This window comes from Hordeum vulgare, chromosome 4H (genome assembly GCF_904849725.1).
Source record: "Hordeum vulgare subsp. vulgare chromosome 4H, MorexV3_pseudomolecules_assembly, whole genome shotgun sequence".
In the NCBI taxonomy this organism is placed as follows: Eukaryota; Viridiplantae; Streptophyta; class Magnoliopsida; order Poales; family Poaceae; genus Hordeum; species Hordeum vulgare.
The window spans coordinates 587,443,694-587,515,782 of NC_058521.1; the positions used below are offsets into that span (position 1 = coordinate 587,443,694).

General features: G+C 45.7%; 4 protein-coding genes and 1 pseudogene across 5 annotated transcripts in view; 2 read left to right on the top strand and 3 right to left on the bottom strand.

The window, feature by feature from the left end:
- The first annotated feature begins 23,207 nt into the window (after positions 1-23,207).
- Positions 23,208-32,393, top strand: LOC123449776 (ubiquitin domain-containing protein DSK2a-like). 2 transcript variants are annotated; one of them, XM_045127102.1, is made up of 8 exons: positions 23,208-23,648; positions 29,093-29,803; positions 29,897-30,111; positions 30,214-30,327; positions 30,405-30,463; positions 30,699-30,727; positions 31,782-31,868; positions 31,976-32,393. In XM_045127102.1, exons 1-8 carry the CDS (start codon positions 23,423-23,425, stop codon positions 32,122-32,124), a joined length of 1,590 nt encoding a protein of 529 aa, XP_044983037.1. In that variant the 5' UTR covers positions 23,208-23,422; the 3' UTR covers positions 32,125-32,393. The 2 variants fall into 2 exon arrangements, with proteins under 2 accessions (XP_044983037.1, XP_044983036.1); XM_045127101.1 differs by lacking the exon at positions 23,208-23,648 and adding an exon at positions 25,840-26,176.
- Positions 32,394-35,237: 2,844 nt separating this feature from the next.
- Positions 35,238-38,552, top strand: LOC123449777 (catalase-1). The gene is made up of 5 exons (XM_045127103.1): positions 35,238-35,410; positions 35,524-35,620; positions 36,581-37,793; positions 37,902-37,995; positions 38,164-38,552. Exons 1-5 carry the CDS (start codon positions 35,396-35,398, stop codon positions 38,221-38,223), a joined length of 1,479 nt encoding a protein of 492 aa, XP_044983038.1. The 5' UTR covers positions 35,238-35,395; the 3' UTR covers positions 38,224-38,552.
- Positions 38,553-66,591: 28,039 nt separating this feature from the next.
- Positions 66,592-68,501, bottom strand: LOC123447315 (annotated as a pseudogene).
- A 2,768-nt stretch (positions 68,502-71,269) lies between these two features.
- On the bottom strand, positions 71,270-71,957 carry LOC123447318 (UDP-arabinopyranose mutase 3-like). The gene is made up of 2 exons (XM_045123909.1): positions 71,909-71,957; positions 71,270-71,745 (listed from the first exon to the last, which is right to left on the bottom strand). The coding sequence occupies exons 1-2, from the start codon at positions 71,930-71,932 to the stop codon at positions 71,398-71,400; spliced, it is 372 nt and encodes a 123-aa protein (XP_044979844.1). The 5' UTR covers positions 71,933-71,957; the 3' UTR covers positions 71,270-71,397.
- Positions 71,949-72,089, bottom strand: part of LOC123447317 (endochitinase A-like) — a 16,717-nt gene continuing 16,576 nt past the window's right edge. The window contains exon 2 of the mRNA XM_045123908.1: positions 71,949-72,089. This exon is cut by the window's right edge and continues 80 nt beyond it. The gene's annotated coding sequence lies outside the window, so the exon portion shown is untranslated.

The window sequence follows — 72,089 nt, forward strand, 5'->3', positions numbered from 1 at the left end:
AAGATGGCTGACCTTGAGCGATCCACTTGAACTGCTTGTTCAATACGATCAGTCAGCCCTAGTCCAGCCCACAACCTTCTCGCCAAATCACGCTGGAATAACATATGCCGCATGTCTTCAGGTCCCCTATGGCACACCGTACACTCCCCATCAATAGGGATGTGCTTATTAGCAAGAATGGATTTTAGTGGTACAATTCCATGCAACGCCCGCCAACAGAAAATCTGTATTTTCCATGGCACTTCTAACTCCCAGAGCTTCTTCCAAATAGCTGCCTGCATAGTACTGGTGGACACTGAATTCACAAGGGATTGACCCCTGAACTTATGTGACCATTGTTCATGATAAGCACTCCTCACCGAGAAAATACCATCCCTTGTGAGGTGCCACGCAATGAAGTCATCAAATGCTTGGAAATTTAAAGGTATCTGCAAGATTCTGTTTGCATCGACTGGGTAAAAGATGTCTCGTATCAATTGTTCATCCCATTGGCCGGTGACTGGATCAATGAGCTCTACCACCCTTGAAATCAGAATCTGCCGCCGAGGAGTTATCACCCTTCTGTCCGGGCTTGAGGGTATCCATGGATCATTCCATATACTTACATTTTCCCCCGAACCAATTCGCCAAATGTACCCTCTTTTAAACGCAGTCAAGCCCGCCATCAAGCTTTGCCATGTGAACGAAGATCTGCTCTTTGGTCCAGCGTGTAGCAAGTTTGTATTTGGGTAGTATTTTGCCTTCAAGATGTGAGCAAAGATGGACTCCGACCTTGTGATCAATCTCCAACATTGTTTCGCAAGAAGGGCCAAGTTAAAAGAGTAAAGATCGCGGAAACCCATGCCACCATCACACTTCGGGATGCATAGTTTCCACCACGAGAACCAGTGCATTTTTTTGTTTTCTTCATCATCTCCCCACCAATACTGAGCAATTACATCCGTGATATCCTTGCAAGTTCCCTTAGGCAAACAGAAAACTGACATAGCGAAGACAGGGATGGATTGAGCCACTGCTTTTAACAAGATTTCTTTCCCTCCTGTTGACAGTTGCTTTTCCATCCACCCCTTCAGAAGCTTCTTGATTTTGTCACAAAAGTATTCAAAGCTGTCACTCCTATCTGCTCCCACTATTGCAGGTTATCCAAGATACTTATCAGAGAGAGCTTGGTTGGTAATGTTTAATTCTTGGCACATCTCATCTCTAGTTTGCATCAGAGTATTTGGACTGAAAAATATGCTTGATTTCCCAACACTTACCAACTGTCCCGAGTTGACACAATAAGTCTCCAACACTTGCTATAAGGAAGTTGCGTTTAACATATCTGCCCTCATGAGAATCAGAGAATCGTCAGCGAATAAAAGGTGAGATACTGACGGTGCATTCCTGCACACTCTTATCCCATCAATGCCACCAACTTCTTCTTCATACTGCAACATGCTAGAAAGACCTTCTGCACAAATCAGAAAGAGGTAAGGTGATAGTGGATCACCTTGGAGAATCCCCCTCGAAGGACAAAACATGTTTGTTTCTTGGGAGTTAAAACGAACTTTATATCTTACTGAACTCACACAGGCCATGATAAGATCTGTCCATTGTTCATCAAAACCCAACCTATTCATCATGTTCCTTAAGAAAGTCCACTCAACTCTATCATATGCTTTATGCATGTCCAATTTAACTGCACATAATCCCGCTTGAGTATTTTTGGTATTTTTGATTTTATGGATGCACTCATAAGCGACAAGAATATTGTTCATTATCATTCTACGAGGGACAAAGGCACTTTGGGTCGGTGATATAATATCTGGTAGAATGCTCTTAAGACGAGCAGCCAACATCTTAGAGATTATCTTGTACAACATGTTGGGGAACGTCGCATGGGAAACAAAAAATTTCCTACGCGCACGAAGACCTATCATGGTGATGTCCATCTACGAGAGGGGATGTGTGATCTACGTACCCTTGTAGACCGTACAACAGAAGCGTTAGTGAACGCGGTTGATGTAGTGGAACGTCCTCACGTCCCTCGATCCGCCCCGCGAACCATCCCGCGATCAGTCCCACGATCTAGTGCCGAACGGACGGCACCTCCGCGTTCAGCACACGTACAGCTCGACGATGATCTCGGCCTTCTTGATCCAGCAAGAGAGACGGAGAGGTAGAAGAGTTCTCTGACAGCGTGACGACGCTCCGGAGGTTCGTGATGATCTTGTCTTAGCAGGGCTCCGCCCGAGCTCCGCAGAAACGCGATCTAGAGGAAAAACCGTGGAGGTATGTGGTCGGGCTGCCGTGGAAAAGTCGTCTCAAATCAGCCCTAAAACCTCCGTATATATAGGGGGAAGAGGGGGAGCCTTGCCTTGGGGCTCAAGAAGACACAAGGGGGTCGGCCGAGCCAAGGGGGGAAGGTCTCCCCCCCCCCAAACCGAGTCCAACTTGGTTTGGTGGGTGGAGTCCTCCTTCCCTTTCCCACCTCCTCCTTTTTTTCTTTTCTCTTTGATTTTCTTCCTATGGTGCATAGGGCCTTCTTGGGCTGTCCCACCAGCCCACTAAGGGCTGGTGTGCCACCCCCAAGGCCTATGGGCTTCCCCGGGGTGGGTTGCCCCCCCGGTGAACTCCCGGAACCCATTCGTCATTCCCGGTACATTCCCGGTAACTCCGAAAACCTTCCGGTAATCAAATGAGGTCATCCTATATATCAATCTTCGTTTCCGGACTATTTCGGAAACCCTCGTGACGTCTGTGATCTCATCCGGGACTCCGAACAACATTCGGTAACCAACCATATAACTCAAATACGCATAAAACAACGTCGAACCTTAAGTGTGCAGACCCTGCGGGTTCGAGAACTATGCAGACATGACCCGAGAGACTCCTCGGTCAATATCCAAGAGCGGGACCTCGATGCCCATATTGGATCCTACATATTCTACGAAGATCTTATCGTTTGAACCTCAGTGCCAAGGATTCATATAATCCCGTATGTCATTCCCTTTGTCCTTCGGTATGTTACTTGCCCGAGATTCGATCGTCAGTATCCGCATACCTATTTCAATCTCGTTTACCGGCAAGTCTCTTTACTCGTTCCATAATACAAGATCCCGCAACTTACACTAAGTCACATTGCTTGCAAGGCTTGTGTGTGATGTTGTATTACCGAGTGGGCCCCGAGATACCTCTCCGTCACACGGAGTGACAAATTCCAGTCTTGATCCATACTAACTCAACGAACACCTTCGGAGATACCTGTAGATCATCTTTATAGTCACACAGTTAAGTTGCGACGTTTGATACACACAAAGTATTCCTCCGGTGTTAGTGAGTTATATGATCTCATGGTCATAGGAACAAATACTTGACACGCAGAAAACAGTAGCAACAAAATGACACGATCAACATGCTACGTCTATTAGTTTGGGTCTAGTCCATCACGTGATTCTCCTAAGGACGTGATCCAGTTATCAAGCAACAACACCTTGTTCATAATCAGAAGACAGTGACTATCTTTGATCAACTGGCTAGCCAACTAGAGGCTTGCTAGGGACAGTGTTTTGTCTATGTATCCACACATGTAAATGAGTCTTCATTCAATACAATTATAGCATGGATAATAAACGATTATCTTGATACAGGAATTATAATAATAACTATATTTATTATTGCCTCTAGGGCATAATTCCAGCAGTCTCCCACTTGCACTAGAGTCAATAATCTAGCCCTCACATCATTATGCGAATTACATTGTAATAAATCTAACACCCATACAGTTCTGGTGTTGATCATGCTTTGGCCGTGGAAGAGGTTTAGTCAGCGGGTCTGCTACATTCAGATCCGTGTGCACTTTGCATATATTTACGTCCTCCCCTTCGACGTAGTCGCGGATGAGGTTGAAGCGTCGTTTGATGTGTCTGGACTTCTTGTGAAACTGTGGTTCCTTTGCTAAGGCAATGGCACCCGTGTTGTCACAGAACAAGGTTATTGGATTCAGTGTGCTTGGCACCACTCCAAGATCCGTCATGAACTGCTTCATCCAGACACCCTCCTTAGCCGCCTCCGAGGCAGCCATGTACTCCGCTTCACATGTAGAATCTGCTACGACGCTTTGCTTGGAACTGCACCAGCTTACCGCACCCCCATTAAGAATAAATACGTATCCGGTTTGCGACTTAGAGTCGTCCGGATATGTGTCAAAGCTTGCATCGACGTAACCTTTTACGGCGAGCTCTTCGTCACCTCCATACACGAGAAACATCTCCTTAGTCCTTTTCAGGTACTTCAGGATATTCTTGACCGCCGTCCAGTGATCCACTCCTGGATTACTCTGGAACCTACCTGCCATACTTATGCCAGGCTAACCTCCGGTCTAGTGCACAGCATTGCATACATGATAGGACCTATGGCTGAAGCATAGGGGACGGAGCGCATATGATCTCTATCCTCATCAGTTGCTGGGCACTGAGTCTTACTCAATCTCGTACCTTGTAAAACTGGCAAGAACCCTTTCTTGGACTATTCCATTTTGAACCTCTTCAAAACTTTATCAAGGTATGTGCTTTGTGAAAGTCCTATCAAGCGTTTTGATCTATCCCTATAGATCTTAATGCCTAGAATGTAAGCAGCTTCTCCTAGGTTCTTCATAGAGAAACATTTATTCAAGTAATCCTTTATGCTCTCCAAAAACTCTACGTTGTTTCCAATCAACAATATGTCATCCACATATAATATTAGAAACGCCACAGAGCTCCCACTCACTTTCTTGTAAGTACAAGATTCTCCAACCACTTGTATAAACCCAAATGCTTTGATCACCTCATCAAAGCGTTTGTTCCAACTCTGAGATGCTTGCACTAGTCCATAAATGGATCGCTGGAGCTTGCACATCTTGTTAGCATTCTTAGGATCGACAAAACCTTCGGGTTGCATCATATACAATTCGTCCTTAAGGAAACCGTTAAGGAACGCCGTTTTGACATCCATCTACCAGATTTCATAATCAAAAAATGCAGCTATTGCTAACATGATTCTGACGGACTTAAGCATCACTACGGGTGAGAATGTCTCATCGTAGTCAACTCCTTGAACTTGTGAAAAACCCTTTGCCACAAGTCGAGCTTTATAAACGGTCACATTGCCGTCAGCGTCCGTCTTCCTCTTAAAGATCCATTTGTTCTGAATAGCCTTGCGGCCCTCAGGCAGTACTTCCAAAGTCCACACTTTGTTCTCATACATGGATCCTATCTCGGACTTCATGGCTTCTAGCCATTTGTTGGAATCTGGGCCCACCATTGCTTCTTCATAATTTGCAGGTTCATTGTTGTCCAACAACATGATTGATAAGACGGGATTACCGTACCACTCTGGAGCAGCACGTGGTCTTGTCGACCTACGTGGTTCGACAGAAACTTGAACCGGAGTTTCATGATCATCATCATTAACCTCCTCCTCAACCGGCGTCTCAACGACAGAGGTTTCCCTTTGCCCCGCGCCACCATCCAGAGGGATGAGAGGTTCGACAACCTCGTCAAGTTCTATCTTCCTCCCACTCAATTCTCTCGAGAGAAACTCCTTCTCGAGAAAAGCTCCGTTTTTAGCAACAAACACTTTGCCCTCGGATTTGAGATAGAAGGTGTACCCAACTGTCTCTTTTGGGTAACCTATGAAGATGCACTTTTCCGCTTTGGGTTCCAGCTTTTCAGGCTGAAGCTTTTTGACATAAGCATCACATCCCCAAACTTTAAGAAACGACAACTTTGGTCTTTTGCCATACCACAGTTCGTGTGGTGTCGTCTCAACGGATTTTGATGGTGCCCTATTTAAAGTGAATGCAGTTGTTTCCAATGCATAACCCCAAAATGATAACGGCAAATCAGTAAGAGACATCATAGATCGCACCATCTCTAATAAAGTACGATTACGACGTTCGGACACACCATTACGCTGTGGTGTTCGAGGCGGTGTCAACTGTGAAACAATTCCACATTGTCTTAGGTGAGCACCAAACTCGAAACTCAGATATTCACCCCCACGATCAGACCGTATGAACTTGATCTTCTTGTTACGATGATTTTCAACTTCACTCTGAAATTGCTTGAACTTTTCAAATGTTTCAGACTTGTGCTTCATTAAGTAGACATAACCATATCTACTCAAATCGTCAGTGAAGGTGAGAAAATAACGATATCCGCCGCGTGCCTCTACGCTCATCGGACCACACACATCGGTATGTATGATTTCCAACAAGTCACTTGCACGCTCCATTATTCCGGAGAGCTGAGTTTTAGTCATCTTGCCCATGAGGCATGGCTCGCACGTGTCAAGTGAATCAAAGTCAAGTGACTCCAAAAGTCCATCGGCATGGAGTTTCTTCATGCGCTTTACACCAATATGACCTAAGCGGCAGTGCCACAAAAATATGGCGCTATCATTGTTAACTCTAACTCTTTTGGTCTCAATGTTATGTATGTGCGTATCGCTATCAAGATTCAATATGAACAATTCTCTCACATTGGGTGCATGACCATAAAAGATGTTACTCATAGAAATAGAACAACCATTATTCTCTGACTTAAAAGAGTAACTGTCTCGCAATAAACAAGATCCAGATATAATGTTCATGCTCAACGCAGGCACTAAATAACAATGATTCAAGTTCATAACTAATCCTGATGGTAACTGAAGTGAAACTAGGCCGACGACGATTGCATCAACCTTGGAACCATTTCCTACGAGCATCATCACTTCATCTTTCGCCAGCCTTCGTTTGTTCCGCAGTTCCTGTTTCGAGTTGCAAATATGAGCAACAGAACCGGTATCGAATACCCAGGCACTACTACGAGAGCCGGTTAAGTACACATCAATAACATGTATATCGAATATACCTGGTTTTTCTTTGGCCGCCTTCTTATCTGCCAGATACTTGGGGCAATTGCGCTTCCAGTGACCCATACCCTTGCGATAGTAACACTCTGTTTCAGGCTTAGGTACAGCTTTGGGTTTCTTCGTCGGATTGGCAACAGGCTTGCCGCTCTTCTTTGAATTACCCTTCTTGCCTTTGTCGTTTCTCTTGAAACTAGTGGTCTTATTCACCATCAACACTTGATGCTCTTTACGGAGTTCAGACTCTGCGACTTTCAGCATCGCAAACAACTTGCCGGGAGACTTGTTCATCCCTTGCATGTTGTAGTTCAACACAAAGCCTTTATAGCTTGGCGGCAGTGATTGAAGGATTCTATCAGTGATAGCCTCTTGCGGGAGTTCAATCCCCACCTCAGCTAGACGGTTTGAGTACCTAGACATTTTGAGCACATGTTCACTGACAGACGAGTTCTCCTCCATCTTGCAAGCATAGAATTTCTCGTAGGTCTCATACCTCTCGATCCGGGTGTACTTCTGAAAGATAAACTTCAACTCCTGGAACATCTCAAATGCTCCATGACGCTCAAAGCGACGTTGAAGTCCCGGTTCTAAGCCATACAAGACTGCACATTGAACTACTGAGTAGTCCTCCTTACGTGCTAACCAAGCGTTCTTAACATCCTGATCAGCCGTAGCGGGTGGTTCATCTCCTAGCGCAGCATTAAGGATATAATCCTTCTTCCCAGCTTGTAAGATTAGCTTAAGATTACGAGCCCAGTCTACAAAGTTGCTTCCATCATCTTTCAACTTAGCTTTCTCTAGCAACGTATTAAAATTCAGGGTGACAGTCGCGTGAGCCATGATCTACAACACAAATATATTCAAAGTGGACTTAGACTATGTTCAAGATAATTAGAGTTTAACTTAATCAAATTATTCGCTAAACTCCCACTCAAAAAGTACATCTCTCTAGTCATTTGAGTGGTTCATGATCCACTTACACTAGCTCAAGTCCGATCATCACGTGAGTTGAGTATAGTTTCAGTGGTAAGCATCCCTATGCTAATCATATCATCTATATGATTCATGATCGACCTTTCGGTCTCATGTGTTCCGAGGCCATGTCTGCACATGCTAGGCTCGTCAAGCTTAACCCGAGTGTTCCGCGTGCGCAACTGTTTTGCTCCCGTTGTATGTGAATGTTGAGTCTATCACACCCGATCATCACGTGGTGTCTCGAAACGACGAACTGTAGCAACGGTGCATAGTCGGGGAGAACACAATTTCGTCTTGAAATTTTAGTGAGAGATCACCTCATAATGCTATCGTCGATCTAAGCAAAATAAGGTGCATAAAAGGATTAACATCACATGCAATTCATAAGTGACATGATATGGCCATCATCACGTGCTCCTTGATCTCCATCACCAAAGCATCGACACGATCTTCTTGTCACCGGTGCCACACCATGATCTCCATCAACGTGTCGCCATCGGGGTTGTCGTGCTACTCATGCTATTACTACTAAAGCTACATCCTAGCAAATAGTAAACGCATCTGCAAGCACAAACGTTAGTATAAAGACAACCCTATGGCTCCTGCCGGTTGCCGTACCATCTACGTGCAAGTCGATATTATCTATTAGAACATGATCATCTCATACATCCAATATATCACATCACATCGTTGGCCATATCACATCACAAGCATACCCTGCAAAAACAAGTTAAACGTCCTCTAATTTTGTTGTTGCATGTTTTACGTGGTGACCATGGGTATCTAGTAGGATCACATCTTACTTACGCAAACACCACAACGGAGATATATGAGTTGCTATTTAACCTCATCCAAGGACCTCCTCGGTCAAATTCGATTCAACTAAAGTTGGAGAAACTGACACTTGCCAGTCATCTTTGAGCAACGGGGTTACTCGTAGCGATGAAACCAGTCTCTCGTAAGCGTACGAGTAATGTCGGTCCAAGCCGCTTCAATCCAACAATACCGCGGAATCAAGAAAAGACTAAGGAACGCAGCAAAACGCACATCACCGCCCACAAAAACTTTTGTGTTCTACTCAAGAAGACATCTACGCATGAACCTAGCTCATGATGCCACTGTTGGGGAACGTCGCATGGGAAACAAAAAATTTCCTACGTGCACGAAGACCTATCATGGTGATGTCCATCTACGAGAGGGGATGTGTGATCTACGTACCCTTGTAGACCGTACAGCAGAAGCGTTAGTGAACGCGGTTGATGTAGTGGAACGTCCTCACGTCCCTCGATCCGCCCCGCGAACCGTCCCGCGATCAGTCCCACGATCTAGTGCCGAACGGACGGCACCTCCGCGTTCAGCACACGTACAGCTCGACGATGATCTCGGCCTTCTTGATCCAGCAAGAGAGACGAAGAGGTAGAAGAGTTCTCCGGCAGCGTGACGGCGCTCCGGAGGTTGGTGATGATCTTGTCTCAGCAGGGCTCCGCCCGAGCTCCGCAGAAACGCGATCTAGAGGAAAAACCGTGGAGGTATGTGGTCGGGCTGCCGTGGAAAAGTCGTCTCAAATCAGCCCTAAAACCTCCGTGTATATAGGGGGAAGAGGGGGAGCCTTGCCTTGGGGCTCAAGGAGACCCAAGGGGGTCGGCCGAGCCAAGGGGGGAAGGTCTCCCCCCCCCAAACCGAGTCCAACTTGGTTTGGTGGGTGGAGTCCTCCTTCCCTTTCCCACCTCCTCCTTTTTTTTCTCTTTGATTTTCTTCCTATGGCGCATGGGGCCTTCTTGGGCTGTCCCACCAGCCCACTAAGGGCTGGTGTGCCAGCCCCAAGGCCTATGGGCTTTCCCGGGGTGGGTTGCCCCCCCGGTGAACTCCCGGAACCCATTCGTCATTCCCGGTACATTCCCGGTAACTCCGAAAACCTTCCGGTAATCAAATGAGGTCATCCTATATATCAATCTTCGTTTCCGGACCATTCCGGAAACCCTCGTGACGTCCGTGATCACATCCGGGACTCCGAACAACATTCGGTAACCAACCATATAACTCAAATACGCATAAAACAACGTCGAACCTTAAGTGTGCAGACCCTGCGGGTTCGAGAACTATGCAGACATGACCCGAGAGACTCCTCGGTCAATATCCAATAGCGGGACCTGGATGCCCATATTGGATCCTACATATTCTACGAAGATCTTATCGTTTGAACCTCAGTGCCAAGGATTCATATAATCCCGTATGTCATTCCCTTTGTCCTTCGGTATGTTACTTGCCCGAGATTCGATCGTCAGTATCCGCATACCTATTTCAATCTCGTTACCGGCAAGTCTCTTTACTCGTTCCGTAATACAAGATCATGCAACTTACACTAAGTCACATTGCTTGCAAGGCTTGTGTGTGATACTGTATTACCGAGTGGGCCCCGAGATACCTCTCCGTCACACGGAGTGACAAATCCCAGTCTTGATCCATACTAACTCAACGAACACCTTCGGAGATACCTGTAGAGCATCTTTATAGTCACCCAGTTATGTTGCGACGTTTGATACACACAAAGTATTCCTCCTGTGTTACTGAGTTATATGATATCATGGTCATAGGAACAAATACTTGACACACAGAAAACAGTAGCAACAAAATGACACGATCAACATGCTACGTCTATTAGTTTGGGTCTAGTCCATCACGTGATTCTCCTAATGACGTGATCCAGTTATCAAGCAACAACACCTTGTTCATAATCAGAAGACACTGACTATCTTTGATCAACTGGCTAGCCAACTAGAGGCTTACTAGGGACAGTGTTTTGTCTATGTATCCACACATATAAATGAGTTTTCATTCAATACAATTATAGCATGGATAATAAACGATTATCTTGATACAGGAATTATAATAATAACTATATTTATTATTGCCTCTAGGGCATAATTCCAACACAACACATTGCATAAACTAATTGGACGGTACTGCGTTATAACATCTGGAGAGTCCACCTTGGGTATCAATACTATGGAAGTGTCATTCCACTCTGACGGAATTTGTTTTGAATTTATCGCCTGTAAAACAGCAGCAATAATTTCCTCCCCAATAAGATGCCAGTATTTTTTGAAGAATATTGCGTGTAAACCATCCGGGCCCGGGGCCTTCAAATCCCCAATGCTATGGACTACTTTACGGACATCGTCAGCAGAGAAAGGTGTCAACAACATATTATTCATCTGGCTAGTTACCTTACATTGTACCTTTTGTAACAACGCATGGTCCATGTGCTGAACCTCTGAAGTGAAAAGGTCCTCAAAATAATGCTGGATGTGAGAATTAAGATCATTCGTACTCTCAATGAGTCCACCATTTTCATCCTTCAGTTTTTAATGTAGTTCTTTTTCCGTCTAGCGGCCGCAAATGCTTGGAAAAAAGCTGTGTTTCTGTCACCAAATTTGAGCCAATCAACTCGAGACCTTTGCATGCTCTAGATCTCCTCCAACTCCAGTAAGTATTCCACAAGTTCAGCCAATTCTTTCCTCTTCTCTTCATTCTCATCTGTCATAGGGCCCAATATTACTTATTCCAGCTCACGCTGAGCCTTTCTAAGTCGTTTCTTGGGTTTTTTCAGAACTCGCTGATCCCAATCATGAAAGACCGAATGTATTCTTACAAGTTTGTCAAAGACGCCCGGGACAACAGGGTCATTCTTCATTCTTTCCCATGTGTCCTGAACAAGATTTGGGAACTGCTCCTCTCTCAACCATCTAGCTTCAAACCTTTTCGGACCACCTTGGGTAGAGCTTTGAGTCACATAAAATTCAGTATTCAGCAGCAAGGGTCGGTGGTCAGAATGATTAAAATTACAATGCTCTATACAAGCATTAGGGAACAGACTAGCCCATTCATTATTGATCAATCCTCTGTCTAACCTTTCCCGTATTCTCCCTCTTCTCCATGTAAAGATGTCACCGACGTAACCCGCATCATGTAAACTGCAGTCATCAATTGCCTATTGAAAAGCTACCATATATTGTTGTGGCCGTGGGTTACCCCCCTCCTTCTCATACAGGAACATAATTTCATTAAGATCACCCATCATCATCCAGGGGAGGTTATTATTGCTTTGGTGCAAATCTCGCATTCGGCCCCATGTCAACTGTTTGTTCGCCCATCGGAACTCTCCATACATCCCGGTGAATCGCCATGTCACATTATCACATGTGATCTGAACATCAATGCACATGGGGTCTAGCCGAAGTCTTTGGACTGTTATTTCGTTTCGCCACATCAGAATTAGGCCTCCACTTCTCCCATTACTAGTGCACACCATCTTCTTGTTGGAAATATGCCCTAGAGGCAATAATAAAATAGTTATTATTATATTTCTTTGTTCATGATAATCGTTTATTATCCATGCTGTAATTGTATTGATTGGAAACACAATACTTGTGTGGATACATAGACAAAACACTGTCCCTAGTAAGCCTCTAGTTGACTAGCTCGTTGATCAAAGATGGCCAAGGTTTCCTGGCCATAGGCAAGTGTTGTTACTTGATAACGGGATCACATCATTAGGAGAATCATGTGATGGACTAGACCCAAACTAATAGACGTAGCATGTTGATCGTGTCATTTTGTTGCTACTGTTTTCTGCGTGTCAAGTATTTGTTCCTATGACCATGAGATCATATAACTCACTGACACCGGAGGAATGCTTTGTGTATATCAAACGTCGCAACGTAACTGGGTGACTATAAAGATGCTCTACAGGTATCTCCGAAGGTGTTAGTTGAGTTAGTATGGATCGAGACTGGGATTTGTCACTCCGTGTGACGGAGAGGTATCTCGGGGCCCACTCGGTAATACAACATCACACACAAGCCTTGCAAGCAATGTGACTTAGTGTAAGTTGCGGGATCTTGTATTATGGAACGAGTAAAGAGACTTGCCGGTAAACGAGATTGAAATAGGTATGCGGATACTGACGATCGAATCTCGGGCAAGTAACATACCGAAGGACAAAGGGAATGACATACGGGATTATATGAATCCTTGGCACTGAGGTTCAAACGATAAGATCTTCGTAGAATATGTAGGATCCAATATGGGCATCCAGGTCCCGCTATTGGATATTTACCGAGGAGACTCTCGGGTCATGTCTACATAGTTCTCGAACCCGCAGGGTCTGCACACTTAAGGTTCGACGTTGTTTTATGCATATTTGAGTTATATGGTTGGTTACCGAATGTTGTTCGGAGTCCCGGATGAGATCACAGACGTCACGAGGGTTTCCGGAATGGTCCGGAAACGAAGATTGATATATAGGATGACCTCATTTGATTACCGGAAGGTTTTCGGAGTTACCGGGAATGTACCGGGAATGACGAATGGGTTCCGGGAGTTCACCGGGGGGGGCAACCCACCCCGGGGAAGCCCATAGGCCTTGGGGGTGGCACACCAGCCCTTAGTGGGCTGGTGGGACAGCCCAAGAAGGCCCTATGCGCCATAGGAAGAAAATCAAAGAGAAAAAAAAAGGAGGAGGTGGGAAAGGGAAGAAGGACTCCACCCACCAAACCAAGTTGGACTCGGTTTGGGGGGAAGACCTTCCCCCCTTGGCTCGGCCGACCCCCTTGGGGCTCCTTGAGCCCCAAGGCAAGGCTCCCCCTCTTCCCCCTATATATACGTAGGTTTTAGGGCTGATTTGAGACGACTTTTTCACGGCAGCCCGACCACATACCTCCACGGTTTTTCCTCTAGATCGCGTTTCTGCGGAGCTCGGGCGGAGCCCTGCTGAGACAAGATCATCACCAACCTCCGGAGCGCTGTCACGCTGCCGGAGAAATCTTCTACCTCTCCGTCTCTCTTGCTGGATCAAGAAGGCCGAGATCATCGTCGAGCTGTACGTGTGCTGAACGCGGAGGTGCCGTCCATTCGGCACTAGATCGTGGGACTGATCGCGGGACGGTTCGCGGGGAGGATCGAGGGACGTGAGGACGTTCCACTACATCAACCGCGTTCACTAACGCTTCTGCTGTACGGTCTACAAGGGTACGTAGATCACATATCCCCTCTCGTAGATGGACATCACCATGATAGGTCTTCGTGCGCGTAGGAAAATTTTTGTTTCCCACGCGACGTTCCCCAACAGTGGCATCATGAGCTAGGTTCATGCGTAGATGTCTTCTCGAGTAGAACACAAAAGTTTTTGTGGGCGGTGATGTGCGTTTTGCTGCCCTCCTTAGTCTTTTCTTGATTCCGCGGTATTGTTGGATTGAAGCGGCTTGGACCGACATTACTCGTACGCTTACGAGAGACTGGTTTCATCGCTACGAGTAACCCCGTTGCTCAAAGATGACTGGCATGTGTCACTTTCTCCAACTTTAGTTGAATCGGATTTGATCGAGGAGGTCCTTGGATGAGGTTAAATAGCAACTCATATATCTCCGTTGTGGTGTTTGCGTAAGTAAGATGCGATCCTACTAGATACCCATGGTCACCACGTAAAACATGCAACAACAAAATTAGAGGACGTCTAACTTGTTTTTGTAGGGTATGCTTGTGATGTGATATGGCCAACGATGTGATGTGATATATTGGATGTATGAGATGATCATGTTGTAATAGATAATATCGACTTGCACGTCGATGGTACGGCAACCGGCAGGAGCCATAGGGTTGTCTTTATACTAACGTTTGTGCTTGCAGATGCGTTTACTATTTTGCTAGGATGTAGCTTTAGTAGTAATAGCATGAGTAGCACGACAAACCCGATGGCGACACGTTGATGGAGATCATGGTGTGGCGCCGGTGACAAGAAGATCGTGCCGGTGCTTTGGTGATGGAGATCAAGGAGCACGTGATGATGGCCATATCATGTCACTTATGAATTGCATGTGATGTTAATCCTTTTATACACCTTATCTTGCTTAGAACGACGGTAGCATTATGAGGTGATCTCTCACTAAAATTTCAAGACGAAATTGTGTTCTCCCCGACTGTGCACCGTTGCGACAGTTCTTCGTTTCGGGACACCACGTGATGATCGGGTGTGATAGACTCAACGTTCACATACAACGGGTGCAAAACAGTTGCACACGCAGAACACTCGGGTTAAGCTTGACGAGCCTAGCATGTGCAGACATGGCCTCGGAACACATGAGACCGAAAGGTCGAGCATGAATCGTATAGTTGATATGATTAGCATAGAGATGCTTACCACTGAAACTATTCTCGACTCACGTGATGATCGGACCTAATATAGTGGATTTGGATCATGTACCACTCAAATGACTAGAGAGATGTACTTTTTGAGTGGGAGTTCTTAAGTAATATCATTAATTGAACTAATTGTCATGAACATAGTCTAATGGTCTTTGCGAATTACGATGTAGCTTGCGCTATAGCTCTACTGTTTTTATATGTTCCTAGAGAAAATTTAGTTGAAAGTTGATAGTAGCAAACTTTGAAGAGGATTGTCCTCATTGCTGCGCAGAAGGCTTATGTCCTTAATGCACCACTCGGTGTGCTGCACCTCGAGCGTCGTCTGCGGATGCTGTGAACACCCGACATACACGTTTCTGATGACTACACGATAGTTCAGTGCAAAATACTTAATGGCTTAGAATCAAGGCACCGAAGACGTTTTGAAACGTCACGGAACATAAGTGATGTTCTAAAGAGATGAAATTCTGATTTCATGCTCGTGCCCTTGTTGAGAGGTACGAGACCTCCGACAAGATTCTTTGTCCACAAAGTAAAGGAGAAAAGCTCAATCGTTGAGCGTGTGCTCAGATTGTCTGAGTACGACAATCACTTGAATCAAGTGGGAGTTAATCTTCCAGATGAGATAGTGATGGTTCTCCAAAGTCACTGCCACCAAGCTGTGAGAGCTTTGTGTTGAACTATAACATATCAAGGATGGATACAATGATCCTTGAGCAATTCGCGATGTTTTACACTGCGAAAGTAGAAATCAAGAAGGAGCATCAATAGTTGATGGTTTGTAAAACCACTAAATTTCAAGAAAGGCAAGGGCTAGAAGGGATACTTCGTGAAACGGCAAAACAGTTGCTGCACTAATGAAGAGACCCAAGATTAAACCCAAACCCGAGACTAAGTGCTTCTGTAATGAGGGGAACACTCACTGAGGCGGAGCAACTCTAGATACTTGGTAGATAAGAAGGCTGGCAAAAGTCGAAAGAAGTATATTTGATATACATGATGTTGATGTGTACTTTACTAGTACTCCTAGTAGCATGAGGGTATTGGATACCGGTTCGGTTGCTAAGTGATTAGTAACACGAAATGAAAGCTACGACATAAACGGAGACTAGCTAAAGGCGAGGTGACGATACGTGTTGGAAGTGTTTCCAAGGTTGATATGATCAAACGTCGCACGCTCCCTCTACCATCGGGATTGGTGTTAAACCTAAATATTTGTTATTTGGTGCTTGCGTTAAGCATGAACATGATTGGATCGTGTTTATTGCAATACGATTATTCATTTAAAGAGAATAATGGTTACTCTATTTTCTTGAATAATCACCTTCAATGGTTTATTGAATCTCGATCGTAGTGTTACACATGTTCATGATATTGGTGCCAAAAGATACGAGGTAATGATGATAGTACCACTTACTTGTGGCACTGCCGCTTGAGTCATGTTGGTGTAAATTGCATGAAGAGGCTCCATGCTGATGGATCTTTATACTCACTTGATTTTGAATCACTAGTGACATGCAAATCATACCACATGAGCAAGGCCTTGTTTTCATTGAGATGAATCAAGATAGTAACTTGTTGGAAGTGATACATTTTGATGTATGCAGTCCAATGGGTGTTGAGGCACGCAGTGGATATCATTATGTTCTTACTTCAATGACGATTTGAGTAGATACTAGAGTATTTGCTTAATGAATCACAAGTCTGAAATATTGAAAAGTTCAATTCTGTTTCGGAGTGAAGTTCGTTGTAACAAGAGGATAAACTGTCTACGATATGATCATAGAAATGAATATCTGAGTTACGAGTTTTGGTACGCAGTTAAGACAATGTGGAAATTGTTTCGCGGTTCATGCCACCTAGAACATCATAGTGTGATGATGTGTCTGAACGTCATAGCCACACACTATTTGGTATGGTGCATGCTATGATGTCTCTTATCGAATTACCACTATCGTGTATGGGTTAAGCATTAGAGACAACCGCATTCACTTTAAATAGGGCACCACGTATTTCCGTTGAGATGACACAATATAGACTGAGGTTTAGAGAAATCTAAACTGTCGTTTCTTGAAAGTTTGGGGTTTCGACACTTATGTGAAAAAGTTTCAGTCTGATAAGCTCGAACCCAAAGCGGATAAATGCATCTTCATAAGATATCCAAAACAGTTGGGTACATCTCTTATCTCAGATCCGAAAGCAAAGTGTTTGTTTCTAGAAACGGATCCTTTCTCGAGGAAAGGTTTCTCTCGAAAGAATTGAGTGGGAGGGTGGTAGAACTTGATGAGGTTATTGAACCATCACTTCGACCAGTGTGTAGCAGGGCGCATGAAGTTGTTCCTGTGGCGCCTACACCAATTGAAGTGAAAGTTGATGATGGTGATCATCGAGCATCGGATCAAGTTACTACAAGCCTCGTAGGTTGACAAGGTCGCGTACTACTACAGAGTGGTACGGTAACCCTGTCTTGGAGGTCATGTTGTTGAGCAACAATGAACCTACGAGTTATGGAGAAAGCAATGGTGGGCCCAGATTCCGACAAATGGCTGGAAGCCATGAAATCCGAGAGAGGATCCATGTATGAAAACAAAGTGTAGACTTTGGAAGAACTACTTGATGGTCATAGGACTATTGAGTAAAGATGGATCTTTAAAAGGAAGACAGACGATGATAGTGATAAGTCACTATTAAGAAAAGCTCGACTTGTAGCAAAGATGTTTCCGACAAGATCAAATAGTTGACTATGATGAGACTTTCTCACTCGTAGTGATGCTAAAAGTCTGTTAGAATTATGTTAGTAGTTGCTGCATTATTTATGAAATATTGCATGTAGGATGTCAAAACATTGTTTCCTCGACGGTTTCCTTGAGCAAACATTGTATGAGATACAACCATGAGGTTTTGTCGATCCTAAAGATACTAGCAAGTATGCAAGCTCCAGCGATCCTTAAATGGACTCGTGCAAGCATCTCGGAGTTGGAATAAACACTTTGATGAGATGATCAAGGATTTTGGGTTTGTACAAGGTTTATGAGAAACTTGTATTTCCAAAGAAGTGAGTGGGAGCACTATAGAATTTCTGATAAGTATATGTGGTTGACATATTGTGGATCAGAAGTAATGTAGAATTTCTGTAAAGCATACAAGGTTGTTTGAAAGGAGTTTTCAAAGGAATACCTGGATTGAGCTACTTGAACGTTGAGCATCAAAGATCTATGGAGATAGATCGAAAGCGCTCAATGGAAGTTTGAACAAGATGCATGCCTTGACAAGTTTTGAAGGAGTTCAAAATAGATCAGCAAAGAAGGAGTTCTTGGTTGCGTTGTAAGGTGTGAATTTGAGTAAGACTCAAAACCCGACCACGGCAGAATAAAGAGAATAGACGAAGGTCGTCTTCTATGCCTTAGCCGTAGACTCTAAAGTATGCCATGCTGAGTACCGCACCTGATGTGTGCCTTGACTCAAAGTCTGTTGAGAGGTACAGAGAGTGATCCATGATTGAATCACTAGCAGCGGTCAAATTTATCCTTAGTAACTGATGGACTAAGGAATTTTTCTCGATTATGGAGGTGGTTAAAGAGTTCGTCGTAAAGGGTTACGTTGATGTAAGCTTTGACACTAATCCAAATAACTATGAGTAGTGAAACGGATTCGTATAGTAGAGTAGATATTTGGAGTATTTCCGAATAGCACATAGTAGCAGCATCTATAACATGACATAAACATTGGTAAAGAACACACGGATCTGAAAATTTCAGAACCGTTGACTAAAACCTCTCTCATGAGCAAGACGTGATCAGACCCCATAACTATATGGGTGTTGGATTCGTTGGAATCACATGGTGATGTGAACTAGATTATTGACTCTAGTGCAAGTGGGAGACTGTTGGAAATATGCCCTAGAGGCAATAATAAATTAGTTATTATTATATTTCTTTGTTCATGATAATCGTTTATTATCCATGCTGTAATTGTATTGATTGGAAACACAATACTTGTGTGGATACATAGACAAAACACTGTCCCTAGTAAGCCTCTAGTTGACTAGCTCGTTGATCAAAGATGGCCAAGGTTTCCTGGCCATAGGCAAGTGTTGCTACTTGATAACGGGATCACATCATTAGGAGAATCATGTGATGGACTAGACCCAAACTAATAGACGTAGCATGTTGATCGTGTCATTTTGTTGCTACTGTTTCCTGCGTGTCAAGTATTTGTTCCTATGACCATGAGATCATATAACTCACTGACACCGGAGGAATGCTTTGTGTGTATCAAACGTCACAACGTAACTGGGTGACTATAAATATGCTCTACAGGTATCTCCGAAGGTGTTAGTTGAGTTAGTATGGATCGAGACTGGGATTTGTCACTCCGTGTGACGGAGAGGTATCTCGGGGCCCACTCGGTAATACAACATCACACACAAGCCTTGCAAGCAATGTGACTTAGTGTAAGTTGCGGGATCTTGTATTACGGAACGAGTAAAGAGACTTGCCGGTAAACGAGATTGAAATAGATATGCGGATACTGACGATCGAATCTCGGGCAAGTAACATACCGAAGGACAAAGGGAATGACATACGGGATTATATGAATCCTTGGCACTGAGGTTCAAACGATAAGATCTTCGTAGAATATGTAGGATCCAATATGGGCATCCAGGTCCCGCTATTGGATATTGACCGAGGAGACTCTCGGGTCATGTCTACATAGTTCTCGAACCCGCAGGGTCTGCACACTTAAGGTTCGACGTTGTTTTATGCGTATTTGAGTTATATGGTTGGTTACCGAATGTTGTTCGGAGTCCCGGATGAGATCACGGACGTCACGAGGGTTTCCGGAATGGTCCGGAAACGAAGATTGATATATAGGATGACCTCATTTGATTACCGGAAGGTTTTCGGAGTTACCGGGAATGTACCGGGAATGACGAATGGGTTCCGGGGGTTCACCGGGGGGGGGGGGCAACCCACCCCGGGAAAGCCCATAGGCCTTGGGGGTGGCACACCAGCCCTTAGTGGGCTGGTGGGACAGCCCAAGAAGGCCCTATGCGCCATAGGAAGAAAATCAAAGAGAAAAGAAAAAAAAAGTAGGAGGTGGGAAAGGGAAGAAGGACTCCACCCACCAAACCAAGTTGGACTCGGTTTGGGGGGGGGATACCTTCCCCCCTTGGCTCGGCCGACCCCCAAGGCAAGGCTCCCCCTCTTCCCCTTATATATACGGAGGTTTTAGGGATGATTTGAGACGACTTTTTCACGGCAGCCCGACCACATACCTCCACGGTTTTTCCTCTAGATCGCGTTTCTGCGGAGCTCGGGCGGAGCCCTGCTGAGACAAGATCATCACCAACCTCCGGAGCGCCGTCACGCTGCCGGAGAACTCTTCTACCTCTCCGTCTCTCTTGCTGGATCAAGAAGGCCGAGATCATCGTCGAGCTGTACGTGTGCTGAACGCGGAGGTGCCGTCCGTTCGGCACTAGATCGTAGGACTGATCGCGGGGCGGATCGAGGGACGTGAGGACGTTCCACTACATCAACCGCGTTCACTAACGCTTCTGCTGTACGGTCTACAAGGGTACGTAGATCACACATCCCCTCTCGTAGATGGACATCACCATGATAGGTCTTCGTGCGCGTAGGAAATTTTTTGTTTCCCACGCGACGTTCCCCAACACTTCTGATCCATCTTCAAACGTTTCCTTAAACATTCCGCCGGATAACTATCCAAGTGAGTTTCCGAAAGGAACATCACATCGGGACTAATACTTCGCTGGACATCCAGCAAAGCTCGAACTGCCGGTTCATTCCCGAGCCCCCGGCAGTTCCAGGATAAGAGTTTCATTGCGTCCGGCGATCACCCTCGAGGGGCGTCGCCGATTCTAACTCATCCTTATGGTGGGTGCTACTTCCAACAGCCTGCCCGTTCTGTGATCGAAGCTTCTTCCTGTTCATGATTTTTTGTGGTGTATTAAAGAGCATTGAGTCACTCTTTTCTACATCTATCTCTCCTTCAAAACGATTAACTTTCTCTACAAAGGTAGCCTCTTCCGGACTCTCATCCAGTTTATTCTCAGTGAAAGGAATTATAGCTGTCTTGGGGTCTGTGATCACATTAATTTTCCCGACTGACGGATCAACTGAGTTACTATCTTCTGCTGCCCTCTTCCCCAAGACGTTTTCAGTCGCCGGAAGCATTCTGACATCCTGATTTGATGTTGCTGGAACCATACCATCCCCATTCGCTCCTGCATTTTCAGTCCTATCCTTCTGGACATAAGTATGTCGCCAAATCATCGGATTTTCCCCACTATTGCTCGGATTAGTTGGGTGATACTGCATGTTGTTTCCCCAGCCTCTTCCCATCCCTCGACCAACACCTTTACCCCGTCCAGCAGGATCGTCTTCACCACCTCTCTCTCTTTCAGTAGGACCGCGGCCCCCACGGCCACCACCTCTTCCTCTTCTAGGTGCCATTAGAAAGCTCCCCCATTCGAACCTAGACTGATCATGTTCACCCGATCCACATTCTTCATGCCAATGGCCCATTAATCCACAAGCATTACAAAAAGTTGGGAGCTTCTCGTACTTCACTAAGTATTTCTCTGTTTCACCTCCCTTCGTGATCCCAACAACCCTAGTTAAATTTTTGTTAACGTCAAGCTTCACTCTCACCTTGATAAACTCGCCAATAAATCCGTTTGGCAGTGCGACCTGCACCTCCTCAACCATACCAATCCGGCTAGCTAGATTTTGTAGTGCGTTCTTGCTCTTCAGGACTCCATCAGGCAATCTATGGATTTGGCACCACGTCTCCAGCCTATCCAATTTGATCTTCTCCGTGTTTGTAAATCCATCATACTCTGCCATAATCAGTGCCATACCACGAAAGTCCCAAGGGCCTTGGTGCATGGCCTTGTTCCAATCAGCAAGACAATTGAATTGGATCGAAAATAGGTTTGCGTTGATCCTTCGCCAAACCACCACCTGGGCAGGATTCCAGGCCGCCTTCATATCCGCTATCAATGCGCTCTGACTGAAGCTTTTTGTCGTTAGGAGCCGCCCTAGGGCTAGCCACTTCGGCTTGATCTCATCCACATCAAGCTCTTCTTCCCAGACTAGGTCATCTGCCTCATCATCCTCCAGATGTAGTCTTTCCAAAAGCTTACCCGTATCATCCTCCCGCCTTTGGGAACCCGATCCAGAACCCCACCCTTGAGCAGCCATGATCGCGGGTGTCTACTCACCCCGGTCGCCTGGAGGACTGCCGAGGGAAGGAAGAACCGCGAGCACGTAGGAAACACTCAGTCGATCGTCAAGCCGCCGATCGAGTCTCAGGGGAACTCACGACAGTCTCGCCGCCGGAGGACTGGAAAACCCTAGGTTCGAGACCTAGGGGAAAACTCCACGCAACATATTTGTGCTTACACGGATGGAATATTTGGTGAAAAGGATCTATTTGATTGGATGAGAGGTAAGAAACGAAGGGGTATCCACTTACTGGTGGCAGTGGTGGGTAATTTTCTTCCAACTCCAGCTTCTATAATTTTATGGAGCACCTCCTAGGAAGCTTCATAAAAACAAGGAGTTGAACCCCAGATTCTAGTTTTTTTCGGAGCGGTATATCGTGGAGCTACCCCGTTTGGCTTATGTTTTCTAGAGCGGAGCTGAATTTTCTGGAGCAGAGCAGTCCCAAACAGGCCATAAATTTCATCTTTTTTACAAAGAGTTCTTTTTACATAGTATAAAGGCAAACACATACTACGTCTTATCTTTATGAACACCTCTAAAAGACTAAATAGACATATCATTTTAAAATCTATGAAACGATCGTAGAGTCATGGGCATCGGCAAGAGCGTCTCTCTTCTTCAGCGAGTCAATGCAAAAAAGCTTAGCACCGAGGCAACTTGGGAGCGGTGTCACAAACGAGAAAATCGAGGGAGCAGTAGTACCACTGTGTCACCGGACACACAATGCGTACCACCGGACAGGAACGGACGGCGTCTTCCGGCGACGGGGCCTTGGGCACTAGAACCTTCTCCACCCCCCATCCGCACCGACCCTGACAGCCCGCTCCACGCGACGGGGCCCACACACCCCGCCCCACACCACGCAAAAAGCGATCCCAGCCGTCCGTTCCCCGCCCCACGGCCCTCTCCGCCGCCCGATCCTCCGTCCGCAGCCGTTCTTCCTCCTCCGGCGAAGCGAACGCTCGTACAAAAGCGAGAGAAAAGAGGGGAACGGACGGACGGACGGACGAACTCGCGCACACACAGCGAGCACGACACAAACCACAAACCCCTCCCCCACTCCACGCGCCGGATCGGGGCGGAGGCCGGCCGGATCGACCCTCGGGCCAGGCAGGGGCATGGGCGGCGGCGAGGGCGAGGCGGGCGGCGAGCCCGCGGCCGCGCCGGCGACGCTGCACATCCGCGGCACCAGCGGGAACAAGTTCGCGGTGCGGGCCGACCTGGGCGCCACCGTCGGGGAGTTCAAGGCGCTCGTCGCCGAGAGCTGCGACGTGCCGGCGCCGCAGCAGCGGCTGATCTACAAGGGCCGGATCTTGAAGGACGACCAAACCCTAGCCAGCTACGGTGCGTGTGCGCTCTCCCTCCCTCCCCCCTCTCCCTGAGAAGGCTTCGGCGCGGCTTCCTGTAGCCTGTTCCGCGTGGCTGATGGTGTGGTTAGTTAGGTCCGATGCTTGCGCTGCGCTGGTCTGCCTGTGGCGGTGCCTCTGATGTTGGATGCAATGCCTGCCTCGCTTGTTTTGCTAGGAGGCGGGCGAGATGCAGCTCACCTCTTTCGAGAATGTGTATGCCATGGGTGTCCTATAATTTTCTGTGGTCCTTGCCCTCCTTGGTTGATGGATTGGTGCGGAGCATAGCCCAATAAGTAGCCTCAGGCGTTGAATGATAGCACACATTAGTGAACATTATGCTATACGACTGAATTGAACGCTGCTCTGGTGCTTCTGCGTGAATGTAGCTCCAGACACCATGGCGCTATACAATTGCCAGCGTCACTTCTGCACTTTGCGTTGGTAAGCAAAATCCTAGGCGGTGATGCAGACAGTAAGCATGCACAAATCGACACATGTTGCTGGATTGCAGCATGACAGCATCTTAGCAATCACTGATTAGCCACTAGGAAGGCTACTATCAATGCTTTCGGCTTCCCGCCCATAACTGTATTTAGATTGGTTTCAAGTGCTTGTTATTGAGGTTACGTGTTAGCAACCATTGTCATCCACCTGCAACTTGTTTTTATTCAGCTGGTATGATGCTATTATTCCTATTCTGGCATTAAAGTCTTGTCGTGTTTCGACAACAATAGGAACCATCTTTTATTGCATTATCCACGTGGTACTCTTATCAAACAGGAAATTCTGTGTGAAACTATTGTCAAGTTTTAGTGCATTCATGCTTATTTTAATCTGTGCCTACAAATTACCATATCAGCAGTTCTGTAGATATCGTTTTGTACCTGTAGTTAAGTAGTTTTGATCTTCATGAAAAGGTATTTTCTTTAACCATTGTGTCATTGCTTCATATTCATGTTTGGTATTTGGCAAAGTTGAATAAGCTAGCAATTTTGATGCAAGTGCAAGTCACAACATCGACATGACATGTTTAGCTTGTTCCTTCCGATAAGTATGAGTAAACTTGCCATACATTACTATCCTTACTTGAACTGGCCATACAAAGAAGATGTATAATTTGGAAAATTCCTTGCAATTGTCATTAACTCCATGTAATAAAAGTAACCAAACGTGCACAAATTTCTCATGCTAGACTGGTACCTCCAGTAAAAAATTCAACTACCCGTATGCGACAATTTATTGGGAAGAATTTTGTGTTTTCATGCCTTTGAGCTATGTGTCACAAGTCATGACAGAACAACAAGGAGCCACATTATACCTGCTTGTTTTAGTGTGTGAATGTAAGTACAGAAGATCCTGTCCAGTTAAGTCAACACTTTCAGAACACGCTAATTTTGGATATAGAAATGCCCTTTGTGATTGTGTAGGGTTGACTGCTTTATATAGAGTTTCAGTTAGTAGTCTGTTGCTTGATTCTAGGAACTTCAGTAGGTACACACAGATTTTGAAGCACAAATGAATGAAAATTCTAGTAACTTACCTGTCCATGTGCTTCAGGATTAGTGGACCTACCGTTGATTGGTTGATGCATGGAAGTACACCTTATTAATTTTACAAATTCACTCTCATTATGGTTCCTTTTTCCGCCTTCCCTTTTGAAGGCGTGGAGACCGATCACACCATCCATATGGTGCAGGGTACTGCACCACCAGAAACATCAGCTCAAGTGTATCGACCGAGACTTTGCTAAATCTCACTTGCCTGATATTTAGCAAGCTCTAACCATAACAGCAATTCCAACCCTTCACGCTTATTTTTGAAGTTCTTTTCTTGGAGCGGTTGATGGAATTTCATCTTCTTCAGTGAGTCGATGCTAAAACTTATCACCGAAGCAACGAGGGAGCATAGCAGTACTGTGTCAAATGACAAAAAGCAGGGAGCAGGACGTATCAGACACACAATGCGTACTACCGGCCTTGACGCTAGAACCTTCTCCACTCCCATCCGCACCAACCTTGACAGCCCGTTCCACGCGGCGGGATCTACCTACCCCACATCACGCCAAGCAACCCCAGCCGTCCATCCCCGCCACAGGGCCCTCTCCGCCTCTAGATCTTCACCCACAACCCATTTGGTGAAACAAACTCTTGTACAAAAGCAAGAGAAAATAGGGGAATGAACGATTTCTCACACAACACGACCCAAACCCCTCCCCCCTCTCCCACTCCACAGGCCAGATCGGGGCAGAAACCGGCCGGATCGACCCTCGGGCTAGGGGCATGAGCAGCGGCGAGGGTGAGGCGGGCAGTGAGCCCACGGGAGCGGCCCCGGATGTGGCCCCGCTGGCAGTGCTGGACATCAGGGACACTAGCGGGAACGAGTTCTGGGTGTGGGCCGACCTGGGAGACACCGTCGGGGAGTTCAAGGTGATCGTCGCTGGGAGCTGCGACGTGCCGGCGCCGCAGCAGCGGCTGATCTACAAGGGCCGGATCTTGAAGGATGACCAAACCCTAGCCAGCTACGGTGCGTTCGTGTGCTCCCTTACCCCCGCCCTAAAAAGTTTGGTCTTCGTTGCGATTTCCTAATCTGGCGTGGCTGATGGTGTGATTGGTTAGTTCCATGCGTGCGCTATGCTGGTCTGCCTTGGGTGGCGCTTGTGTCTTAGATGCGATGCCTGCCTTGACTTGTTTTGCTAGCAGGAGGGCGAGATGCAGCTTAGCCTCTTCAACGATGTGTACGAGTAGTGCCCAGTAATTTCTTTTGTGGTTCTTGCCTCTTTGGTTGACGGCATGTTGCAGAGGCATAGCCGAATACATAGCCTTGGCATTGAATGATAGCACAGCTTAGTGAACAGATGCTATAGAAGTGAAATGAACACTGTTATGATGTCTGCCAGCGTAACGTATGCACCTTGCGTTTGCGCGCATTGAGTTTCTACCATGCGAGAATGTTTATCTAGATTTTCCACGGCATGACCTAAACCATCTAGTCCTTCAGAGAGGTAAGTTATAACCTTTCATTTTGATACAGACATCTCCTCTGTAACTCAACTCTCCTCAAGTCGGTCGAGAATTAAAGATTGACTTTCAGAAATTTGTGCGCGTTGAGTTTCTACCTGTTCATTTTGATAAAGACATCTCCTCAAGTCTCTGTTAAAACCTTGTTGGTAATGTTTAAATTTGTTTATCACCTCACTGAGCTCGTCTTCCTGTTGATAGACGCTAAAGAGATCTCTTAGATGCAATGCCCGCCTTGACTTGTATGTGTCACCACTGGGGTTCCTATTACTGACAATTTATTGGAAAGAATTTTGTGTTCCATTCATGCCTTGAGCTACGTGTCACCACTCACCAGTCATGACAGAACAATAAGGAGCAACATTATATCTGCTTGTTTTAGTGCGTGAATGTAAGTACAGGAGATCCTGTCCAGTTAAGTCAACACTTTCAGAACATGCTAACTTTGGATATAGAAATGCCCTTTGTGGTTGTTTAGGTAGGATTGACTGCTTATATAGAGTTCAGTCAGTAGTCCATTGCTTGATTCTAGGAACTTCAGTAGGTACACACAGATTCGAAGCACAAATGAAGTGTCAATCCTCTATTACTAAATAGTTATGACCCACTACCAAATTTTCCTGAGATGTGGTGATGCCACGTCATTTACTGATGTCATCTTTTTCTCACCATTTTTTTATCGAGCCGCTTTGTTAATTACCATCGCATCCCTAGCTGGCCTCTTTCTTCCCTCTCCGTGCAAGCCTTTTTGCCCTCTCCAGATGATGACCATCGCAGACCTAACGTCTCAATTAATCTCCATCTATTGATTTCCACCTCTCTATTCATCTTCTCCACCATCCTCTTCATCTCCCTCCCTATTTATTCTGTAAAATATACCCATGGGTTTCTGCTTTTCTTTTCATCTTCTCCACCATAGAAAGAAGCTGCGTTCCGAGATATAGTTTTTGCGTACGAAAGCCAATTGCTCTCTCTTGCTTTCCTTTCAACCAATGGAGAAGCGTGGAGGGAGATGTACTGGTGGTGGTCTGCGACCCCAACACTGGTGGCAAGTCCAGCCTTATCGCCATCCTCTCCTGGAAGCCCCTGCCTCCCCTGCTTCCCTTCACCATCACCGAAACCAGATTTCCCTGCCCACACCGGTTGTGGCATGATTCTTTTGTTTGGTTGTGTTTCAATGTTCTGATTTTGTCGCAGTTTTTTTTTAGAAAAGAAGGCATCGCCCGGGCTCTGCATCGAGTGATGCATACAGCTTTTTATGAAAAGTATCAAATGAGTTCAAAACTAATATAGCAATCTTAGAGAAAAAATGAAAGATACAAGACGTCATCCGCGCCACGATTATGTCGCAGCTTCGCGTTAGATTTTACAGAGCCGAGCACACAAAGAAGCTCACACGGACAAGTTGATTACGCAATGCCGGATGATGAACACGATGGTGTTGGCGTACACTTGCGACGAGCCCAGACGTTGGTACGGATGAACTCCATCTGATGTTGCCGAGTACCAGCGTTCCATTTGGTGATGTTCTTTGAGCTACATGTCTGTACCACAATTACATGAACAGTTGATTGCTGGATGTATACTTTATTTATACTTAACCAATTTTATTATATTAACTAAGTTGAATTCCTTATCCTGATTGGTATACATTCCCTTGATGGTAGAACTAGCTGTTATAATTCGGAATTAAACAATTGGTGCAGTTTGATGTGGTTTGCCTGTGGTTCTCTCTTTTGATGATTGTTTCATACTATTGTTCCTATTAGACATTAATTTAGCTTCATCTTCGATTTATTAATATGTGTAGCCATTCTAATGTACATCTATCATTTTATGTTTTGGAGACGGTCCTTTTTATTTCAGCGCTTTTGCTTTCAACTCTGTTGCAAATTAATATACATGGTTCTCAATTTGATTCTTCTGGTATGTGGTTCCAGGACTGCAGTTCTCTGTGTCATCACTTATTTCCAATATTAACAATTTCGTACCCCTCCAACACCATAGTTCTTTATAATAACATTATAAATTCTTGAAGTCTATTTACTTATAGACATGGGATGTTCGCAAAGTTAATCTTATATATAGGTTCACTTGATCAGACCAAGAAATTTCATCTGAGCAGATATTTTACTGAATCAACTTTCAGTTGATCCTTTTATGCAGGAGAGAAAATATTGTACCACATCTCCAATATTTCCTCTTCCTTTTCTTATTTATTGTCCAACCCCCACGCAAGGAGATTGGCATGCTAACATTCCGCTGCAACGCGCGGGGCATCTTCTAGTTCTAATAACTTACCTGTCCATGTGCTTCAGGATTAGTGGACCTACCCTTGATTGGTTGATGCATGGAAGTACAACTTGTTAATTTTACGAATTCATTCTCATTCTGGTGTCTTTTTTCTCCTTCGCTTTTGAAGGTGTGGAGACTGATCACACCATCCATATGGTGCGCGGTGCTGCACCACCAGCAACATCAGCTACCCCGGCTGCAGCCAACCTTGGGACTTCAACTATGACTCCTGTGAATACCCCGCCAGCTGGTCTTGGAGGCTTGTTTCAAGGTTTTGGTGGTACAGGAACTGCTGGCAGTGGAGCTTTTGGTTTATCTGGCTCTGGCCTTCCAGGATTAGAGCAGATGCAACAGCAGTTAACTGAGAATCCCAACTTAATGAGAGAAGTATTGAATACGCCAGCCATGCAAAACATAATGAATAGCCCTGATCTAATACGCGATTTAATTATGAACAATCCTCAAATGCGTGAGCTCGTTGACCGTAATCCGGATCTGGCACATGTCCTGAATGACCCAAGCATTCTCCGCCAAACTGTTGAAGCAGCTAGGAATCCTGAACTTATGAGAGAGATGATGCGGAACACAGACAGAGCCATGAGCAACATTGAATCTTCTCCAGAAGGGTTTAATATGCTGCGCCGCATGTATGAAACTGTTCAAGAGCCATTTATGAATGCAACAACAATGGGTGGGGAGGGCGGCACAAATCCGAACCCATTTGCAGCTCTTCTAGGAAACCAGGGGTCTAACCAAGCCAGAGATCCAACCGGAGATGCACCAACTACTGCTCCTGCTCCAAATACTAATCCACTCCCAAATCCCTGGGGTGCAAATGGTAGGTTTGGCCGTTTGGGTACTCCCATATTTTTGGTGTTCATATGTGCATTTATTCTTGTCCTGTTCTGCTATCTAAGTCTTAAATCTACAGCTGGGGCTGCACAAGGAGCAGCAAGGCCTTCTGGTGGTGCTGCTGCTGCTGCAAGGAGTGCCACAAGCGGTGGCCTAGGAGGGTTGGGTTCTGCAGATTTGGGAAGTATGCTGGGTGGTGGCTCTGATGCTTCCTTACTGAACCAGGTTTTACAAAACCCTACCATGATGCAAATGATGCAAAACATTATATCTAATCCTCAGACCATGAATCAGGTACACAGCTTCAACTACTTTTGTTTTGAATAGTTGATCGGGAGCCTTCTTGACCTGAGTACATAATGTTTTGAGCCTCTCGTAATGTTTTCTTGCATGTAGTTACTCAACATGGACCCGAATGTACGTAACATGATGGAATCAAATACCCAAATGAGAGAAATGTTTCAGAATCCAGAATTTCTACGCCAGTTGATATCTCCTGAATCATTGCAGGTGAAATTTATACTGCTATATGTATGTGCACAGCATGTGATTACATGATAAACTAAATTGGTTTCCTTTTTATGTAGCAATTAGATTCATTCCAGCAGGCATTGACGTCACAACGTGGTCAACAAGCTGCTGGCCAGTGAGTATCTTCAGCTCAACTTGGGCTCCTTAGCTCATGATGTTTTTTATTCCCCTCCATTTAATGTACTTCTTCTTTATGTCTTGTTGAACCTAAAATGAAGAGATTAGGCATTTATCATTGAATCTGTTTTCTTGTTTGTGACCAAAAAAGTCTTTGTTGTTGTTGTTGATGCTAATATGGTAAGCCTTGCTCTAGGCACTGTTTTTTGAATCTGTTTTCTTGCTTGATTCAGGGAGAGGACCCAAGCGGGCGCTACTCCAGGTAATTTGCTCCACCTAGTTACCATTTGAGCGACTTTATCTTACCTAGTATTGATACATGACATCGTGCATCGTATGTGATCCCATGACCTCAAGAGTGATAGTAGATTGTATCTGATCCCATGACCTCAAGAGTGATAGTAGATCGTATCTGATCCCATGACTTCAAGAGTGATAGTCTTTAAACAGTGGATCCTTCTTTGTTTTGCGAGAATTTGAACAGTTGATTTTGACAAAGATCTGCATCTGTTGAACAAGCGCACAAAACATTAGTATCTTAGACACAAGGCTTTCATTAAAGACACCAAACTGTAAATGAAAAGAATAGTAGCAATCCAAAAGATAGTAAAACTAAAAACAGATATCTGCACATTAACCGCAACAAATCATCAAGTTCCATGATGATAACGGTTGGTGTTGCAAGGGGTAATACATCTTGTTAAGATCAGATGGACTAGCAAATTATTGATAAATATAAACATCAGACTGTTTGGGCTATTATGTTGTCAGTCATTCATAGATGTACAACAATGTTTTGAGAAAATCAAGTATCTTATACAAAGTTGACAGGTATTGTGATATTAATACATAATACTCTAGAATCCTACAGGTTAGTCCTTTTCCTTCTTTCAAATATAAAATCAAACAAGAACAAGTTTGATATTCTCCATCTAACATCACTCTTGAATATTGCTCTCCATGAGTTCTGTTTCTGTATCAAAATTGAGAATGTCTAGCACACTGAGACCTTTTAAGATCTGTACCTTGGTTGTATAAATTGGACAAGGGGGAAAACAAATTAGCACCCTTTGGGCGAACAACAAACTCTACTTGGAAAAAGTTTTGTGTTCCTGATTTGTTATATATTCATTCCCTGCTTTACTTTCTTTTTGATATCCTTGAGATGCCTCATCCCACTATTTCATGCAAAGTCAATGATTTTTTCGATCTTATACTGTACTTGCAAACTCGTGTTAAGTCCAACACGCTTAATCTTTTAGCTGTATAATTACACAAATATGTAGCTATTTTTCTAATAATGTATTGGATGCTAGGCAACGTTAACCTCAACAGCTTGATGAGCATGTTCAGTGGGCTTGGTGCTGGCGGTGGCCTGGGTGGTGTCCCAAATATCCCAACTGGTTAGTATGTGTTTGGCTGTTTATAATTTTGAAAGGAACGCCGTTTGATGGTGCGATTGTGTGTTGTCCATTAGCCATTCTCACCGGTTCAGTGTGTGAATTGACAGTGCCACCGGAAGAGCGCTACGCGACGCAGCTAGCTCAGCTCCAAGAAATGGGTTTCTTCGACCCACAGGAGAACATCCGGGCGCTGCTGGCTACCAATGGGAATGTCCATGCTGCGGTGGAGCGCCTTCTTGGGAACTTTGGGCAATAGTTGATTATATATCCCGGGTCGGTCACCTGTAGTAGTTGGCATTGTGAGGTTTCACTGGTTGTATACCCGGCCAGATTGAAGGGCGGCATATCTCTAGATTCTATGTGTTTTAAGATGGATGAATAAACCAGTCTCTCTACTGGCTATCCTTTGCATGCATGCGTGCATACATGAGTCCCGTGTCGTGGTGGTTAAACTGTGGTATATTGGTAGTACTTACCTTGGGTCGTGGGTGTACATACATATTGAATTGTGGTGGTCTTTAAAAGTACATCATGTCCGTTGTCTTTCTGCCCTCATCTTAGAGTAACTTCAATGGGGTTCGCCCGCGGCCCGTCCGTTTGGGTTGGCGTGGACACAAAAGGCGGCCAAACGCGTCTACCCAAATGGACGCGCGTCCGTTTTTTATCCGCGGACGATCAATTCCCGGCCCATTTTTTAGTTGGATATGTGTCTGCGACGGACGCACGCACACTCGCTTTTTCTTCCCCTGGGCCTGTTGGTCGGAGGTATATTGGCCTCCTCCCATCCAACCCTCCTCTGCCTCCTTCGTCGCTGTCGTCCATTTTTCTGGCGACTCTACCAGCTGCCGGCGCCTCAACATCCGTCCAGCAATGCCGTCTACTCCCACGTCGTTTGTCGCCGTCGGGGAGCCAACTGCTTCCCACTCCCGCGCCCCCACCGCACAGCCCACCCCGACCAAGAAGCCGACTCGCCGCCCGATCAGATCCTCACCGGCACCTCGTCGGACACCGGCCCACTCGCCGGACGCCGGTAGGGCAGCTAGCTGGTTTGTGCGCGCCGCGACTCCCTTCGCCGGTCGTCTCCTTCGTCGACGCCCGCAAGCTGTTCGACAGTTTGTCAAGGTACAAAATGGACTTCGTCGACGAGTTCTTTTTTCACAATTTCCTTTACGACTCCGACGATTCGTCGTCCGATGACGAGGAGGAGGTTTTGGCTGCCGTGTTGGTCCATCACCACCTCAACAGCCAGCGGCCGTTGTTCCGCGGCTCCATTCGGGGCCACCTTCCGGCGTTGAATCGCAACCGAGAGAGCGAGCATTTCCTTCTTTGAAAGGACCACTTTGATACAACAAACCCGTTGTTCAAACATAAAACATTCCGCCGTCGTATCCGTATGAGTAGGCATCTTTTCAACCGTATTAGAGAGGGGATGGTCGGCTATGATGACTATTTCGAGTGCAAAGAGGATGCCCTTGGCAAGATAGGGTTCTCCTCTTATCAGGAATGCACTGCCTCCATCCGAATGCTTGCATACGGAGTGCCCGGTGATCTCATTGATGAGTACGTCCGTATGAGCGAGTCTACTTGCATACAGTCCCTGTATAAGTTTTGCAAGGTTGTTATTGTTGTGTTTGGCCCTGAGTACTTGAGAGAGCCGACTGCTGAAGATACAACCCGTTTGTTGGCGATGAATGCTAGCGGTGGCTTCCCAGGGATGCTTGGTAGCATAGAATGCATGCACTGGGAGTGGAAGAACTGCCCTTCTGCTTGGCAAGGGCAGTATAAGGGCCATGTCAAGGCTTGCACTGTCATACTAGAGGCCATGGCGTGTGAAGATCTCTGGATCTGACACTCTTTTTTTGACATGGCCGGATCACACAATGATATTAACGTGCTTGAGCGCTCGCCGTGTTTGCTAGGCTTGCCGAAGGCAACAACCCACCAGTGAACTTTACTGTCAACGACCACAACTGCGACAAATGATATTACCTGAGTGACGGTATCTATCCTCAGTGGACCACTATTGTCAAGACAATACCCAACCCCGTGGGGGAGAAGAGGAAAAGATTTGCCCAAGAGCAAGAGGGTGCTAGGAAGGATGTTGAGCGTGCCTTTGGTGTATTGCAATCTCGATGGGGGCATCGTTCGGTATCCTGCTAATACGTGGAGCACGCAGAAACTGTGGGAGGTGATGATTGCTTATGTGATCATGCATAATATGATCGTAGAAGACGAGCGCCCGGATCGTCTGTACGACCAAGAGTTTCAGTTTCAGGATGAGAATGTTGTGCGTGAACATGGAGGAGCGGCAACGTTTAAACAGTTCACGCAATTTCATCAAGGCATGCGTGATTGGAAAACTCACTTGCAATTGTAAAATGATTTAGTTGAACATATGTGGGCTCATGTTGGCAACCAATAGATTTATCTTCTTTTATTCGTTTGGAAAACTATGTGAAAACTATGTTATGTTTATTTGGCTTGTAAAACCATGCTATTTTCGGTTCAAATTATGTTATTTGATTCAAACTATAAAAATCATGCAAAAATAAGACGGCCAGCCGGCCACGCGGGCACATATGGGTCGACACGTTGTACGCACTGCCGATCCATATCTAAAACAGGGCAGATGCTGAGCGGACAACCGACCCAAACGGACAAAAAATGAACGAAATCGCTGTCCGTTTGGGTCGGCCCGTTGGAGTTGCTATTACGGTCCATGTATTTTTGTTGTCTAATTCATCAAAGATGCGCCAGATCTGCTAGTGGAGCCGGAGAATGTTTTTTTTTTTCCTTTTCCGTGGGATGTTTATACGACAATTTTGGAGAAGGGAATGTAAGAAAGAAAGCAAAGCATACAGAAGTGAGCGGCAGTCGCTGTGTACCAATGAAAATCAATACACACGACTGACGTCTAGAGTACATCTCGCGCGAGTCGTGATGGCATGGAATGGAACACCGGTAGCGGTAGGTGCAAGGCCGAACGTGTAACATGGCGGTTCATTCGACGCATGAGGTGAAAAATCGTCGAGAGGCGTGGCTCCTACCACCCTGCGTTTTTACCAGCTAGTTCCGTCCGGGCAAGACGGTGATGGTTTGTACTACTAGACTATAGATGTCTCATGTCTCTTCCGCCGTGCCACGGTCGCGTGCTGGCATAATGTGAACGGCATCTGCGAATTCGCATCCCCCGGCCGCCCGTTCACAACCGGTTCCGTTTATCCGATGGCCGCGCCGGAAAACCGCCCCGTTTTATTCTGGCCGGGGAGCGCCGGGCGTGTGGATGAGGCGCGCGCGGCCCGTATCCGGCCACCCGACCCCCGGAGCAAGGCAGAGCACACGTACGCCCACGCCCACGCCCACGCCCACGATCCAAACCCCAGAAGCGTCGATCCGGCACGGGGACAAGACCTCTGCGGTCCTCTCGTTCCCGCTATAAAACTTCCGGCGCCGCACGGCGAGGCTCGCCTTTTAGTCGTCGTCGTCGTCGTCATTCCGCGCGCGCACCGCCGAGCCCGTCCTTCGCCATGGACCCCTACAAGGTGCGTGCTCTGCTCTGGTAGCTCGCGCCTCGTGCTGTGCTGTGCTGGTTCATCATGGCTTTGGTTTTGGTTTCGGTTTTGATGATGGCGGGTTCTGTGCTTGTGTGGTGCAGCACCGCCCGTCCAGCTCCTTCAACTCCCCGATGTGGAGCACCAACTCCGGCGCGCCCGTCTGGAACAACGACAACTCCCTCACCGTCGGATCCCGAGGTACTCCTCCTCCACAGTCCACACACCTCTGCTCACCACGCTTTAGCTAGCTATACTTCCTCTCTACCTAAATAAAATAGACTCATGTTCATAGCACCGTAGCAATCAATAAGTACGTACGTACGTACGTATGTCCAGTATTGATACCGCCGGAAATGCAACTTGCTACTTGCAACTTGCTTAATCTTAGGCCAATCCTCCAGTGGATTTGAGCATCCTGAGTGATTATTAGTCTCTTCCCGGGGATTTTTTTTTTCTTTCTCTCTCTCTCTCTTTTTTGAAATAAAAAGGTGTTTCCCACCAGCCACAACTTCCATCAAGCAGAGTCCAAAATCAGCCACATCAACTCCGTTGCACAGCGCCCAGCCACAAACTGGGCCAAACAACTGCCAAAGATTATCAAGAGTGACTAGCTTACTTCATGTTTGGGTATGGTGACTGCCGTAATAATACCTATCATTCAAAAACTGAAGTCCTTTAATTAACCATCCCATCCCCTGCTCTGTCCGTCCGTGTAAAGTACAGTAGGTTGCTCTTTGTAAACTCTGCAACATTGTGCCATGCTCTCAGCGCCGTTTTAGTGTTCACTAGTAGAATTTGATCATAAATCTACAAAGATAGTTTTCTCCTGGCACACGTTTTGGCAGGCTAGAGTCGTAACCCATCCAACAAAGAAAAGAATTTGGTTTTTGTGGAAGTTCAGAGCCAACTTCAAGTGATTTGGGTGCTTCTTTCCCTGCAAAATAAATAAATAGAAATGAATGAAATGATTTGGGGTTCTTGGGTAGAATAATTCGGGGTGCATGAGTCATTCATGGTGAAAGAAAGAGATTATTATATAGAGTAGAGTAGGAGATTAAGATGGATCGAGAGAGAAGTCACGTGGCGGTGGCATGCATTATGAATTATGAACCGATCGAGTGTTTAGTTGTGGAGGCAACTAACTAGGATGGAATTCAGGTCCGATCCTGCTGGAGGACTACCACCTGGTTGAGAAGATCGCCGACTTCGACCGCGAGCGCATCCCGGAGCGGGTGGTGCACGCCCGTGGCGCGAGCGCCAAGGGCTTCTTCGAGGTGACCCACGACGTGTCCCACCTGACCTGCGCCGACTTCCTCCGCGCGCCGGGCGTGCAGACCCCCGTCATCGTGCGCTTCTCCACCGTGATCCACGAGCGCGGCTCCCCGGAGACGCTCCGCGACCCGCGCGGCTTCGCCATCAAGTTCTACACCCGGGAGGGCAACTGGGACCTTGTCGGCAACAACTTCCCCGTCTTCTTCATCCGCGACGGCATGAAGTTCCCGGACATGGTGCACGCGCTCAAGCCCAACCCCAAGACCCACATCCAGGAGAACTGGCGCGTCCTCGACTTCTTCTCCCACCACCCGGAGTCGCTCCACATGTTCACCTTCCTCTTCGACGACATCGGCGTGCCCGCCGACTACCGCCACATGGACGGCTCCGGCGTCAACACCTACACCCTCGTCAACCGCGCCGGCAAGGCGCACTACGTCAAGTTCCACTGGAAGCCCACCTGCGGCGTCAAGTCCCTCCTCGAGGACGAGGCCGTCACCGTCGGCGGCACCAACCACAGCCACGCCACCAAGGACCTCACCGACTCCATCGCCGCCGGAAACTACCCGGAGTGGACCTTCTACATCCAGACCATCGACCCGGACCACGAGGACCGCTTCGACTTCGACCCGCTTGACGTGACCAAGACGTGGCCAGAGGACGTGGTGCCGCTGCAGCCCGTGGGCAGGCTCGTCCTCAACCGCAACATCGACAACTTCTTCGCCGAGAACGAGCAGCTGGCCTTCTGCCCCGGGATCATCGTCCCCGGGGTCTACTACTCCGACGACAAGCTGCTGCAGACCAGGATCTTCTCCTACTCCGACACGCAGCGCCACCGCCTCGGGCCAAACTACCTGCTGCTGCCGGCCAACGCGCCCAAGTGCTCCCACCACAACAACCACTACGACGGACTCATGAACTTCATGCACCGCGACGAGGAGGTCGACTACTTCCCCTCCAGGTTCGACCCCGCCAAGCACGCGCCCCGCTACCCCATCCCGGCGCGCGCGCTCAACGGCCGCCGCGAGAAGGCATGCATTGACAAGGAGAACAACTTCAAGCAGCCAGGGGAGAGGTATCGCTCCATGGACCCGGCAAGGTGACTACTAATACTCCGTACCAACCTATTGTATCAACCAACCAACATATATATATGGAGTATATAGCTAGCGATTGTTCTAAAACTGAAGGATGTATATATGTGCAGGCAAGAGCGATTCATCAACAGATGGATCGATGCGCTGTCCGACCCCCGCCTCACCCACGAGATCAAGGCCATCTGGCTCTCCTACTGGTCTCAGGTAATCAAACATAGCGGGCACTGCATATATTCTTACATATGTGCACCACATACATATGCATCTTCTCTCTGAAATGAATAAGTTTATGTGCAATTTTTTCCATCTTCTCTGAAGAATATACTAGTAATTAAGACACCATACTGAATTGCTTCTTGTGGGATCGTGCAGGCTGACAAGTCTCTTGGCCAGAAGCTTGCGAGCCGTCTCAGCGCGAAGCCGAGCATGTAATCACCAGTCCTCAATGGCGCACGTACTACGTGAGCAAATCAGATATCTGCTTCGGTCGTGGAAGCATGCATGCATGCATGCATGCATTCTTCCCTCTTATCGGCAAAGGATTAATTTAAGTACCAAATGCTACATCAGCTACTTCATTTTACCGAGCCTATTTTGCAAAACAAGGACATACGTACGATTCTACACCACATTATGCGCATTGTCGTCTGTCATTCATGTAATAATGTGTACAAGAGCCCGTCTATCCTCATACTTCATGATTATTGTAAGGTGAATGCATCTTGAATAATGAACCAAATTACGAATAAGTTGAATAGTAAGGCCCTGTTTGGAACCATAATAGATTATGATAATCTGGATTATGAATATAAATTATATATTCTGGTTTATAAAAATAATTTAGGTGGACATGTTTGGAGGCCAGATTATATAAACTGTAATCCAGGTCTTACATTGCATAATGACCTGTCTGTCCTCTTTTTTTTTTTAAAAAGAGGAGGATGGCAGTGATAGGAATGTAATTATCACCAACTTTACAAGGGTAATGGGTCATTAGCAATCCATAATCTGATTTTAGCTGATGTAGAGTAGATTATGAGTTTTTAATAATCTATCCATCTAGTTTTTATAATCTACATCATAATCTGTCCTGTTTGAAAGACAGAATAAATTATAAAAACTGAATTATATAATCTGGGTGGTTAAGTATATCAATAATCTCGTGTTTGTCCTTTTGCAATAACGCTTCTTTTTCTTGGACAACGCCTAAAAGTTCAGGAGTGGCTATGTTTGACTTGACTTAGGAAAGCTTATTTCTCGCACAAATAACCCGATAGCTCAGAAGAAATATCAATGAAGGACGAAATATTAATGACAGTGATAATGGTACATGGAAAAACCTGAAGGACGACACATCTACCTTCTCAAGATGCAGGTCTAGCAGTCCCTCACTACACAATATAAATACTTTTAAGACAAACACTTCCCTTCGTTACTCAAGAATGTCAAACACATATAATCTGTACATGTAACGTAGATGGTTAGAGCATCTTTAGCAGACTTCTTAAAATCGCAAACTGTAAAACTGATATACGGGTAAAAAGGAAGCTATTTTAAAAGTTCATTTTAGCTACAACCAAACACATACTGTAAAACACACGAGAGGATTGAAAATGACGAGAAGTAGAAGAACCGGTAAGCACATGAGATGCCTAAAAAGAAGAACTCCAATAGTTCGGTGTGCATGACACATTACTTGATTTGGATGGTGATGATGCATCAAGTGATGGGGAGAAGCCCCACTTTGGCCTCGGTTGGCCCCTCATAAGTCCCATTCGAAGAAAAAACGGGAAAGAAAAGGAAGCAAAGTCGGGAGACAATGGTATGAAGGAATCATTGGACGTCCTCATGATTGCAAGAAAGAGATGGTCGAAGAAGGAAAAAGTTTGAAACTGAAGGAAATAGAGGAGAGGACGACAACCAAAATGTGGAAGGCGACGATTGAGGAGAGGCGGTGGCGGTTGCTGCTGGCTACGCCTATAGGGATTTCCTTGGCAAGTATGCAAAGGATTCCCCCGCGGCCTTGGAGCCTTGCGTTGGTGTTCCCTTGAAGAGGAAAGGGTGATGTAGCACAGCGGCGGTAAGGATTTCCCTCAGTTTGAGAACCAAGGTATCAATCCAGTAGGAGGATCGCGTCAAGTCACAAGTACCTGCACAAACACAAAGAGCTTGAACCCAACGCTATGAAGGGGTTGTCAATCCATTATAGATTGTTTGCAAAGTGAGAACTGAAAGCAAAAAGTAAACAAAGCAAAGTAAAAGTAAAAACTGAGATGATAATTGTGAGTAGACCCGGGGGTCGTAGTGTTCACTAGTGGCTTCTCTCATGAAAGCAAGTAGACGGTGGGTGAACGAATTATTGTCGAGCAATTGATAGAACCGCGCAAAGTCATGACGTTATCTATGGCAATGATCATACATATAGGCATCACGTCCAAAACAAGTAGACCGATACTTTCTGCATCTACTACTATTACTCCACACGTCGACCGCTATCCAACATGCATCTAGTGTATTGAGTTCATAAGAACAGAGTAACGCCTTAAGCAAGATGACATGATGTAGATGGACAATCTCAAATCTATGATGAAAGCCCATCTTGTTATCCTTGATGGCAACAACACGATGCGTGCCTTGCTGCCCCTTCTGTCACTGGGAAAGGTCACCGCACGGTATGAACCCAAAACCAAGCACTTCTCCCATTGCAAGAATCATAGATCTAGTTGGCCAAACAAAACCCAAGACTCGGAGAGACTTACAAGGATATCAAATCATGCATATAAGAAATCAGCAAAGACTCAAATATAATTCATAGATAATCTGATCACAAATCCACAATTCATCGGATCTCGACAAACACACCGCCAAAGAGGATTACATCGGATAGATCTCCATGAAGATCATGGAGAACTTTGTATTGAAGATCCAAGAGAGAGAAGAAGCCATCTAGCTACTAACTACGGACCCGTAGGTCTGAAGTAGACTACTCACGAGTCATTGGAGAGGCAATGATGTTGATGTAGAAGCCCTCCAGCTCCAAAGTCCCCTCCGACAGGGCACCGGGAAGGGTCTCCAGATGAGATCTCGCAGAAACGGAAGCTTGCGGCGGCGGAAAAGTGGTTTCGTGGACGCCCTTGTTTTTTTTGGGATTTTATGGGAATATATAGGCCAAAGAGCTAGGGCAGGGGAGCTCCAGGGGGGCCACAAGCCTGATAGCCGCGGCCCCCCTTGGCCGCGGCTACAGGGCTTGTGGGCTTCCTGTGGGCCTCCTGCCTTGGCCCTCAAGTCCCCCGATCTTCTTCTGTTCTGGAAAAATTCATTTCGGGGATTTTATTCCGTTTGGACTCCGTTCCAAAATCAGATCTAAAAAGAGTTAAAAACACAGAAAAAACAGGAACTGGCCCTTGGCAGTGAATTAATAAGTTAGTCCCGAAAATGATATAAAAGGTATATAAAACATCCAAAGTTGACAAGATAACAACATGAAACCATCAAAAATTATAGATACGTTTGAGACATATCAAGCATCTCCAAGCTTAACTCCTGCTCGTCCTCGAGTAGGGAAGTGATAAAGAATGAATTTTTGATGCTTTCATGCTACCTAGCATAGATGTCCTTTGTAACTCCTCTTATGTGACGTGAATGTTCAGATCCGTTAGATTCAAAACAATAGTTTGCTATTGACGTGGAGACAATAATACTTCAAGCAAACTAGCAAGGTAATCATGAACTTTCAAAATAACAAGGCCAAAAGAAAGTTATCCCTACAAAATCATATAGTCTGGCTATGCTCTATCATCCTTGCACAACGAATTTAAATCATGCACAACCTTGGTATTGGCCAAGTAATTGTTTTCACACCTTTACTTTCTCAAATCTTTTCAACTCTCACGCAATACATGAGCATGAGCCATGGTTTTAGCACTATAGGTGGAATGGAGTGTGGTGGAGGTTGCAAGGCAAACAAGGAGAAGATGGTCACATTGACTAGGCATATCAATGAGCTATGGAGATGCTCATGAATAGATATCAATGTGAATGAGTAAGGATTGCCATACAAATGATGCACTAGCGCTAAGAGTATGTGAAAGATCTTAAAGAAAACTGGTGGGTGTGCATCCAACTTGCTTGCTCACGAAGCCCTAAGGCAATTTTGAGGAAGCCCATCATTGGAATATACAAGCCAAGTTATATAATGAAAATTTCCCACTAGCTATATGGTGGTGACAAAACGAGAGACTCTCAATCATGAAGATCATGGTGCTTAATAAGCACAAGTGTGGAAAGATAGTAGCATTGTCCCTTCTCTCTTTCTCTCTCATTTTTTGTGGGCTCTTTGGCCTCTTTTTATATGTATATATATTTTATTTTTATTTTTGTGGGCATCTTTGACCTCTTTTTGTAAATGGGCTTCGCTGGCCTCTTTTATTTCCTCACATGGGACAATGCCCCATCAATGATGATCATCACACTTACAACTCAAAACTTAGAGCAATGATGACTCTATATGGAATGCCTATGATAGTGTACCATGACAATGATGGCATAGACATCAATGGAAACATAATGCTAGCTATCTTATGATCATGCAATGGCAATGTAGAAGTGGTGGCACATGTCATGGTGGTAGTTGCATGGCAATATATCTCGGAATGTCTTTGAAAATGCCATAGTAGGTAGGTATGGTGGCTGTTTTGAGAGAGGCTATATGGTGGGTTTATGCACCGGCGAAAGTTGCACGACACTAAAGAAGATAGTGATGGTGGAAGGTGAAAGTGCATCTAAACCATGGAATCAACATTAGTCATGAAGAACTCATATACTTGTTGCAAAAGTTTTAGTAGTAATCGAAACAAAGGATTCAACGCATACTCCTAGGGGAAGGGTTGGTAGGTATAAACCATCGCGTGATCCCGACCGCTACACAAAGGATGACAATCAATAAACTAATCATGCTCATACTTCATCACTTAGCGGTTCACCATACGTGCATGCTACGGGAATCACTAACTTCAACACAAGTATTTCTAGATCCACAACACCTTACTAGTATAACTTCAATATTACCACAGCCACAACTCAAAACTAATTGAGATGAATCAAACTTCTCTAACTACTCAATGCACATGAAGGTGGAAGTTTTCATATCCCTTTGGATAACTACACCTTTTGAGACTACTTTCATAGCATAGATCAACTACCACGCCACGCACTTCCGTGCTCTAAAAGATAGAAGTGAAGCACATAGAGCAAAATCAACTAGCTCAAAAGATATAAGTGAAACACATGTGAGCTGAATTGTCTAACCAAAGGATATAAGTGAAGCTCGACAAAATCACGGTGAGTGCATGTCTCTCTCTCTAGGTGTGCAGCAAGGAAGATTGTGAAACACATAACGATACAAGACTTCAAAAGACTCCTACGATACAAGACGCTCCAAGCAAAACACATAACATGTGGTGAATAAAAATATAGACCCAAGTAACGTTACCCATGGATTGAAGTCGAAAGAGGGGATGCCTTCCCGGGGCATCCCCAAGCTTAGGCTTTTTCGGCATCCTTGAATCAACTTGGGGTGACTTGGGCATCCCCAAGCTTGAGCTCTTGCCACTCTTTATCTCTTTGTCCATAAGAACTTCACCCAAAACTTGAAAACTTCACAACACGAAACTTAAACAGAAACTCATGATATCATTAGTATAAGAAAGCAAATCACCACTTCCTTAGGTACTGTAGCAACTTAAATTTTACTTATGTTGATGTTGGGTTACTGTATTTTCAATCTTCCATGGCTAATACCCCCCGATATTATCCATAGTTTCATCAAAATAAGAAACCAACTCAACAAAAACAGAATCTGTTAACAGCAGACTAGTCTGTAGCAATCTGTATACTTCGTATACTTCTGGTACTTCAAAAATTCTGAAATATTACGACAGTATGAAGAATTTGCGTAGAAATCAACAGCAAAAAGAATCAACTCAAAAGGTCAAAAACACAGAAAAAACAGGAACTGGCCCTTGGCACTGAATTAATAAGTTAGTCCCAAAAAAGATATAAAAGGTATTTAAAACATCCAAAGTTGACAAGATAACAACATGAAACCATCAAAAATTATAGATACGTTTGAGACGTATCAGCGGTCAAGGATCTTAATGCAATCTGTTGAGGAACGGAGGTGGCTACCAACAGTGGCAGAGCTAGTCCATCCATGGAGCGTGGGAAAAATGCAAAGGGATGTGCTTAATTCAGTATTTGCCTACAAAATTAATGATTAACCATCAATCTCTTATTATAAGCTAATGGAAGTATTTGGTTAGAGCCCGGGTAGCTGCCAGGGTCGCCGGGAGATGGCTCCGCCACTGGCTACCAAGGAGAGGAGGTTGACGATGTTGGGATCGTTGCATGAGAAACACAAATTTTCCTACACACACGAAGACCTATCATGGTGATGTTCATCTATGAGAGGGAGATTAGATCCACATACCCTTGTAGATCGCTAAGTGGGAAGCGTTAAGAAACGCGGTTGATGTAGTGGTACAGCTTCGTGATTCAAATCACCGTCGTCCCACGATCCGTCCCGATCTAGCACTGAACGGACGACACCTCCGCGTCCAGCAGACGTATAGCTCGATGACGATCTCCGCCTTCTTGATCCAGCAAGAGAGACGGGGAAGTAGATGAGTTCTACGACAGCGTGACGGCGCGCCGGTGATGGTGATGATCTATTCATGCAGGGCTCTGCCCGAGCTCTGCAGAAATCTGATCTAGAGGAAGAACTACGAGGTATAGGTTTGAGTTGCATGTGGCAAAGTTGTGTCTCAAAAACCCTAAAACCTTTAGTATATATAGGAGGAGGGGAGGGGCTAGCCTTGGGGCTCAAGAGAGCCCCAAGGGCGCCGGCCGAAAGGAGGAGGAGGATGTAACACCCAAGATGCGAGCCTATCCTTATTTAGGAACGAGGGCCTCGACATGGATAGAAGCGCATCTCGTTGTTTCGCAAGAATGGATATCGTTACACGTACATGTACTGAAGAGAAGAGTATATGGAATTGGATTACACTCGCCACAAGCTACATCAGAGTCACATCAGTACAATACATAAATATCACGAAGAAGAGCAGGGTCCGACCACGGACAAAAACAAACGAGAAAAGAACGACGTCCATCCTTGCTATCCCAGGCTGCTGGCCTGGAACCCATCCTAGATCGATGAAGAGGAAGAAGAAGAAGCAACTCCAAATGAACAATCAACGCGCTCGCTCAAGTAACCTTTACCTGTACCTGCAACTGACGTTGTAGTAATCTGTGAGCCACACGGGACTCAACAATCTCATTTCCAAAGGTATCAAGACTAGCAAAGCTTAATAGGTGGGGTAAGGTTAACTGGTGAGGCTGCAGCAAGCGACTAAGCATATATTTGGTGGCTAACTTACGAGTACAAGAATAAAGAGGGGGATGATCTACCCATAGCGGACGTGAACTAGTGATGATCAAATGAATGATCCTGAACACCTACTTACGTCACACATAACCCCACCGTGTCCTCGATCGGAGAAGGAACTCACGAAAGAGACAGTCACGGTTACACACTCAGTTGACATATTTTAATTAAGTTAACTTCAAGTTATCTAGAACCAGTGTTAAACAAAGTTTCCACGTTGCCACATAACCGCGGGCACGGCTTTCCGAAAGATTTAACCGTGCACGGGTGCTCCAACTAGTCCATCACAAATTACCACAAGCCGCATAGAAATCCTCGATCACGAAGCTCACGATCTCGTCGGACTCCTTAGTGGAAAACCTCAACTCTGAGATTACCCAAAGCATCACCGGAATCCCGATGCACAAGATATTTCGTCAAAGGTAACACTAATCGAGCAAGGCCGCCAGACATGTCGACGAACCCGATAGAAGCCGCGTATCTCGTTCTCAGGACACGACGGATGGGTCACACTAGGAGAAAGCAAACCTCGGGTTGCCCCGCGGTGGCCCCGTAGTCTACGAGTTTGGACCAACACTCATGCAGAGCATTGGCCGGGGGGGGGGGGGTTGATTAATTATCCACGGGTGCCGGCGGGTCCCTATGCATTTATTAGGTTATTAGGCAAATGTAGTACCAAAGTTGGGCCTTGCCAGACCAGTCTTAATCTAAAACGAATTATCAAGGGGGTCCCCATAACAACCCCGATCGTGTTAGGAGCGCTCAATTATGAAACATAACACCGGTAGCCGAAACTAAGGGGGCAAAGGTGGAACAAAACACCAGGCTAGAAAGGCCGAGCCTTCCACCTTTTACCAAGTATATAGTTGCATTAAATTAAATAACATTTAATATGATGATATAACAAGGAACCCATGTTATCACATGGAAGCAACTGCACCTGCAACTAGCAACGCTAACACATGGTTAAGCAAGCAGTAACATAGCCAATCAGTGGTTTGCTAGGGCGTGAACAGGTTGAAGGTTTTCATGGCAATGTTGGGAGGCTGATATTTAACAGGTGGTGGACAACGAGACAATAGCGATAGAAACGGTAAAACTAGCATGGCAATGATATCTGGGGAAATGGTCATCTTGCCTGAGATCCCGCTGAGAAGAAGAATGACTTCGTGAAGCAGACGAACCGATGTAGTCGAATGGGTCCTCACAATCCGACACGCTTGCGGAACTCTATCGAGACGGAACAAACCGGAAACAAGCATCAACACAGATATACACCACACGATGTACAACACATATGATGCATGAACGGTTGGATATATGCAAGACATGGCATGGCAATTCACGACAATCAAACACTACACATTAAGTGAAGTTCAATATGCAACGAGTTGCATATTGACGAAACTCCACATACGAATTATTTAGTTCTATCCCGATTAGGTACACGATATATTAAATGTGGTTAAACATGGCAAGAGGTGAAGCGTAATTAAGCTACATATCTAGGCATTTTAAATGAGGTCAGAAATGACATATAACACCTCCGAGATGACCTCATGCGTTAAATTGTAATTCTGTCCAAATCTGAAACTAACACTTTTAAATATTTGTTAAACAGTAAAATAAATAGGTTCACGTGATTCTACGCGTTGATCCAATCAATTTACACATAGAGAACATCTCCAACGGAGCTATGGTTCAAAAGATACGAACACCGCAAGATATGATGGCATGAATGCAATATGTGTGCAACGACAGTCACACGCATTTTAAAACACATAACCAGCAAGATAATATTAAACTACACGAGATTCTAAGCAAGTTTCATATAGGACACAATCAAAACGGAGCAACGGTTCAATAACTACAAGCTAAACAAGAAATCACTACAATCTGCCAAAATCAGCCACATAACATTTTCTACACCCCACAACTACGAGCTACACAAATCCAAAATGCTCAAACAATGCATGAGGCAACAGAGGTCAAGATGCACTACAACATACAACTAATAACACCTAGCATGGAAGCATGGATCACTAGGAAAAGAACTCACAAAATGGTTGCTCACACGCAGTTTCGGACTTAGAGAAAAACACAATTTATGAAAGTGCAATTTTCGATTTGAAGGCATATTGACAGTAGAAAAACCATAAGCTACAGGACTCCAAAGGACTACAACTAACTCCATTGCACCAACCTCAAAAGAGCTATAGATCACCAGATAAACTCATGACAAGACATGAACAAAATATAACAGATTTCAGAGTTAGAAATATTTCAGCATCTCCAAATCAACTCTATTTTCTAGCATGTTGAGAGCAAGCAAACCACACCTAAACATGGATTTCTATTGCAATCAAAATTACCAGGGGCTAGCCTACACATCCAAAGGCAAATCTCTAGTTGACAACTCCTTCATATCATGCACGGATTAAATCCCACAAAATAAGCAAAAGGGCAACATGGCAAAATATCACACGAACTAACTTGCTCAAAAGACAAAACTAAATGCACAGTTAAATTCTATGGATATTTCTACCCCGAAAACATATATAACATGTGGCATTGCAAAACAAAAATAACGCCACACGAATATGCGAGAATATGTCCTAAACACGGTATAATAAACTAGCGACGGAATCCTACATGTAAAAATACAACTAACTACTCTAAAATACATGACAAAAGGTCCCTAAAAACGTGAGCATTTTACATACGGGGTTTGAGCAATCCGGACACGCGCGAAAAATATACGGAACAACTCCTATTAGAACATCACACATTTCTAGACAAACAGTGGGTCAAACCACATCAAACTTGCATGCAAGTTGCAAATTATTAATCTACACGGAAAACTACACAAGTTACATATCTAAAACACTCTGATCCGATATACGGATTAAAATCTACGATCGTTTTAAAATATCTGATTTCCGGGAAAAGAATTAAATCGCAGAAAAAACCTAAAGGCTAAACGGGCCGAAAGTAGGCATGCGCGACATAGTTCTATTGCGCTACTGGCGCTTAATATAAGGCTCGGAGGGGCAGCTCACCTTGGGGCTTTCGGGCCGACTGGAGGAGAGGAGTTGGGCCGCGAGAGGGAGGCACGTTGGGCCGACACTCGGGCGAAGTGGCCCAGCCGGCGATGGGGCTGGCGGCCCACCCGAGGTGGTCAACGGGCAGCCGCGGGATCTAGCGATCCAGATCGGGAACCGGGGCAGCAGCGATGGATCTCGGGGCACGCGCATCGGCGGCGAGCGGCGGCGACTCCGGCGAGGCATCACAGGACGGCGGCGATGGCGGTTGGCAGCTCTGGCGCGGGATCTAAGGTGGGGCCTCGCGATTGCAGCCATAGAGCGGAGCTCCGGCGACGGGAGAGCTCCGACGCTGTGAGCAGGCGACAGGAAGCGAGGAGCCAGGGTCCAACCGAAGGTCGATGGGAGGCAGCGCGCGAGGCACGGGCGGCGGCGTGGGGCGCAGGCGGCGGCCGGAGCTGCGACACCAAGGGGCGTGGGAGCACACGCGGCTCGGGGCAGGGTCGAGCAGGCGGCGGCGCGGACCCGGGCCCGGGGCGGGCCTGCTGCGGGCTGGAGCGGGACGACGGCGCTCGGAGGAGAGAGACGGCGCAACAGCTGGGGTAGGTGGGCGCGGTTTCTGAGGAAGAGAGAGAGAGAGAGGGGACAAATTTGACATGGGAGGCATATATTTATAGGCAAACGGGGCTAGGGTTAGCAGAATTTCGCCCCGGTTTCAACCGCGCGATCTAAATCAGACGGTTTCGCACGCGGGGACGGGTAAGTGGCTGTGTAGAGTAGGTTAACCGGAGATGAGAGGGAAAACGACACCCGACAACGTAATTTTAAAACACCGAAACACGTCCAATGATAGACCGAATACGGTGCCGCTACGGTCGACCGTTCGGGTACCAGACGGACTCCGATTGCGACGAAAATTAGCAGGCGGCCTAACTATATCTAAATAAGACAGCACGCCAAGTTCCAACCCAATCAGAGAAAGTTTTACGCACACTTTGAAAAACAAGATTTAAAGGATGCCGCGGGCACGTGCGTGTGTGGTCGGGCTCAGAACGGGCAACGACGAGAACCGGCAACTAATAACGGGTGCAAGTTTGAAAACCGGCGACAACGGGATGACGATGCAATGCAGATGATGCGCATGATGCGATGATGATGATGCGGCAAATAAAAATAATCACACGACGGAAACGGAATAAAGGGGGATCTTCTGGAACGTCGGTCTCGGGCTGTCACAACTCTCCTACACTACAAGAGAATCTCGACCCGAGATTCAAGAATGAAAGGGGGAGAGGATGAGAAAGCAAGAGGTAAAACTTAGTTGCTTCTTTGGCAAAAGAGTGAAACCAACGATCCTTGAAGGTTGCAACGAGATGAAGAATGACATGAGGAACTAGCAAGAATTCACAGAAAATTTCGGTAGCACTTCGGTAGGAAAAGGGGACAAAAATTCGATAATATGGTAGAATTAGACATGATTCATAACAGACAACTAAAATAGAACAAGGGAACACCATGATCTTGATAGAACAACATGATTGACCCAAATGAGCAACACCACCACAATTCTGGAACAAGAGAATATAAACTAGATCTTGGAAAGAGGGAACGAAGAAGAAAAATGAGAACTACTACCACAAGAATCTAGAAGAACACCTTGAGACAAATAATTGAAACCTTGATGCACCACCATGACGAACCTCTTGGGGAACACCGGAATGAAATGATGAAAGAATAGGATTAAAGGCCTTGCAATGATTTAGATGAAGCTTCTCAAAGAGATACTTGATAGAACTTGGAACTTCGGAAAAGAAAGATAAGCATTTGAGAAAAGAATTGATATCATGAGCCACTCTGGAAGAAGAATTCAGATTACTATGAACAAGAATAAGAATTATGTTATGCTTATCCTTCATCAAGTTTAATTGATGACAAGCAACGGATTTAGCATAGCACTTATTCTTCTAGAAATGATTGAGGAGAGACATGAGCACAAACTTAAAGAAGTCTTGAAGGAGACACCGGAATAATTGGATTGAATGGGGCAACCATGAATGAATGGAGATACATGAGAATGAATAGATCATGAGCCACCTGGGAGAAAAACTTAAACAAGACACCAAAATAAATGAGGGACGAACGAAGAGACGACAATTGAGAAGAATTGAGGATGAAAGCTGAAAGTTGAGAACGAAGAATCTTCTGAAATGATGGCCTTCGGAGGATCGAGAAATGAACACAACATTGAAATGCACCGGATAGATATGGAAGGAATACTCATGATTGACAACATTCCAAGATGATGCCACAAAGCTGAAATGATGAATCTTCACAAGAATGGAGCAAGATTTAAGAAAAACACTCCTTCAGACTCCCAAGCCGAAAATGATGACGAGAAACAACACCAAGGATAATGAGACACTCAGGAATAAAGAAGAATGAAAGGTTGAAACAATGATGAAAGTTAATTTGAAACGATCTTAGAGAAGGGATATGACTGATGAAATTCATACTTACGTCATAGTTGAAGAGAATTAGAGATCTCCGGAAAGATTACAAGAGCCAGATAAGATCCTAAGAAAAACCTGTGGGTTATGGGCCCACTCAAAAGAAACCACCGTTGAAACAATTGCTAACAAAGAAAGATACTGCACTGGTATAAAAAAAACCTGATGAGGTTGAGCACCTCGAAATAATTAAAGAATTGAAAACAAGAAACTTATGAGATAACTTGAGCACTTCGGATAGAAAAGAGAGAATTGACAACAAGAAGACTTGATAAGAATTTTCAACATGGGAAATAATTTAAAGGATGAAAAGGATATGATGAACACGGACAACTGAATTAAATTCACCAGAAAAGATAACAAGAATGAATAAAAATGAACATGAAGCTCCTGAGAATCTTCACAAAGAATCACTGGTAACAAAAGAAAGAAAAGATAGCGGAAGCAATAATGAAATAAAATGCACTTGGATGAGAATTGAATCACTGAAGAAAAGGGTGGGAGGGCGGGGAAAAACAAAGACAACTTGGGACAGATGAGACAAACTCCGGAATAAATGAGAGAACGATCTTGCAAAACTGGAGAGGATTGAATTCACTAAAGAGAAGCACCCCCGTTGGAAAAGAATTGACAAGACAACTCCGGTTGACAAGAACTCACAAGACCACTGACTGAGCAAAAGAATTAGTACTCTCATAAAAATATGAGAACACCACTTAGGAAAGATCTGAAATCACCACTTGACATCGAAGCAACTTGAATTACCATACTCCAACAAAAAAAGGCTGCAGCTTAAGAAACAAGCCAGAACAAATTCATGAGGGAGATTCTGCTCGATATTTTCATGGACAGGATCGCACGGGCTCGATCCTTACAGTAGCCATCCTATGCAAGGCAGTGCATATGACATACGAAGCGTCCCCGAGTCGTAGCAAGCTAGAAGGACTCTTTAAGACACAATGAGAACCGCTGTAAGTCGACCATGAACAAACGAATCCACTAAATGTCGAACCCCAACCTAACATCATGCATTTGTTGGAAGATTGTCCTATAAGTAACTACTTGAATTCCCACCTAAGAACTCCCGAAATTTCTGGTCATGCAATCTGGTCCACGGATACAAGGAGTAATATATCACTCAACTCCTATACTAACCCGTCCATTGTATCACATCCGTCGACACATAATCAGAATCTCGAAACTTCATCTATTTCAGACACTCGTAATCACAACGATACAAAGTATGGCGATACATCCGGAACTCTCTACACCAATACTGGGGAAGCGAGACTCCTCTTGCCACTACTAGTATTGAAGCAATTTCGAACATCCTTCGTCCTGAGATACTAAGAAATCTGAATGATAGCGATGTGCTCAAGAATCCCCTGGAGCTCAATTCCCCGGATAAAATCAAGTCAGACAAGAGGCACCAAGACAGAACTCCGTCACATCGGCATCATATAGATTCCAACAATATCCGTGTGATACTAATTTTTTTTGAGTGAGAAGAGGAGTAGAAATAAAATTATCACGTCAAGATTCCTCACCAGAGCATAGAAGAGGAGAAAAAAGAATCCTACTCTCCGATATATAACTAGACTCAAAGCAGGTTTACTAGACTCGACTCGTCCAAGTTCGATCAATCAAGGGGGCTCCTAGGTCGGTACGAATCTGATACCAACTTGTAACGCTCAAGATGCGATCCTATCCTTATTTAGGCACGAGGGCCTCGACAGGGATAGAAGCACATCTCGTCGTTTCGCAAGAATGGATATTGTTACACGTACATGTACTGCACAGAAGAGTATATGGAATTGGCTTACACTCGCCACAAGCTACATCAGAGTCACATCAGTACAATACATAAATATCACGAAGAAGAGCAGGGTCCGACTACGGACGAAAACAAACGAGAAAAGAACGACGTCCATCCTTGCTATCCCAGGCCGCCGGCCTGGAACCCATCCTAGATCGATGAAGAGGAAGAAGAAGAAGCAACTCCAAATGAACAATCAACGCGCTCGCGTCAAGTAACCTTTATTTGTACCTGCAAGTGACGTTGTAGTAATCTGTGAGCCACAGGGGACTCAGCAATCTCATATCCAAAGGTATCAAGACTAGCAAAGCTTAATAGGTGGGGTAAGGTTAAGTGGTGAGGCTGCAGCAAGCGACCAAGCATATATTTGGTGGCTAACTTACGAGTACAAGAATAAAGAGGGGGATGATCTACGCATAGTGGATGTGAACTAGTAATGATCAAATGAATGATCCTGAACACCTACTTACGTCACACATAACCCCACCGTGTCCTCGATCGGAGAAGGAACTCACGAAAAAGACAGTCACGGTTACACACTCAGTTGGCATATTTTAATTAAGTTAACTTCAAGTTATCTAGAAGCAGTGTTAAACAAAGTTTCCACGTTGTCACATAACCGCGGGCATGGCTTTCCGAAAGATTTAACCCTGCAGGGGTGCTCCAACTAGTCCATCACAAATTACCACAAGTCGCATAGAAATCCTCGATCACGAAGCTCGCGATCTCGTCAGACTCCTTAGTGGAAAACCTCAACTTTGAAATTACCCAAAGCATCACCGGAATCCCGACGCACAAGATATTTTTGTCAAAGGTAACACTAATCCAGCAAGGTCGCCTGACGTGTCGACGAACTCCTTCATATTATGCACAGATTAAATCCCACAAAATAAGCAAAAGGGCAACATGGAAAAATATCACGCGAACGAACTTGCTCAAAAGACAAAACTAAATGCACAGTTAAATTCTATGGATTTTTCTACCCCGAAAACATATATAACATGTGGGGTTGTAAAACAAAAATAACGCCACACGAATATGCGAGAATATGTCCTAAACAAGGTATAATAAACTAGCGACGGAAGCCTACATGTAAAAATACAACAAACTACTTTAAAATACATGGCAAAAGGTCCCTAAAAACATGATCATTTTATATACGGGATTTGAGCAATCCGGACACACGCGAAAAATAAATACGGAACAACTCCTATTAGGACAGCATGCATTTCTAGGCAAATAGTGGGTCAAACCACATCAAACATGCATGCAAGTTGCAAATTATTAATCTACGCGGAAATTGCACAAGTTACACATCTAAATCACTCCGATCTGATATACGGATTAAAATCTACGATCGTTTTAAAATATCTAATTTCCTGGAAAAGAATTAAATCGCAGAAAAAACCTAAAGGCTAAACGGACCAAAAGTAGGCATGCACGACATAGTTATATTGCGCTACTGACGCTTAATAGAAGGCTCGGAGGGGCAGCTCACCTTGGGGCCTTCGGGCCGGCTGGAGGAGAGGAGTTGGGCCGCAAAAGGGAGGCGCGTTGGGCCGACGCTCTGGCGAAGTGGCCCAACAGGCGATGGGGCTGGCGGCCCACGCGAGGTGGTCAACGGGAGCCGCGGGATCTAGCGATCCACATCGGGAACCGGGGCAGCAACGATGGATCTCGGGGCACGCGCACCGGCGGCGAGCGGCGGCGACTCCGGCGAGGCATCACAGGACGGCGGCGATGGCGGTTGGCAGCTCTCGCGCGGGATCTGAGGTGGGGCCTCGCGGTTGCAGCCATAGGGCGGAGCTCCGGCGACGGGAGAGCTCTGGCGCTATGAGCACGCGACGGGAGGCGAGGAGGAAGGGTCCAGCCGGAGGTCGACGGGAGGCGGCGCGCGAGGCACGGGCGGCGACACCAGGGGGCGCGGGAGCACACGCGGCTCGGGACAGGGGTGAGCAGGCGGCGGCGCGGATCCGGGCCCGGGGCGGGCCTGCTGCGGGCTGGAGCGGGCCGGCGGAGCTGGGAGGAGAGAGAGGGCGCGACAACTGGGGTAGGTGGGCGCGGTTTCTGAGGAAGAGAGAGAGGGGACAAATTTGACATGGGAGGCATATATTTATAGGCAAACGGGGCTAGGGTTAGTAGAATTTCGCCCCAGTTTCAACCGCGCGATCTAAATCAGACGGTTTCGCACGCGGGGACGGGTAAGTGGTGTGTACTGTAGGTTAGATGGAGTTGAGAGGGAAAACGGCACCCGACAATGTAATTTTAAAACACCGAAACACGTCCAACGATAGACCGAATATGGTGCCGCTACGGCCGACCATTCGGGTACCAGACATACTCCGATTGTGAGAAAAATTGGCAGGCGGCCTAACTATATCTAAATAGGACCGCACGCCAAGTTGCAACCCAATCAGAGAAAGTTTTATGCACACTTTTAAAAACAAGATTTAAACGATGCCACGGGCGTGTGCATGTGTGGTCGGGCTCAAATGCGCAACGACGAGAACCGACAACTAATAACGGGTGCAAGTTTGAAAACCGGCGGCAATGGGATGACGATGCAATGCGGATGATGCGCATGATGCGATGATGATGCGACAAATAAAAATAATCACACGACGGAAACAGAATAAAGGGGGGATCTTCTGGAACGTCGGTCTAGGGCTGTCACATAGGACTCCAACTCCAATTTGGTTTGGGAAGGAGGAGTCCTCCTCTTCCTTCCCACCTCCCTCCCTCTTTTTTGTTCTTTGGTTTTCTTCTTGTGGCACCATAGTCCACTTGGGCTGGCATCAGTAGCCCACTAAGGGCTGGTGCGCCACCCTAGGACTATTGGGCTCACTCCCGGGTGGGTGGGCCCCTCCAGGTGAAAACCCGGAACCCACTCGTCACTCCCGGTACACTTCCGGTAATGCACGGAATCTTACCGTGACCAAATGAAACCATCCTATGTATCAATCTTTGTTTCCAGACCATTCAGGAAACCGTCCCGACGTCCATGATCTCATCTGGGACTCCAAACAACCTTCGGTCACCAACACCTATAACTCAACTATACTAAAACGTCATCGAACCTTAAGTGTGCAGACCCTGCGGGTTCGAGAACTATGCAAACATGACCCGAGACACTCCTCGGTCAATATCCAATACAGGGACCTGGATGTCCATATTGGATTGTACATATTCTACGAAGATCTTATCGGTTGAACCTCTGTGCCAAGGATTCATATAATCCCGTATAACATTCACTTTGTCCTTCGGTATGTTACTTGTCCGAGATTTGATCGTCGGTATCTCTATACCTATTTCAATCTCGTTACCGGCAAGTCTCTTTACTCATTCCGTAATAAAAGATCCTGTGACTTACTCTTGAGTCACATTGCTTGCAAGGTTTATATGTGATGTTGTATTACCGAGTGGGCCCCGAGATACCTCTCTGTCACACGGAGTGACAAATCCCAGTCTTGATCCATGCTAACTCAACGGACACCGTCGAAGATACCTGTAGAGCACCTTTATAGTCACCCAGTAACGTTGTGACGTTTGATACACACAAGGTATTCTTCCGGTGTCAGTGAGTTACATGATCTCATGGTCATAGGAATGAATACTTGACACACAGAAAACAATAACAACAAAATGACACGATCACATGCTACGTTCATAGTTTGGGTCTTGTCCATCACATCATTCTCCTAATGATGTGATCGAGTTATCAAGTGACAACACTTGCATATGGTCAGAAAACCTTAACCATCCTTGATCAACTAGCCAGCCAACTAGAGGCTTACTAGGGACATTGTTTTGTCTATATATCCACACATGTATCTATGCTTTCATTCAATACAATTATAGCATGGATAATAAACAATTATCTTGAAATAGGAAATATAATAATAAATATTTTATCATTGCCTCTAGGGCATATTTCCAAGAGTCACCCACTTGCACTAGAGTCAATAATCTAGTCTCACATTGCTATGCGATTTACATTGGAATGTATGTAACACCCATACAGTTCTGGTGTTGATCATGCTTCGCTCGTGGAAGCGGTTTAGTCAGCGGATCTGCTACATTCAGATCCGTGTGCACTTTGCAAATATTTGCGTCCTCTCCTTCGACGTAGTCGCAGATAAGGTTGAAGCGTTGTTTGATGTGTATGGTCTTCTTGTGAAACCTTGGTTCCTTTGCTAAAGCAATGGCACCAGTGTTGTCATAGAACAGAGTTATTGGATTTAGTGCGCTCGGCACCACTCCAAGATCCGTCATGAAGTACTTCATCCAGACACCCTCCTTAGTTGCCTCCGAGGCAGCCATGTACTCCGCTTCACATGTAGAATCTGCTACGATGCTTTGCTTGGAACTGCACCAGCTTACCGCACCCCCATTAAGAATAAACTCGTATCCGGTTTGAGACTTAGAGTCATCCGGATAAGTGTCAAAGCTTGCATTGACGTAACCCTTTACGATGAGCTCTTCATCACCTCCATAAACGAGAAGCATTTCCTTAGTCCTTTTCAGGTACTTCAGAATATTCTTGACCGCTGTCCAGTGATCCATTCCTGGATTACTTTGAAACCTGCCTGCCATACTTATGGCCAGGATGACGTCCGGTCTCGTGCACAACATTGCATACATGATAGACCCTATGGCTGAAGCATAGGGGACGATACATATCTTTTCTCTATCTTCCGTAGTTACTGGACACTGAGTCTTACTCAACTTTATACCTTGTAATATTTGCAAGAACCCCTTCTTGGACTGCTCCATTTTGAACTTCTTCAAAACTTTATCAAGGTATGTGCTTTGTGAAAGTCCTATTAGGCGTCTCGATCTATCCCTATAGATCTTAACGCCTAATATGTAAGCAGCTTCTCCTAGGTCTTTCATTGAAAAACATTTGTTCAAGTAATCTTTTACGATCTCTAAAAACTCCACATTGTTTCCAATCAGCAATATGTCATCCACATATAATATTAGAAACGCTACAGAGTTCCCTCTCAATTTCTTGTAAATACAAGATTCTCTAACAACTTGTATAAACCCAAATGCTTTGATCACCTCATCAAAGCGTTTATTCCAACTCCGGGATGCTTGCACCAGTCCATAAATGGATCGCTGGAGCTTGCATACTTTGTTAGCATTCTTTGGATCGACAAAACCTTCGGGCTGCATCATATACAACTCTTCCTTAAGAAAACCGTTAAGGAACGCCGTTTTGATATCCATCTGCCAGATTTCATAATTGAAAAATGCAGCTATTGCTAACATGATTCAGACGGACTTAGGCATCGCTATCGATGAGAATGTCTCATCGTAGTCAACTCCTTGAACTTGTGAAAAAATCCTTTGCCACAAGTCGAGCTTTATAAACGGTCACATTACCGTCTGCGTCCGTCTTCTTCTTAAAAATCCATTTGTTTTGAATAGCCTTGCGAACTTCAGGTAATACTTCCAAAGTCCACACTTTGTTTTCATACATAGATCCTATCTCGGACTTCATGGCCTCCAACCATTTGTTGGAATCCGGGCCCACCATTGCTTCTTCATAATTCGCAGCTTCATTGTTGTCTAACAACATGAAAGATAAGATAGGATTACCGTACCACTCAGGAGTAGTACGTGATCTTGTCGACCTGCGAGGTCCGATAGTAACTTGATCCGAGGCTTCATGATCATCATCATTAGCTTCCTCCTCAACGGGTGTCGCCTCGGCAGAGGTTTCCCCCTGCCTTGCGCCACCATCTAGAGGGAGTAGAGGTTCTACAACCTCATCAAGTTCTATCTTCCTCCCACTCAATTCTTTCGAGAGAAACTTCTTCTCAAGAAAAGTTCCGTTCTTAGCAACAAACACTTTTCCCTCGGATCTGAGATAGAAGGTGTACCCAACTGTCTCCTTTGGGTAACCTATGAAGACACACTTTTCCGCTTTGGGTTCCAGCTTTTCAGGCTGAAGCTTTTTGACATAAGCATCACATCCCCAAACTTTAAGAAACTACAACTTTGGCCTCGTACCATACCATAGCTCATATGGTGTCGTCTCAACGGATTTTGACGGTGCCCTATTTAAAGTGAATGCAGTTGTTTCTAATGCATAACCCCAAAACGATAACAGAAAATCGGTAAGAGACATCATAGATCATCGAACCTTAAGTGTGCACACCCTGCGGGTTCGAGAACGATGCAAACATGACCCAATACACTCGCCGGTCAATAACCAATAGCGGGACCTGGATGTCCATATTGGATCCTACATATTCTACGAAGATCTTATCGGTTGAACCTTTGTGCCAAGGATTCATATAATCCCGTATAACATTCCCTTTGGCCTTCGGTATGTTACTTGCCTGAGATTTGATCGTCGGTATCTCTATACCTATTTCAATCTCGTTACCAGCAAGTCTCTTTACTCGTTCCGTAATACAAGATCCCGTGACTTACTCTTGAGTCACATTGCTTGCAAGGCTTATATGTGATGTTGTATTACCGAGTGGGCCCCAATATACCTCTCCATCACACGGAGTAACAAATCCCAGTCTTGATCCATGCTAACTCAACGGACACCTTGGGAGATACCTGTAAAGCACCTTTATAGTCACCCAGTAACGTTGTGACGTGTGATACACACAAGATATTCTTCCGGTGTCAGTGAGTTACATGATCTCATGGTCATATGAATGAATACTTGACACACAGAAAACAATAGCAACAAAATGACACGATCACATGCTACGTTCATAGTTTGGGTCTTGCCCATCACATCATTCTCCTAATGATGTGGTCCAGTTATCAAGTGACAACACTTGCATATGGTCAGAAAACCTTAACCATCATTGATCAACTGGCCAGCCAACTAGAGGCTTACTAGGGACATTGTTTTGTCTATATATCCAGACATGTATCTATGCTTTCATTCAATACAATTATAGCATGGATAATAAACGATTATCTTGATACAGGAAATATAATAATAACTATTTATCATTGCCTCTAGGGCATATTTCCAACATACAAATGAACAAGAACAAATTCTTTTGTTCATGGATACAAATGGTCTCGATAAGAAGGCCAAGCCATATGTAAAGCTTTGCCATGATCATGAACATGATTGGTGGAGGCATTCCTGCCGTGAGTGGTGGTATGGATGGTGGCTTGGGTAGACATTGATTCCATGGAGGATGATATGGGAGGAGGCATGTGTGCCATAAGAGGCACCATGGAAGATTTCTTTGGTGAAGTGGGTGGTAGCATGGGTGGTGGTGGCGGTAATGGTGGTGGCTTGGATGATGGTAACAAAGACAAAGATGGGACAATGATGTCAATGCAAACACAAGCGACAATGAAGACGACAAGAGTCGAGAGATTTATGTTCTATGCACTTCTATGTTTATTTGCGCAAGATAAGCACTTCTAAGTTGTATGCGCACTTATTTTTGTTGGTGATACACTATAATGGATATTTGCATAATTTGCTATGTGGATTTGAAGATAAATTTCACATGTGTATTTGTATATTGCAAAGTTTAAATTTATATGCAACATTCATGTTCCAATATGTACATAATTGTGGTGTAAAATATGTGCTTGGTGTACAATGTAGGGCGGTTCTAGGAGCAGATAGGTACCCTATTATCGAACTAGTGTTGGAGCATAATTTTTTAGGTGATGCAACCATTTTTTTTGGTGTTCAATAACTACTTTTTGGTGGGCTGGTGTTGGAGATACTTGCGTTTTTAGAATTTTTATTTACACATATAAATTTGGTTCAAGTTCAAGGGTTTAAAATTCGGTTTGTATTGTTTTGTTTTGGAACGGGAAATGGAAGAGAAAATTCCTTATTTGACACTATCTTAAAATGCGGTTCCTTATTTGACCCTAGAGATTTTTTTCGTCCCTATTTGACATCTAGTCTTAATTTCTTTCCTCATGTGACACCGCTGTTGATTCCCTTTGTCCGTTCTGTCAAAAAAAATCTAGTGGACCAAAATACCCCTCTGCTAGGCGCTATCATACATTGAACCAAAAAAACAATTTTGACCGGAACCTCTCATCCATATCACCCCTCTCATCTATCAATTTCCCCAACCTAACTCTAGTGACGATAACGGTGGAGCTAGCTTGTACCAACAGTGGCGACGACGGCAGAGTGCTGGCTCGTACCGGCAACGACGTGAGCTGAGGGGCCATGTACCAAGGTTTTGCTATGGGTGGAGGTTGAGGCACGACTGCGGGAGCCGGAGAAAGCACGGTGGCGGACGACGACCCACACATGGTGGAGGGCGGCTCGTCGGTGAGCTCAGCTGCGGGCGCAGGCCATGCTGCGGCTGTGGAGTGCTCGTCGGTGAGCTCAGGTGTAGGCGCATGCCATGGCGATGCTGCGAGCTCGGCTGCAATGTTTCTATTCTATTTTCAAGATAAGTTTCTCTTCTGAAAATTAGATCCAGTAGCAGTGCTCATGCATAAGTTTCTCTTCTATATACAGGGTGGATTCAAATTCTAGTTAAGTGCTGACAATTAGATTGCCGGGCAACCCAAAAAAGCTAGAAAAGAAATCAAGTGTTTTTGTTTTGAGAAGGCTATTGATTCCGGATTGACAAATTACAAAGATCTGGTTGAACCAATTATAGTGCAGTACCAACCATGTTATTTGGGAGCTGTGCATGTTCACTACTATGATGAAGTTCTGAAAGCGTTTCCAGAAATAAAATTAGACCAAGAGTTGATGTACATGTTCGAAAAACACGCTAAGGCAAAGATGGCACAAATGTACATATGTTTTCCTTTAATGTCATGGTTACTTTTGGAGGTTCTTTTGTGCTGCTCATGTGATATATTTATGAACTTGACCTCATGTGTGAAACAATTTGTGATGCATGTGAACTAGTACTAATGTATGTGGTGAATGTGAACCTAAATATGATGTATCTGTGAACATGGATGTTTTTGGTATGTGTACATGTTGTGATGCATATTATCTCTCTCTCTATGTATGATATGTGTGTTACGAGATCAAATTACATGGAAGGTTCTGCCCAATTTTCATTATGTAAATCAAAATCAAAGGACAATTTTTGGATTGAGATCAGTTTGATGACCAAATTATGGGGTGTCAATTGATCATTTCACATGACCAAATATGTAACATCATTGGAGATATGGCCATGTACAAATTTTTGGTCACCTTATGCACCAGGGGTAAAAGGGTCTTTTTCATGTCTATCTTTAACAACGTTAGTGAGAAAAAAATGCACTGAAGTGTTATATTGGAAAAGAAATTTAAAGCAGATGTCAAATAGGAAAGAAATTTTCCTAAGGTCAAATAAGGAGTCACATTTTAAGGTACTGTCAAATACTTCCTCCATTGCACAATGTAGTGCGTCGGCGTTTTGCAAGATTCAAATTTGACCGTAAATTTAATCAAGGAAACCAACTGCGACGGCAACGAATATTATACCACTGGTATAATTCTTTTGCTTCCGCCACAATTGATCTCGTTGATTAATGTATGGTCAAACCTAGATCTTAAAAGCGCACGCTACATGTGAAATTAGGATTTTTCTTAACATGCAAACTCGTGAGAGTTTGTATGACCGGATTACCCGAGCGGGAATCCCAACAGGAAGAGAACGTGACGCATAAATTTCCATGCAAATCTGCATGTCACTGTGCCTTGCTACGGGACACATGAGGTGATTGATAGACGTGGGCACGAAGACACGGGAACCATTGACCCACCGCAAAGAGACTTTCTTTTCAGGAAGGGGCGGTCGTTTGCATCTCTGACGCGGCGAGGGTACAGTGCTGCGCCCCACTGGGGCAGATGATAAGGCTGTGTCGTGAATACGGCTGGTAGCACCGCAAGCTACGCCTTCTGAGTTCTGACTCGTGATGAAGGATTGGTGATGGCCCGTGAGCGTCTCCTGACCGGGGAAAACGGAACAGTTCTGGTCCGCTCTGGAGGGTCTACACATGTACCCGCAGCGTCACATCTTCTCTTGCATGATCGCTAAGAGATGGAGATGGTGTGACCGTGCGGAGTACTGCCTATATGCGAGTTAATTAGATTTGGATGCCACGCTGATGATGTAGGCGCTGTTTGCAGAGCACATGTGTAGCTTGCAGAGGCGCACCGCAAAAGGTCCCCATCTCATGTTTGCTGTATTCTCAATACCCTAGAAAACTTTTGTGTGTCAGAGCTGTGGTATTTTGTGCTTATATAGATTTAAATACTTTAAGTTTTTTAATACTTTGTTATCAAACGGGGCTTTATAGTCATTTAGACGATAAGAATGCTCAAAGTATGATTTCACACATTTAGCTGTGCGGACAGTGCAATCAAAGGCTAACATGCTGTTGTAAGAGCAACTCCAACTGGCCGATCCAAATGGATGATAATTTAATTCGTTTTTCGTCTATTTGGATCGTTCGCCCGCTCTCCGTTCGTTTTAGGATTTGGATCCACAATGCGTCTAACACGATGAATCGTATTTATCCGCGTAGCCAGCTAGCCGCCTGTTTTTAGCAAGTACAAACATTTTGCATACTTTTCAGAAGGAAATGAAATAACATAGTTTCACATCCGAAATAAAATATAACAAAGTTTTACAAGCTCAATAAAAATTAAATTGTCTTAAAAAGATACATCTATTGATTGCCAACATGATCCCACATATGCTCAACCAAATCACCTTGCAACTGAATATGAGTTTCCCAATCACGCATTTCATGATAAAATTGGATGAAATGTGCAAATGATGTCGCTCCTTCGCCATGCTGAGGCACCACATTGTCATCCTGAAACTCAAACCTTTGACCGTGGAGACGTTTCGGGCGCTCATCCCCTACGATCATATTATGCATGATCACACAAGCAGTCATCACTTTCCACAATTTCTTAGTGCTCCAAATTTAGCAGGATATCGAACTATGCCCCCTCGAGATTGCAGAATACCAAAGGCACGCTCGACATCCTTCCTAGCACTTTCTTGCTCTTGGGCAAATCTTTTCCTCTTCTCTCCGACAGGGTTGGAGATTGTCTTCACAATAATGGTTCACTGTGGATAGATCCCGTCAGCTAGATAGTATCCTTTGTTGTAGTTGTGACCGTTGATGTTAACATTGACTGGCGGGCTGTTGCCTTCGGCAAGCCTTGCAAACACCAGCAAACGTTGAAGCACGTTGGTATCATTGTGTGATTCGGCCATGCCAAAGAAAAAGTGTCAGATCCAAAGATCTTGAGAGGCGACGACCTCAAGTATGACAGTGCAAGCCTTGACATTGACATGGCTCCAGTATTGGCCTTGCCAAGCAGAAGGGCAATTCTTCCACTCCCAATGCATGCATTCTATGATGGCAAGCATACGTGGGAAGCCCTGGCTGGCATTGGTCGCCAACAAGCGGGTTGTGTCTCCACAGTCGACTCTCTCAAGTACTCAGGGCCAAACACTGCAACCACAGTCTTACAGAATATGTACAACGACTCTAGGCATGTAGACTTACCCATACAGACGTACTCATCGATACGATCATCGGGTACTCCATAAGCAATCATCCGGATAGCTGCAGTGCATTTCTGATAAGATGAGAAGCTAATCTTTCCAATGGCATCCTCTTTGCACTCGAATTAGTCATAGTATGAAACCACCCCCTCTCGAATCCAGTTGAAAACATGCCTAGCCATACGAAAATGCCGCCAGAATTTCTGATGTTTGAACAGTTGATTGGTTGTGTCAAAGTAGTCCTTTTATAGAAGGAAATGACCACTCTCTTCGTTGCGATTCAACGCCGGAACATGTCCCGGAATCGAGCCCCGGAACAACGATCGCTGCATATTAAGGTGGTCATGGACCAACACGACAAAGCAACATCTCCTCATCATTGGATGAGGAAGCGTTGGAGTGGTATAGAACATTATGGAAAAAACTCGCCGGCGCAGTTCATTTGTACCTTGAGGCAAATTGTCGAACAACTTGCGGTCGTGGACGATGAAGCTGACCAACGACGTCGGATTGGGGTCGGAGAAGCTACGGAGGCCCGGCGGCGTGGGTAGGCGACGGCGATGCGGCCGACGACGGAATTGGGCGGCGGCGGCGAGGGCTAGCTGTCGGTAGGAGTAGAGAAAGACCAATGTGTCACCAACTGGCGGGTCTGGGGAAGGAGTACGCACGCGTCGTCCGCGTCCGCTTTGTGTCCGCACCGATCCAAATCAAGATCAAAATTGGGCCAGAAATGGGTCCGCACGCGGACGAAAACGTTGGACTGACTTTTCTATCCATCAGATCCAAACGAACGGCGGCGGACGAAATGGATCCCCCTGTTGGAGTTGTTTAAAAAAAAGACCAACAAGCCGTTCAATTTTTTACTCATGTAATTAAGCTCACAATGCGCACTTTGTTTAGGATCATGAATATTAATATGGTACTACTCCTACCGGTTTAGCAAAAATTTCTCAGCCGATTAGTGTAGGAAAACCAATCATACTCGTATTGTGCATGATAACACAAGCACTCATCACTTCCCACAACTTCTTGGTGCCCATGTTCTAAGAAAATACCGAACTATGCCCCATCGAGATTGCATAACACCAAAGGCATGCTCGACACCCTTCCTAGCACTCTCTTGCTCTTGGGCAAATCTTTTCCTCTTCTCTCCGACAGGGTTGGAGATTGTCTTCACAATAGTGATCCACTGTGGCTACATCCCGTCAGCTAGATATTATCCTTTGTTGTAGTTGTGACCGTTGATGTTAACGTTGACCGACGGGCTGTTGCCTTCGGCAAGCCTTGCAAACACCGGCGAATGTTGAAGGACGTTGTATCATTGTGTGTTCCGGCCATGCCAAAGAAAGAGTGTCGGATCCAAAGATCTTGAGAGGCCATGACCTTAAGTATGACAGTGCACGCCTTGACATGGCTCCGGTATTGGCCTTGCCAAGCAGAAGGACGGTTCTTTCACTCCCAATGCATGCAGTCTATGCTGGAAAGCATCCCTGGGAAGCTCCGTCTGGCATTGGTCGCCAACAAGCGGGTTGTGTGTGCAGCAGTCGACTCTCTCAAGTACTTAGGGCGAAACATTGCAACCACAGCCTTGCAGAATATGTACAACGACTCTAGGCACGTAGACTCACCCATACAAACGTACTCATCGATAAGATCATCGGGTACTCCGTAAGCAAGCATCCAGATAGCTGCAGTGCATTTCTGATAAGATGACAAACCAATCTTTCCAATGGCATCCTCTTTGCATTCGAATTTGTCATCGTATCCAACCATCCCTCTCCAATCGAGTTAAAAACATGCCTAGCCATACGGAAACGCTGCGAGAATTTCTGATGTCTGAACATCGGATTGGTTGTGTCAAAGTAGTCCTTACATAGAAGGAAATGACCACTCTCTCGGTTGCGATTCAACGCCGGAACATGCCTCGGAATCGAGCTCCGGAACAACGATCGCTGCCTATTAAGGTGTTCATGGACCAACACGACAAAGTAGCATCTCCTCATCGTTGGATAAGGAATCGTCGGAGTCGCATAGAACATTATGGAAAAAGAACTCGCATGCGCAGTCCATTTGTACCTTGAGTCAAACTGTCGAACAACTTGCAGGCGTGGACGACGAAGCTAACTAGCAATGTCGGATTGGGGTCGGAGAAGCTACGAAGGCCCGACGGCGTGGGTAGGCGGCGACGATGCGGCCGACGCTGGAATTGGGCGGCAGCAACGTCGGGGAGGGGGCGAGGCGAGGGCTAGCTATCGATAGGAGTGGAGAAAGACCAATGTGTCACCGACTGGCGGGCCACGAGGAGTACGCTCGTCGTCCGCGTCCGTTTTGTGTCCGCGCCGATCCAAAATAACCTCAAAATTGGGGCGGAAATAGGTCCGCAAGCGGACGAAAAACGGACACGTGTCCATTTAAGTAGGCGCGTTGGGTTGACTTTTCTATCCGTGCGAATCCAAACGAAGGCGGACGAAATGGATCGGGACTGGAGGTGTTTAAAAAGAAAGACCAACAAGCCGTTCAATTTTTTTCTCATGTAATTAAGCTCACGATGCCCACTATGTTTAGGATCATGAACATTAATATGGTACTACTCCTACCGGTTTAGCAAAGATTTGTCAGCTTCTTCATATAACTGCTTAAGGAATGCCAATTAGTGTAGGAAAACCAATCATACTCGAAGATCATTGCCTCTTCAACAACTCCAGCTCCGCCGGTGCCGCTAGCCCCCTCATCTCTCCGGCCATGTCGACGCCGAACAGCCTCACGACACGGGCCTGTTCTCCTTTGGCTGTCTCCACCACCGGCGGCGGCGACGCCGACGCGCCGCCGCTCACCGTCGTGGTCTTCTTGTAGTCGATGAAGAACTTCTTCTCCTGTCCGTACTCTGAGCAGGAGAACACGACGACGTCGCCGGCGACGAGGCCCTTCTCCCGGACGAAGCGGCTCAAGCCCTTGGTGAGCGCCTAGCTCTGGCTGCTGTTCCAGTACGAGTACCGGAACCTCCACACCTTCCCTTGGCCGTCCTCGAAGTTCAGTAGCACGTCCTTGTCAGCGGTGGGCGTCGTCTCCGGTGTGCGATTCAGGGGGAAGTGCTTCTCGGCGTGGTGCTTCGGCATCACGACGCGGTTCAGCTTGCCGACGTCGCTCGGCGTCATGGCCTTCTCGAAGAGGGGCACCCTCGCCCACGACGGCGTCGGCTCCGCGCGCCCGCCGGTGCCGCGGCCGTGGCGCAGGCCCTGGCGGAGCTCGTCCGCGTAGGTGTGCTTCTGGAGCATGTCGACGATCTCGGCCTTGGAGTGCGCCTCCAGGAAGGCGAGCTCCGTCGACGCGGGCACGCGCGGGAAGTTGGTGGCCGCGTCTCGGCCATGGTAGCGGAGCGCGGCCACGTCGTAGGCGCGCGCCGCCGCGTCCTCGTTGGGGAACGTGCCGATCCAGACGCGCGCGCGGCGGTCGTAGATCTCGGCGCACCACCGACCTTTGGGCTGCGACACCACGCCCTTGAACCGCGAAGACGCCGACTGCGCCGATGCCGACCGCGAGGTCACCGCCTCGTCGGGGATCGCGACAGGTAGGCCCAGCGTCGTCGGCAGCCGTCTGGTGGCACCCGACTCGGTCGTGGCCGTGGACTCGCCGGATGAATACTGGGGGGAGTGCTCCCGCGTGGAGCTCAGGATCTGCACTCCCATGGATTGTTGCTTTGCCGTGGTTTCTTGGCATGTGTCGTTTGGGAGACCCATCTGTTGAGTGTGTGCTATGTGGGCTGTTGTGCCTTTTGTTTTTGTTTTTTTGCAAGGATTGCGTGCCGGCTGTCGTACTCAAAAACTGAACCGCACCGCTCTGCGCGTCGGTGCGTCGCCGCGAACGATTCGACACGTCGACCTAGGATCATACGATTTGGTGCGTCGGCGCGAACGATTCGACCCGTCGACCTAGGATCATACGATTTTTAAGCTATAACGATGGATAGCCATTGGATATGGCTTCGTGGTTCGTTCTTCTTCTCTATCGTCTTGATGGGCTGCACATCCAAGCGAGAGGAGGCTGCAGCGAGCGCCATCAACCCCTGCCCTACACCCCGGGCTCGCCGGAACATCTCGTCGGCGCTTGTCGGCTTGGCGGGTTGCCCGCTGGTGCCCCGTATTGTTCTCGTCGGTCGCCGGTCCTCGTCGTCGTCGGCCGCTGCCCTCGCTCCGATCGCCGTCTGTCTATAACCTACGAACAAAAAACAACTAAGCTCGACGTGGTACTCGGTATGCATCCATCGCAGCACCTCCATGCAGCTCCGTTGCCGCCGCTCGCCATAGTCAGCTAGCCATTCTTCGTTTGAAGCTTTTCCCGATGCCGGTTGCAGGTTTTCTCGATGCCGGTTGCAACTTTTTCTATGCCGCTTGAAACTTTTCTCACCGTCGGTTGAAGCTTTTTCTATGTCGGATGGAGATTTTCTCACCGTCGATTGAAGCTTTTCTAACCGCCGGTTGAAGCTTTTCCTATGTTGGTTGAAGCTTTTCTCACCGTCGGTTGAAGCTTTTTTTTCACGGCTGAAGCTTTTCCATGAAGGGCTGAAGATTTTCCACCATGCCTGTTGAAGCCTTTTCCGCCACCGGTTGTAACTATTCCTAGTCCGGTTGAAGCATTTTTCCATGTCTGGTTGAAGCATCGGTGTCCGTCTCTTTTTGATTGTAGCATCCATGGCTGCTGGTTGTAGCATCCATGGCTGCTGGTTGTAGCATTCATGGCTGCTGGTTCCAGCATCACCAGATCCCGGTCCAGCATCACGGGCCGCCCCCGGTTGCAGTAGCCGCCAGAATCTGATTGCAACTTCCCATCGCAGGCCCTAGCGCTCGTCTCATCCCCCATGGCATGTCGTCGGTTGTACCATGGCGCGTCGTCTTGCAGCACATCCCTGCGTAGGAGAGAGAAGAAAAGAACGAGAGGAAGAAGAGAACCGATGAAGAAGATGCGTTCTCTCGCGAAAAAAGGAAATCGGTTTGTGATGGACCCAGACGATTAGTCATGCGAGACGCATGATTACAGAATGAACGCGATCGGACCCACGACGCGCGTCCGGCCGAAGACTCGGCCGGACTGCCGACTATAAACGTTTTCCAAAACTGACACTACTAGGAAAAGGCCTGCTAGTGGCGCACCTGTTTTCGTTACTAATGGCACACTATAGGTGCGCCACTAGCATCACGCCATTAGAATTTTTTACTAATGGCGTACCACAGGTGCGCCATTAGTATCTGGTATACTAATGGCGCACCAGGGAGTGCGCCATTAGTATAGCTCATGGTGCGCCATTAGTATGCCTCCCAGATGCGCCATTAGTATGCCTTCCAGGTGTGTCATTAGTATAGCTCATGGTGCGCCACCATTTATACTACCAGCTCTAAAAATATTTAATTATTATCCTCACACCCACAAGAAGGTTCAAGATAAACACATATTACACCACAATGAAAATATGTTTATAAACATGCACATACATTGAACGCAAGTTGACAAACAAATTAACCTAGAGGAAGCATAGTTTTGACCATCTTAACAATCATCTAGAACACACAAGTCACAAAAAGATGAGGACTATTTGTTACTATGAGAGACTTCAGATGGTCCAGAACACACAAGTTTGTATCTACATGCACAAAGTGCAAGCTCCAAAACACTCGAAACACCAAATGGTCTACAAGACAATAAGGTCCATGATTACAAGTTGGTTGGTCCATAAGGGTGTGTTTGGTTTGAGGACCGAAAGTCATGGAATGTCATGGTTCCGTCCCGAAGTCATGGGTTGGTTCCATCCTTGTGTTCAGTTGATGATAAAAAAAGTCATGGGTTGGTTCCGTCCCGGTGTTTAGTTGGAGAGATGAAATGAGAAGAATCTGATACCACTCACCTCTTCGATATAAATGGTGAGATTACATATCTGAACAAATAGAGTTATTTGCATTTAACAAGCCTATAATTTAAATTTTCAGCAACATTTTTCTTTTATTTTCAACACATGCAAATAAAAATATATGATCCTGAGTACATATCAAATATTTACGAAAAATAATCACGAAAATGAAAAAATAACCACGAAAAAAATTAATCACGAAAACGAGAAAAAATAACCACGAAAAAATAACCACAAAAAAATAACCACGAAAACTTTTGTTCGGGTGCGGGGGTGAACGCGGTGAGAATTGCTTGGTATTTCTTTGTTTCTTTGCTTTCTCAGACGAATAACGAGTCGATTCCTCCAAATCGGTGGAATCACTTGGTGAAGCATCTGGAGGGAATATTCCCTGCATGCGGATGACCCAATTCCGATTCCTAAGCCAACTAAACACGAGAACGGCTGCTAGGGATGGAACCAACCCGTCCGATTCCACCTCATCCTGAAACCAAACACACCCATGCTAGAGAGTCATCATGTCCATGTGCATCAATAGGTTGAGTACCTGAAAACATTTTGCACAAATTTGTCAAGAAAGTGGAACCAGATCAAGTTGTTAAAATCTCATATGCGTATTAAAAATATTTCTAGTACCATATGAAACCTATCACTTGTCTTTTATCTCATATGGTTATAGGTTATGTCTTTTATCCACATATGGAACAACATCATTACCACAAGCCTACGCTCGGTAAAGGAACAAATGCTCGAAAGGAAAAAAAGCGTGAATATTATATAGGTACAATATTCCATGCAACTAATCCTCATTCACTTTTAGGACTATAAAACGAAATGTTCACTGTGCCTTTGACTCGCCACAGCAGCAAGTAACAAATTTATTTCTGAAAACGTAACAGTAGTTCTGCCTTTGATATAGCATGCTGCCGAGGGAACAGGAAAGCATAGCTCTTCTCGTAAATCAGAATCCATAACCTGTATTTTTTTAAAGTTAGTAAGGCCATATTGATTCTTGAGTAAGAAATAGCAGACGATGATGAGCAGATTGTCTCCATATACCTGAACCGCACATCGGGTTCACAACAGGAGTGCACTTAGGCACCCTTATGTCGACGACAACAACGTCACAGGTGATGAAAGTTTTTGCCACCGATGCAGCATGTTCCAAGCAACACCTCACCACCTGTTTGCGCAAAACCCAGTTAATTTTTGTTTGAGCTTGATGCTTATGCACAGAAAGGAGACTAAAACCACCAGGGTGGTTGTCGAGGGAAGAAGGTAAATTTTAAGTTACAACGAAGTGATATTTCTCAGTTCATCAACACTAACCAAAACACGAGTATTTCAGTGTGGGTAGCTCACATGAACAAGCGAACTATATATGTATGCTACTGCCTCTCACTTGCTCTTCAGAGCAGGGCCGTTTGTGGTGGTGATTGCACCCTTTGGTGGGTTAAGCTCGTCCCAGGCCTCGATCCATGTGACCATGGCATCAGCAAGCTTGTTGAAGTAGCCATCCACCTTGCCGAGCTTCACCTTCACTTGCTTGGCCAGCTCAAGGTAACACTTCTGGACAGTGGTGCCCTCCTTTGAGAGGGTCACAGACTGGAAGAAGGGGATCAGCTCCTCCAGCGAGAAGATGCCGTTGTATTCCTTCTTTAGGTTCACAAACGGGTTGCTTGCTTTGCTGTGCCAGATGTAGGGCATACCAGTCTTAATACCCAGGCTCAAATGATCAGTAATCACCTGTGTCCACAGAGAAATGATAATTCAGTACAAAGAATTGGAAACAAGCTAGATGCAATTTGTAACATTCGCAATACACTAGACATAACTGGCAACCAACAGGTTCAAATTTCATTCACAGACATATCATTGATGCAATTTTGAAGAGAATGACAGAATGTACCTTGGTGCACCATCCAGCCCACATATCATCGTAGCGACCAATAGGCTGGCCATCAACGGGTTTATATTCGTTGTAACTTAAAATTTACCTTCTTCCCTCGACAACCGCCCTGGTGGTTTTAGTCTCCTTTCTGTGCATAAGCATCAAGCTTAAAAATCAACTGGAATTAAACCGGGAGAAA

Bases quoted from the DNA above. Each gene is read 5' to 3' on its own strand.
- LOC123449776 (XM_045127101.1), top strand. From the start codon at position 25,933: ATGAGCAGCGGCGAGGGTGAGGCGGGCAGTGAGCCCACGGGAGCGGCC. The intron at 30,112-30,213 runs GTACACAGCTTC...TCTTGCATGTAG, and splicing joins ATCCTCAGACCATGAATCAG to TTACTCAACATGGACCCGAA. The intron at 30,464-30,698 runs GTGAGTATCTTC...TGCTTGATTCAG, and splicing joins GGTCAACAAGCTGCTGGCCA to GGAGAGGACCCAAGCGGGCG.
- LOC123449777 (XM_045127103.1), top strand. The intron at 37,794-37,901 runs GTGACTACTAAT...ATATATGTGCAG, and splicing joins CGCTCCATGGACCCGGCAAG to GCAAGAGCGATTCATCAACA. The intron at 37,996-38,163 runs GTAATCAAACAT...GGGATCGTGCAG, and splicing joins GGCTCTCCTACTGGTCTCAG to GCTGACAAGTCTCTTGGCCA.
- LOC123447318 (XM_045123909.1), bottom strand. From the start codon at position 71,932: ATGTGGGCTGGATGGTGCACCAAG. The intron at 71,746-71,908 runs GTACATTCTGTC...CTGTGGACACAG, and splicing joins GGGCTGGATGGTGCACCAAG to GTGATTACTGATCATTTGAG.